The 72,089-nt window shown below is 43.1% G+C and overlaps 1 protein-coding gene across 1 annotated transcript; it reads right to left on the reverse strand.

Annotated features, from left to right (window-relative positions):
- Nucleotides 1-22,818: 22,818 nt before the first annotated feature.
- Nucleotides 22,819-49,919, reverse strand: SV2B (synaptic vesicle glycoprotein 2B). Its single transcript, XM_010124040.2, has 12 exons — nt 49,403-49,919; nt 37,751-37,931; nt 36,976-37,127; nt 35,004-35,137; nt 34,144-34,233; nt 31,952-32,062; nt 30,723-30,811; nt 29,930-30,094; nt 27,273-27,406; nt 26,383-26,583; nt 23,935-24,094; nt 22,819-23,002 (listed from the first exon to the last, which is right to left on the reverse strand). Exons 1-12 carry the CDS (start codon nt 49,917-49,919, stop codon nt 22,819-22,821), a joined length of 2,118 nt encoding a protein of 705 aa, XP_010122342.1.
- Nucleotides 49,920-72,089: the final 22,170 nt, after the last annotated feature.

Below are 72,089 nucleotides of genomic sequence, written 5' to 3' on the forward strand. Positions count from 1 at the left end.
GGGACATCTCCAACCAGATCAGGTTGCTCAGAGCCCCGTCCAACCTGGCCTGGAATGTTTCTAGGGACGGGGCATCCACCACCTCTCTGGGCAACCTGGGCCAGTGTTTGTTTTCTATAAAACCAGTATAGCCCAGTAATAGGGTGGCCTGCAGTGGCTCAAAGTCTGGGTGTGATTCTGACTATTAACAATGGAGGAGGAAGGCAAAAACCTGGATTTCATGCTTTTACACATTGCTACTGGCTGGAGTCTAGGAAACACTGCTCCCTTTTCTTGGAAGAAGAAAAGTTTGTTTTGGTGCTTGCATTCCCTTAGATTTGATTTCTGAAAACATTTAGACAGATTTCTGCATGCAAGAAGTTAGTGAGAATAAAGAGCCATTGCAAAAGCTAATGCAAATATGCATTTGCCAGAGGATTTGCTCTGGAAGTATTTCAAGGTTGCCCTGAAGGCTCTGTTGTTCTTCAGATCAAATGTTCAGCACAAGAGCTAACTTTCCTTGTGCTGTATCACCAGGATTGCATGTGCTAAAGGAAACTGGGCTAGATTGTCCTCACTTTGAACGAAGGAGTTGACAGTATAGTGTTCTTCCTTGAGCTTTGTGACAAACTCTCACTTGAAATCTCTCAGACTTGTTAACTTACCCGTGACATCCCACAGGCTAGATCTGCTTGTGCAGGTCACCGCAGAGACTCACGGGTAGGGCAGGGAAGCTCTGTAGATGGTCTGATTTTTGTCTTGCATTTTTCATGTTTTATACGAGTTCATAGATGAATAGTGAAAGTTTGTAATTAATCAGCAGCTTATACCCAGAGCATTAGGGGTTTTAAAGCTGAGGAGATAATGTGACAAATGAAAAAATGTGAATGAGTGGAAAACTGACTTTTCCCCTTGGTGTTAATTCACTCCTATGGCAAGGGTGCACTTTCAGAGTGCAATCAAATTCATTAAGAGGTTTTGATGGATATGGAGAGACAGGAAAGCACCATCTATCACTTGGAAAAGCTTTACAAGGCACAAGAAGGGCCCCTTTATGGTGGCATAACTGCAGGAGGTGTCATCTGCCAGGGAGCCTGCGTGATGGCTCTCCCTCCTCAAACTGGGGATATGCAGATTGCAAGTGAGGCATTAAACTTCTCTCCAGAGAGAGCCTAGGTTCAGGAGTTTACTTTTAATCTATTTTAGAAATAGAACTTGGAGAAGGAAAGTAGGAGGGCTGGACTCCTTTCTGCAGAAGGACTCTGCCATGCAATTCAAGAACAAACAGCACATGTGAGATTCACCTGTCTCTGATCCACCTATCACAGAGCAGAATTTTATGACCAAAAAAAAACCAAACTGTTTTGTTCCAATTACTGCTGTGTATAGTATCATATAACAAGAGGCACTAAAATGAGGCACTTGAACAAAGCCAAACCTGGACTTTATCTCCATGTTTACAAGCAAATGGAGTCACAGCAAATGGCTCTAGAGGTATCTTTAACCTTGTCACCAAAGCAGAAGAGATATTCATTCTCTACCAGAAGTAACAAGAAGCATTCAAAAGGATTTCTGAGGCCAGCCATTTTCCTTAAAGTGAATCCTTAGCTGTTTGCCAAAAACTGGAAGAATGTCTGACAGTCAGAGTCGATATTCTTGAGAAGAATGCATGGAGTAAGAAGACAGACGTGAAGGTTTTGAGCATGCAAAAATAAGATAATTCTACCCTGATTCTGAATTCATCCTGCTTTTGGAGAGAAACAATGGGGAATTTGAAGTATCCACACAACCTCAACAGCACTGACTAAATAAAAAGGATAGGACTGACCTGCTGGATTTGACCATTATTTTATTGAAAAATTCCCACCTAAGGACTAATGGATTTGGCCCTTGGAAATCCAACTTGTATTTGCAGAGCTGTTTTCTGACCTTTTCTGTAAGCCAATGTAGTCACGAGCAGTAAGATCAAAGGCCTGATGAATGTCTGATGTGAGAAGAAAAGAAAAGGCTTTAGGCTCTTTCCCTTAGAGACTGATGAACACTCATTTCCAGTTAATTTAATAGGATATATGCTGAAAAAGGGACTCCTGTATACAGTACATTGAACACAATCTCTTATATTTTCTCTGCCTAAGTGGCTGGTCTATTCTAGTGATTCTCTGTGTTTGCAGATCCCGAATATTATGTTTGTCAGATAGATGTACCTCTTCAGGGGCTCAGTTTGCAAGACCTATGCACTACGCTTCTGACATCAGATGCTCACAACATGCTGCCTATTCAGGATGAATACAGAAACTCAAACTTGGCTGGTTTGAGACAAATGGAAGAGATGACCTAAATCTCCAGTGGGCTAAACCAGAAAAGTTTCATTGATTTTGGTGTAGCAGCAGTGATTACAGTCCATGATGGTCTGAGTGCTGTTTCAGATCAGTTGACTGTAGAACAATTAAAGCAATGGCACAAAGATGGAGCATGTTTTAAGGCATCAGACTTAAAGCTGACAAGTAAAATACAATAATGCACTTCCTGACATATGAGCATTTCACTTCTAAGCCACGGCTAAGAACTGGTTTTTGGTGTAGGAACTGAGCCACACACCTCAAAGGAGCAGCACTGAGCCCAGAGGGAAGCAGCCCCCCTGCCTACGGTTCAGCTCCTTGGAACCACCTCTCCCCATATGCCTCTCAGCAATGACTCCTGAGCGTTTCACAGGAGAGAGGAACATACAAAAATACTCATGTGCATGCTCGCTGATAGTTCCTAGCCCAAATCCCTCTATACAAAAGCAAAACTCAGTTAAACAAATTTGAAAAAGACAACATCTTCAAAAGGCTCTTTCTCTTGTTCCTACTTGTAAAATACTAACCCATCCCTATATATAATCACATTGGGAGGGGCAAAATGTGAGATGCTACCAGGCAGGTCTGTGAAGGCTGGAACAGCTCCAAGGAAACAATAGACTACATCTGTTGTAGCAGATCTTAGGTTTGCCATGATTACCCTCTGCAAATCAGGACTGCAGAGCTGCTCTGCAGATGTCCCTGCCTGTTGTGTTCACTGTTATCACTTTGTTTTCTTCTCCTCCACTCTGTTTTCCTTGATTTAGTCTTCAGTCCTAAGCACTTTCATTCCACCTTCATTCTGTCTTTGGACAGTGGCAGAATGTGGCTCTATGCAGGCTGCTGTTTTTAAGTAGCTATCCTACAGGCTATCTGCCATGCCTTACAGACACTGTCCACTTTAACCAACCGATATACTTTGGCGCTCCAGAAAGAAAAACGGAGATGCCAGCAAGAAAATGAACTAATTCAGGAGCTTCCTGCCCCTAAATCCCATTGCTAGTCTTAGTGGTAATAAATTAATGTTTAAAACACTTTAGCTTTTCATCATCCATTAGACTAAACATCCGCTACTCATTTATTTCTCCTTTGCAGTATAATTTTCTTCTCAAGCCTGAATGAATTGATTTCTTTGAATTGGGTTGTGTATCATGAGAGGACTAAATATTCCCAAGAGATGAGAGCACGAACTCAGAGATATGTGTGTTAAATAAATTTCCATCCAGAGAAGTGGGAAATGACAATTCAATGAAGAGCTACCATTACAATCCTGGAATGACAGGAAACCCACAAAATTGCACATATGCGCAACATGGGAACAGGTTGCTCGGAGAAGTCATGGGTGCCTCATTGTTGGAAGTCTTAAAATTCAGGTTGAATGGGACTTTAAGCAACCTGATCTAGTGAAAGAGGTCCCTGCCCATGGCAGAGGGGTTGGACTAGATTATCTTTGAAGAGCTCTTCCAGCCCAAACTACTCTATGATTCTATGGGGTCCCTTAGGTAGGTAGAGAAATACCACTGCTCCCATTTTATAGGTAAAATGGCAACCCAGGATGGAAGTTAAACAGAGAGATCAAACAGACAAACTACATAAATCCTTAAGGAAACCCAGGAATTCTGTATGTCACTCTTGTGCTCTCCTTTCTCAACAATGTTATCATCTGAATGTGCAAGAAAACAAAATATACAATAAAATAAGCTTCACTCATAGGTCAGTGAAGCTGAGGTGGCTGCAGGTCCCTCAGTTTTGCCTCTCCAAGATGAATCATAAGCCAAATAGACAAGGGAAGTTTAATTTATTTCCAATAAAATGCCATTATTGTGTCTGATAATGATGGGTTTTGCATATGCAGACACACACGTGCGTGCACACGCATACAAAGTTGCTCCATAATAACAGGTTTTCTGGCTTGGTCTCAAAGCTGACATAAATCAGAAGACCAGGAGATTTTCCTGTGCTATAGACTATGAATAAGATTGCACTTATCTTGATGATCCTTCTATTAGGCCATCATTCACAACTGTAAGATAGACTGCCCCTCAGAAAGAAAGGACATATGTATATAAGGAGATCTGTCAGACAGAGTCAATGTGTCACTCTGAACATGCCCATGACCCAACCAACACCTATTTGTCTCCCTTCCTTCTTTAATTTAATCTAGTTATTCTCTTTTCTGATTCCTTTCCCTTTTCACCTGCTCACTGAATGGAAATTGCACTGATAGGAAGGCAGAGATACCAGCTGCTCTGTAACTCTCTCCATTTATCTCTCTTAGGTCCTGAATCAGTCAGGTGCTTATGTGCATGCTTAACAATAAACACCTACTTGAATCCATCCTTATTCAGTGAAACACTTAAAACTCATTGTAAGCCCCACTAACACCAAGTGGAGTCAAACACAGTTAATGTTATGCTTAAAATTCAGCCCAGATGAGTAAGTGCTTCATCAAATCTTTATATGGCACTGGATAGCAATGCAGACCTAAGTGACCTCCAAAAAACTGCTTATTACAGTTGTTCATAGCAGTTAAGGGCAAATACCTTAAGATGTAGTTAAGGAAATGTACTGGACTTCAGATCCTTGCCACTCACAATCAAAAGTTTAAGGAAGCTGAGAGGAGAAGGTTCAATTGGCTCCCCAAAAAAAATCACATTACTCCTCCCCCTCCTTCTTCACTGACCTTGGCATCTGCAGCTGTTCCTCTCACAAGAAAAATTTTTCACAACAGGCTGGTAGACGCCTCTCAGGATCTTTTTACATCTCATTCACATCTCATCTCCTCTACGCTTCTTGCAGCCAGGCTGGGCTGAGTTGAGCCCAGTCGGCTGCCTGGCGGGAGGCCAGAGGGTGAGGCCTGCAAGGCCCACAAGGCTCACGCCTCCCCTTCTCTGCCCCTGCTCAGCTCCTTCACATCTTCCCTTTTTTTTTTTTCCTGTTTTCCTCTTCTTAAATATGTTGTCACAGAGGCATTATCACAGAACATTCTGCTACCAATTGGCTCGGCCTTGGCCAGCAGCGGGTCCGCCCTAGGCCCGGCCGAGTCCACTGAACAAAGGGGAGCAACTTCTAGCAGTTTCCTACAGAAGCTACCACCTTAGTCCACCCCTCACTAAACAAAACCAGAACAAAAACATCTAAGGCTATATTTTCTTTTATCTTAAATGCAGCCAATAGTACACATAGAGAGAGAATACCAGAGAGAGAGAATACCAGAGAGTCCTTTCAAAGTGCAAGGAGTCTCTCAGGCCAGGTGTTATGCGGTGGCAGCAAGACCCTAATGTTCACTGTGTCATCTGCAGGCAGCATCCCTCAGTGCCCCACTTCTTTCTACTCTTAAAAGTTTTACACCCTGAAAGAGCTCCCATGGAGCACAATTCATCTCCCTAGCAATACACTCACCATGGGCTCAACAGAGTGGACTCTGCGTTGCGCCGCTTCCCCTGTTCAAAATACCTGCCAAGATATTTATGTTTAGCTCTTCATACATGTGAAATCTCTCCTCAGCCGGGGCCCTGTACAACAACTTTGCTATGAAGCACTGGTGAAGCTCCAAACTGGTAAAGCAAACAGTGAGGCAGGAGGCACAACCTCCACAAGAGGTAAACCATGACAAGACAGCTTGCAAAGAATGGCAGACATCACCAAAACTTGCCACAGAGCTCAATTGTGTGAGTTCCCTCCGTCGCCTCTTTACGTGTACACAATTGCTCACGCACACAAAGCCTATGAACAACTACATGGAAATAAACACACATGCTAAAACCCAATAAAACTATGCTCCTTTTGCCAGCTCGAAAAGGAGGGCTGGAGTGTTTCTTGCCTTCCTTATCTTTTACCCATGCATCAAACACTGGGATACCAAATAAGACCCAGTATAGAAAAGACAAAGCAGTATAAAGGGGACATAAATACCTGAAACAAACTCAGCTGCTTTGCCCAGGAGGAGCTGCAATTTCACTTCAATGCCTGCTGAAGCTGTGGATTCCTCCCTTGGTCTCAGCAGTGATTTTCTTTCCTTAATTAATCAATTACATGTGTAACTGTGGTCCATTAGCAAGGCAGATGACTGTCTTCAGACTCTGATTACTGGTTTTGGAAGAGCCCAAAAATATTTCAGTAGGATGACTAGATTTCCTCTATGAGGTTTTAATGAGACCATTTAGCATTTTTTTTTTAAAGCCAAGAACTGAAATGGGCATAATAACCACACTCCACCTACATCATGCACTTGGGAAAAACAACAGGCCCCAGTTTTAGACCCTGTCTGCACTTAATTGTGCTTGGAAGAGTACATAATGGAGGACTAATGGTACCTATGCGTTTAGTTCACTTAGCAGCACAGAGGGGATGGTTTCCTACACGCAGTATAGCACTTTGGTTGGCTATTTTATAAGATAATGATCAGGACACATACATTAGTAATAAACTGCCAGGACTAGTGTGTCCTAGGTTATAAACCCCAGCTGGTCATTATCATAGTTATTAATAATAACAATAGTAATCTGCATTTCTAAATCACATCTGACCACAAGAGCTACCAGAATCTGTTTATATAATATACATATTGCAGTAAGTCCAATTTAATCTTTTTCAGTGCAGGGACATATTTTCAAAGAAACAAAAGCTCGGTTCTTAGAGCAACTCAGTACACTGTGCTGCACACAAAAATCCAGCCAGGATTTCAGTACTTACTTTTCTGATATCTTCCCATCATATACACAGTGTGTCTGTTCATTTCATTAATCCATTATTGACAAGGAGAGCTCAGGACTTGATTTTCAATCTCATCTGAGATTCTGAAAGCCTCTAGTCTCTGGCAAATGCTTGCCCCTCGGTCACTGCTACTATTATATGCTGATTTGTATTTACATATTTTGTTTGGAGGCTGCATTGTATTTGCTTTCTCCTGTCTGAATTTATTTCTGACACTGAGGATGAAAACAGTGATCAAAATGGGACATCAGCAACATCTCACAGCTGTCACCATCCCTGTTACATTCCCTCAGCCTTTCTTAACATTTTACTGATTATTTTTCAAATTGAGAGGCTTAAAGCCAGGAAATTCCTAAAAAGTTAGTTCTGAATTCAAGTGCTAAAAATATACATTTCATATAATGCTGAAAAGAAGGTAAAGTGATCCCCACTGTACATTTGCCAAAGCGTCTCTGCAATCCAAATAAATTAAACTTCTTATTCACTCAGTGTTGCCAAGTGGATGGGTACAAGTGTCTTGTTCTCCTCCAGTAGTGAGCACTGGATGACAAGTATATTGGACACATTCTGGGACTTATTCTGGTAATTGTTTTACCAATAAGGTAGGCACCAGGGCCTTCGAATCCTTGCTGAAGCAGTGTCCTGCATCCTGCCGGAACATCTACAGAGGTCCTAATGCTGCCCCAAGCAATGGAGTCCACTGGGCTTTCACTCCTCTTTCCTCTAAGGATATTCAGACACCACTGAGGAATGAGATGTCAGGAATATATGGATAAGATGGCCCAAAAGCTGGGATAAAAGCAGCTCAGTAAGAAGCAATTTGCATTGTAAAGAAATCTTATAAGTATGCAACCTATTAATAACTGCCTCCATTTGTGACAAATGTCACCAGGCTGATTTGAGCTGCTTTGGAGGCGGAACGGATAGCAATTATCTATCACCCCGGAAGATGCTCTCAACAAATGATTAATATTTGAAGGGAGATGGGGTGGTGTTTTCTTTTGTTTTGTTTTCTTTTCCTGACTAGTAATTTCAACATGAAAGTCCTAGTTTTCAAAGGCTTCATACTTAGGGTCACCTCTGCAGGCCATCTGCATCTCCGCAACTCATCAGCCCTATTGCACTTTGTGTTGCACAAACTTGAAAGGAAAATGTGAAAAGGATCAGAAAGCAATGGAAAAGATTAAGTCTTTGGGCATTTATATAGCTTCAGAGCTCTGACAGCTGAAGAAAAGCTTGGTGCAGCTCTGGAGTGGGAGAATGACCCATGTTACAGCTAACTCCTCAGAAATGACCTGCTTAGGCAGTTCAACTCTTTCCAGATGTGGGCATAGATAGCACGAGGGTAGTAAAAGAGGAATACCGGTACCAACACAGTCAACACAGATCTTGCAACACGCTCCACTGAATTGACTCAAGCTTTCTGGAGTTCTGTCAATATGTTATCTCAGAGACCTGACCCCTGAAGGTTTCTGTTGCAAACTGCAGAAAGTCAGATGAGCTCAAGAAAAATAGATTCAGTTGTGTCACATGAAAATTTGAGGAATTTGAACTCTGTGGTGCTAGAATGTCACCTTTTTAATCCTGACACCTGCCATCTACATTTTACAGCCATTGTCTTGTCCTTCTCTGTTCAGCCCGCTGCAGCCAGGTCTTCAATGAACCAAGCATCTCTTGCATATCTTTTGGGAATCACTTCTAAACCCATGCCTTTCCCTCTCTGCCTTTCTGACAGCTTTCTGTGTTCCTCAGGACACACAAACTCTAAACTGAAAATTCCTAGGGCCTGACTAGTTGTAGAGTGCTGACTTTGGGACACATTTTTTCTCTTCCAATTGCACATTAACAGGCAATAAACTGCATCTTGAGGTATAGCTCTTGGATTGATGGGTGAAGATTCAGGAATCATTTGAATGTGGTCATCTAGTTTACTTATATTTGTGCTTAGTTTTGGGAATAAAATAGGAGTGATGTGAGTGTAATTGAGCATCTTGAGTGCAGTGTCTAGCTTGTGTAATTTCAGAAATGTGTTTGTGAAAATCTTCCAGAGCTGCTTCTGGGAGTCTTCTACAGATAAAAGTTTTTGCAATTACCTGGCCCTCACTGTCATTTGACACTTTTAAGCTATTTTCTACAGAAGAAATGCTTTTACTGAATCTAAGGCATTCAATGGAGGAAACAAACTCCCACAGAGGCAGAAAAATAACTCTAATTCACCTGGTGGATTCACTCTCAACAAAAAACCTATGAACAGAGCTCATTACTGTCCTTGAGCTGGGGACAAGGGGAGCAGAATCGGTCACTTCCCTGGATATGACTGTAGATGGGAGGTGTCAGTCCTCGAGACACCACAAATCATGGAAGTTAGACAGCAAAGTCCACTTCAAACATTTCAGCTTCTTCCAGCTGCCCCTAGCAATTGCATCTCAAACTGAAATGTTTGCAGGGAGAGCCCAATTTCATGCCACTCGCCAGTGGCCGAGTCTCCAAATCCCCAGTCAAATTCTGCAGCAAGCTGAGATTTTGCTGAAGTCAATGGACTTGGCTCTTTGCAGGACTGGGCTTTCTGCTAGCAGAAGTGGTCACACGAGATGTTGTGACAAGCCAGTAGCAGATCACATACCTATCCCAACATAAGCAGGCACTGACTACAATCTTGGGCTATGTGAAAGGTTTTATATCCTATTATAAAGGTACGAGTTCCTCACTGCCATCCAGTCCTCACCATCTCTCAGGCAATTTAAGAGACAGTAATGGCAAAGTTATCAACACCTTCACATTTTCTGTTTTGTTACCTCCAGTACAAATATCAATTACACAGTCTGACAAGGAGAAAATGAAATTGCAAAGTGTTAGGCTGTAGGTATTTAGTTCAGTGATTGGGACTGTCTTTAAAACACTAAAATGATACCATCCCAGACAGATAACAGAGATATGGGATATTACGTGCATTCCTACACTTGGAGTTTAAATTAAAATTCGCTGTGATTTAAGATGTTATCTCCTTTGAAGGTCTATACTTTCCTTGGAGAAAATAATTATTCTCAGCTAATAATGCAAGTCGCTAGGCTAGTGATTAGTATATTTGCAACAGAGTAAATGTGCTTCCTATTGTCAAAGACTCAGGTACATTACTTACTGCATTATAATCTCACTCTGGAATGAATCTTTGACTAGGAAGGACACCTATTCTTTAAAGCTCATCATCACCTTGCCCTGCTTTTGCTTATGCCTCAGTTTGGAAGGCTCATTTTTCTTCATGATTTGTAGAAGTCATTACCAAATGCTTGAAAGTCCATCAGCCAGGCTACCTTGATAATTTCTTTTATGAACAGTAATAACAACAATGACAATAAATAAAGCTAAATTATGTCCAAAGGAAAACAAAGTAGTCACCTGTGAGTAGTGATTGAAAAGATAAATAGTAAGAAAGATGCAAGGACCTAATATAGGTACTGCATTGGTTTTGTTGAGTGAGGGGGGAGGGCCTACATTGGCAGCTTCTGCGAGAAGCCGCTAGAAGTTTCCCCTTTGTCTGGCGGACCTGGCTGGGTCTAGGAGAGACCTGCCGCTGGCCAGGGCTGAGCCAATTGGTTATAGTGATAACGCCTCTGTGATAATGTATTTAAGAAGGGGAAAATAAAAAAAAAATATATTAAAAAAAAAAAGAAGCAGCAGAAGCACAGGCAGAGAGGGAGAGGCACAGGCGTTGTGGGCCTTGTGGGCCTCACCCTCTGGCCTCTCGCCAGGCAGCTGTCTGGGCCTGATTCAGCCCGGCCCAGCTGCAAGAAGGGAAGAGAGGAGATGTGGAAAGAGCATGAGAGGCATCTGCCTGAGCTGATTGTGAAGAATTTCTTGTGAGAGGAATGGCTGCAGACGACAAGGTCACTGAAGAAGGAGGGGGAGGAGTAATGTTGCTCCTGACAAGATTCCCCTGCAGCCTGTGGTGCAGCCCATGGTGAGGCCGGCTGCGGCCCTGCAGCCCTGCAGCCCATGGAGGCCCACGGAGGAGCAAAGATCTACCTGCAGCCTGTGGAGGACCCCATGCTGGAGTAGGGGAGGAATATGAGGAGTTGTCCCCTGAGGAGGAAGGCGCAGCAGAAAACAACATGTGATGAAGTGATCGCAACCCCTGTTCCCTCCTGTGCTTCTGAGACTGAAATAGATTTGCCCAAGCGGAATCTGTTTTGCCTGTAACAGTAAATTGAATGAGCTGTTCCTGTCATTATCTCAAACTTTGAGCTTTTCTGTTGTATTATCTCTCCCCTATTCCCTCAGAGGGTGGGGAGAGTGAGTGAGAGACTGAGTAGCTTGGTCCTGAGCGTGGCTAAACTACAACAGGTACTGACAGCATCATCCCCCGTGTCTCATTTTGAAACCCAAGTAATCAGGCCTACATCGAGGAGTTTACACATAGGTGTAATGGCAGGGAACAGGTTCCTGTTACAGAGACAAAGGGAGGCACAAGAATTAATTGCTCAGAGTTGCAACTGCAGAGCAGCTCAGGACAGAAAAGTGTAATTCTTTATCCCTAAATCAGCTCAAGGGCAGACACCAAACTAGATTAGTATCTCTATGTGGCAAACAGAAAGATCTAGATTTTCTTCCACAGTGGCTTTAATGCTTTGTGCAGCTATATGAGAATGACTGCTGTGCCCTTTAAAAAACAGGGCCATTGCAGTGGAAATTTCTGTTGCATAAACATTTCATCTTGTGCTGGTTCCTTGTCATGCACGAGGAAATCCTGGCTCAGATACGCTTGGTGATTAGCTCAGCCCTTATTCCTTCCCTGCCACTCACTTACTGGAGGAATTCATTCTCAATGATTATGTTGCTGATAAGGGAATTCCCAGGACTGCAGTGACTGAACATATTGGATTTACATAACCTTGCTTAAAAATCAACATTGCATTTGCATCATGTTGCCAGATTCCAACTGCATCAAACAAGGGTGGATACTTGAGGAAGTCATACCTGAAGATGAAGAGATAAAAAGAGAGAAAGAAAAGGAGACAGAAGGTGATTTTCCCAGATTTTGCTGTGCTGTGAATAACCTCAGAGATCTAGTTCAGAAAGTATTTCTTCTGCATTTTCATTCAGAGAACCTGTTACCCACACTTCCGCTAGTTTGGAGCTTGCATGCCTGACAGAGTCTCGGGCTGAGGCCTTTGCCTTTGTTTTGTACCTTGACCAGTGTTGTACTGGGAGAAGCCAGAAGCCACTGGAAAGGCCCAATCCAATACCTCACACCAAATGGATACCATCAGTCGGAAGAGGATTATTGTCTTCTGATGAGCTTGGTAACTGCTCCTGTTTTAGTGTATCCTTCTTCCAGCATAAGACCATTCAGGTGAAGGCTTTTCAAAAGTAGCTACTCTGTTTAAGATCACATGCCCACTGCATTGGAAGCAACTATCTCATGCATACAAGCATTTTGTCTATGTTGCTTGTGGTTCTTGGAACTTATTTGAGATTGTTCTGTTTCTTTGCAAGGGCTCAACTTTTTTGTCCTGACAAATGCTATCAGGAAGACAACCCTGGAGAATAAGATGTTCTCTTTGTCTGATAAAGTCCAGACAATATCACATTAAACTTTCTATGCAAATCTGCCTCCAAAACTTAAGTCAGTCCTAAAAAAGGAAAGGTAGTAGATTGAAGGTTGTTGACACATCCTGAGTAGCTCACTCTCTGAGTTTCCCCTCAGCTTGGGCTTTAGTGGAGCCAGTCAATAGATTTCTTCAAAACACCACCCCAACATGAACAAGATTTCCAGCAAAGGGCCACAAATTCTCCCCTACAAGTGCAGAATGTTATCCTGGTACTGGCTAGGGTAGAGTTAATTTTCACCTGAGCTGGGAGAGGAGCTGGAGCTGGTGGCACCTGTGGCTGGGGGACACAGCTGGGATAGGTTACAAATTAGCCAGCACTGGGATAGTTTCCCAAAACTGTTCCATCCCATGTGATGTCAGGCTCAGTATATGAAGTGGGGATGGGGTTAAGGGACAGGTTTTGCTGCTAAGGAGGGAGCTGGGCATCAGGATCCTCTGAGAGCTGTTGTACTGTAAGTTACTTGCTTAAGTGTATTCTGTTATTGTTTTTGTTTTCCAGCTCTGTTTTCTTTCCCTCTGTTGTTCTGTTACACTATTTTTATGCTAACCCATGAGTTCTGCCTTTCTTTCTTTTCCAGTTCTCCTCCCCATCCCACTGTGGGGTGGAGGCATGAGGGGAGGAGTGACTGTGTGGTATTTTAGCTGCTGTGTGAGGCTAAACCACAACAGGTGTGAGCTGGAAGAGTCTTTCAACTTGTCTGTGACACCATTTACTCCTGTGACAGTGGCTATAAACTTTGGGCTGCTTTCTCTTAGAGAGTATAAGAGGTTTATCTTCTCACTGCTGTTGATTGAGCATCCAAGACAAGTATCGTTAGGCAGTTTACTCTACCGGTGCACTGCCAAGGAAGCTGACTGGGATGTCAAAATCTCCAGACAAGAATTTCTCCCAGAGCTAAAAGCAGAGTGACCAGGAAAAGCTGCAACTGCTAAAACTGTTTTAAAGATCAGATAGAGGTCTAAAAACCCAGAAAAGGGTTTGGTTTTGAATTTGGGTTTTTTATTTGGTTGGTTTTTAACATTTCCCTGTGTCATTTTCCCAGTTGGATTTTCTGTTCTTTGTGAAATCTCTTCAAAGCCCATCTAAGGCAGTATTTCATCCTCAGTGGACATTGGAAGGTTACAATTATCATGGTCATGATTTAGGGATGCACTTAACTTCAGCCTTGAACTCCTCTGTGGTGGGTGTGGCATTCACCCAGACTTACTTCTTTTTTCTCCTTAACCAGCATTTTTTCCGTGCAAGTTTTATACTGAAACCTGACTTAAGGTGACAGGGAACTGGTTACAGTTAAATTGGCACCACTTAAAAGAAAAAGTTGTTTTAACTGACCTAGAGGAGGGGCATGCTGCAATACCAGAGATAAATGTCAGCAGAGTAACAGAGCTTCAGGACATCAAATACTACTAACTGATACCCCAAAACCTCTGAAAATCTGCCAAAGAAGGTCTCTTGGGCCTCTAATGCAGAGATAACCACACACAGAGCAAGGGGTCTGCCCCACAGACCAACACAAAGGTGACACTATTCATGTCTTCTTCCAGGTGGGATGTGAAAGGGGACAAAGTGACTTAGCAATATCCTACACCTGGGCCAAGCCAGGGCTGCGAATTCTTTATAGTGTCTTTGAAAACTTCCCAGCAGATGTGTTCCTTCCCTTAGACCCCTGAAACCTGCCATGTACTGAGCCCTTAGGCCTATAAATATTTCAGAACAACTTCTTTACAGCCCTTGTTTGACCTTATCCAAAGGTCTTATACTTATCCTGGATAAGAAAGGATAAAAGTGCTGAATTTATCATTCAAAGATGTGTTTTGAGAGGCTGAGTACAATATTCTCTTCCTAGTCTGAAGCAGAAGACTTCAAGGCTAAGAAAGGGCTCCCTCTGGAGAAATACTGGCTCCTTCTGAAACCCTACAGCCAGCACGAAGCCTGCTCCAGCTGTCTGTCCTGCCTGAGGCACTGTCCCACAGAGATGTGCTGCAACCCTGGGAAGATGTGGCATCCCTCAGGTAAGTCTCTTTACTTTGCTAGGGTTGCAAAAGGGGAGCGAAGCCAGTTGAGATCTTGGTCTGCTTGCAGTTAGGTCTGTTTATGTTTACTGGATAACTCTTGTTTTCTAGTGTAATTAAAAGCTTTTCAGTGAAACATAACCTCTTGGTTCTCAGAGAGAAACCATCAATGTAAAATTCATGCTGGACAGCAGCTGCGTCCAGCTGTGGTGGGAGCAAGCTCACAAGACTTGGGTAAAGCCCTGCTTAACTAGATCACAAGTCTCAAGATGGGCTCCATGGTTTCTACAAGCTGTGAGAATGGCAACTGCAACGTTTCTTGGTGTTACTTGGTTAAGTTTCAGCAGACTCAGTCCTCTGATCTGAATCATCTACCACCCTTATAGGGAAGGCATTGAGTATTTGTAGCCACACATTGTTTTGAGGTGATAAGCAAAGCACTTAGAAATGTGTGTGATGTCCGTTGTCTTACATTCATGATACAGGGATGCAGGAGGGGTTCACAAAACCACTCTGGGAAGAGACTTCTCATTTTTAAAGCTCCAAATTCAACTGTAGAAGCTTCTGCCTGTGTTTGAGGGTGGAGAAGGAGGAACCTGTGAGGCAATGCTGGTGACATCTGGCTATGATTAGGTGGGCAGAGACCCTGTCTACAAAACCCATTCACTGCAGCATCTCAGCAGGCTGCCCCAGACAGGGCTCTTTGTTCTCTAAACTTTCTAATCGTTGCTCTCTTATCCCCTTTTCCTGACTTTCCTGGGGGTAAGACCCCCGTGATCTGCACCTAATGGCACTGCTGCAGCACCCTGCCAGTACATGATGCTGGTCCCGGCCAGGACCCCCGGTCCTGGGTGCAGCCTCCTGCGTATAGCGGTGCAGTTACTGATGAGCAGGGCCCAGCAGTCTCTGTTGTGTGCAACTGCTGCCATCTTCTGGTCATATTGACACTAATGTCGAGCTCGAAGAAGCTGATGAAGACTGGGTAAGGTCAGGTGTAATAACTTAGTTTTACATATAAAGACATATGCGTGCATATATATTTATGTAGGTATAGATAGACACCTATTATTATAGGTGAAACAACTGCTGAACAATAAATCTGTATCTCCCTTGTAATTTTTTTGCATAGTACTTTGTGGGTTAGTACAGTAATAACTGTATATGCTTAAAGTGTTAAACATTACATATGTCCTGACAATTTTCATTATCATGGGCCAAGGCAGCTGCAAGTTCTTCAGTTAAATCTCCTCACACACTGAAAACAGTAAAAAAAAAAAAAAAAAAAAAATCTGTGGCAATCTCTTTCGCTAGTTCTTTTTGCGTTACATACATCTACTTAGAAGAAACTGGTCCGTGAAACACAGACTCACTTGATATCAGCCATAAAGTCGTATTTGTGTTTGTGCATTGGCAGGGTGCTCAGTCTCAAGTATTTTCTGCCACAAGCTGGATACACAGATTTCTATCTCCCTGCATCAATTGCTTGTCTGAGTTGTTGCTCTTCCCCTGCCTTTTCTATAAGCATCAACTCAAATTGCCAAGTTTGAGCTCTACTTTGAGTCCCAAGACCAAGGCCTGAGATACAGGAGCACTGATAAAATGATGGGCCAGCTTACCATAATCTAACTCAAATCATATTCCCAATATCGAGTCACTTCGCAATTCAGAAGCATCTCTCAGACCTATTACTGGATTTAGTGGCTGCTGGGAATGCCATCATTTCCAGCCTTCTTCCTCTGCTGAGTAACCTTCTGTGACAGCTTGGGTGAACCTGCACATCAAAGGAATCTGGGTCATTTATCAGTAGCTTTGAGAATCTGTGCCAGAAACTCCATACAGTGTGAAACATGAGACGGTCAAGGTAGAATCATCAGTATGGAACAATACGAACAGAGATTTGCAAAGGTTTTATCTAGTCTATTCTATACTATCATCTCAGGCAGCCTTGTCACGTAATCCTGCTCTTACATTCCCTGTGTCTTACTTTAAAATTAGTCAGGAGTTTTTCTATACAGCTTTTGTCAACAACCTTGTCTGCATGCTCACATATGGGATTTTCCTGCTTACTGAGATTTCAGACTTACACAGAATGTCAGCTAGCCTGGAGTAAGGACCACTTGAAAGCTCCTCCAAGGCGTTCAGTGCAAATCTTTGACCTTTATTTAAAAGCCCACATCTTAGAAAATGCTTTTTGATGATGTTTGCTAATACATGATTTCCTACATACAGGCAGAACTCACGGAAGGTGTTTACATACTATTAACTCTGTACTCTGCAATCAGACATGAGCATTGCAAAATTCACAGTTGGCAGCTTGCACCTGAGACCAGTCCTTACCAGCTTCCCCCAGCGTGCTGCTGGCTTTGGTTCACCCAGTGGGACCCCTGCTCAGATGGGTCCTATGGGACATGGCTGAACCTGAGATGAGGATCCTGAGATCAGGTCTCCTGATAATGGAGCTGCCTTCAAGATTTCTTTATTGCATTTCCAATATCTTCTGCCTCTTTATCTCTCACTTGAATATTAACTTAAGCATATTGCTTATGCAGTGTATGTGAAGAGAGGACTAAACATTGATTGATCTGGCAACCTTTCAGCACCTGAATGTCTCATCAACAAGCCAGAGTTGACTCAGAATCAAAGCCCTGCTGACCTTCAGTGGGTCTGGGGGAAGAAACAGTGCTGCATTTTATGGAACACATGAAGTTGAAATTCATGCATAAACCCCATAGTCTGCCAAAGACCTCCACTGCTTATGCTGTGACCTCTTTTCCCACTCAGTTGATGTTGTACAGGTTCCTATCATGCTGCTCTGAAAGCATGGGGTGGATAGTTACCCTTATATAAAAATCTTCACATTTTAAAAAGCACACAAATCCTTAGAATGTATATGCTATGGTCAAATTGTGTGCCAAGCTACAAGAAGCAGCATAGCACTTTTTTTTGGACATATTCTTGTTACAAAGCAGAGTTTAACTTTCTGGTTTTGCTTCCTCCACCAGAACACTTTCCAGGCTCTAGATTTTCTCTTGTAGCGTGCTGGGAAGTACACAGTGTGAAAAAGTAGTGATAGAAAGGAGACTTAATCAAGGTGGGATTGTTTGAGAGAGCAAGGATGTACACACAGCAAACATCAGAGGAAGTCCCTGCATTGTCAGAGTACAAAGTCACCCATGACAGACGCTGCAAAAAAGACTCAAAGTGCCCATTAAACACAAACACTGTAAGAGTCACTCTTTTTCTTCCAGCTTTTTAATGTGACGGAGAGAACAAAAACAAAGTCCACAGGAACAGCTGCAATTTCCAGTGACAATCAGACACAGATCAAATAAAAAAAAATAAAAGAAGAAAGGTTTCAAATTAAGAAAAGGACCCAAGGAACTGAAATTGGCTATTTCACACACAGAGTCAACAGAACATCTAAATGAAACATTTCATTAAGTGCACAACACTAAGTGTTATTTACAGTGGAACTGGCAGTGTGTGCACATTTATACAGCACTAGCATCACATACAGCAAAGAAATGTCTTTCATTTTGTTTTCTTTGCAGTTCCCAGGCTTGATTCTTCCTAAAAGCAGCATTTGCTAATACGAGAATGGGAAAACAAGGGAGAAACTTAATGGAAATATAATGTATGGGGCTTAAATCTACAAAAAACTAAAAATATACTCTCCGGTTTTGTATGTCCTTTGGAAAGTCAAAGGACTTAAGCAGGGAACATAAATGAACCTAAAGCCTCCTTAACAGTATCAGAGTATACTCAGCTGTTGGAGGTCTCAAAGCAGGACCTGGAAGAGGCCTGCACATCTGTAGAAAGCTCAGCTCCATGCAGCCTGGCTCTGTGCCCCTATGTAAAACCAGCCTTGGAGCTGGACTGCCCCCAGGCTCGGCGAATATCCCTTAGTGCACCTCTCCAGCATCACTGAAGGACGTCAGGCTGCCTGACCACTTCCCAGTGTGCAGAATATCTGGCTCTGGAGATGGGTTTTCCAAGAGTGACCCTTTGCTTAGTTCAAAAGATCCATACATTGCTGTTTGTAAGTCACGTAGCATTTCAAGGGGATGAGGATCATACGGGCAAAGAGGGGATCGTGCCATCCAGCCCCAAGCTGCGGCCACCACCAGTAGGGTGTAGCAGAGCCAAAGGCAGTGCCAGGAGCTGTCTTGCACAATTGAAGTAAAGGAATAGGTAAACAACAACTAGTTAAATCATCAGGGAGTATAAGGAGGCAGAACTCTTATCATAGTACCACTGGTCTTTTGTAATAGTATCAACAGTGCTCTAAATGTCTGTTTCTGCATGCTCAGAAGCTCAGTAATGAACTTGCTCTGTGACCCGCGTTACGCTGCTGTACAGATAAAGACACTAAGTCCCAGCAGGCCAGGTCGAGTTCCCTAGAACCACCTTTCCCATGCCACGAAGTCCCCGGCTAAGTGGCTGGACTGGTGTGCCACATATGCATGGAGAGGTCCAGCTGTCCTCTAGAAGAGGTCTTTGGGATTTAAGGCAAGTCCCCTGTCTTGGTCCTCCGTGCCTCTGTTGCAGTAAAGTTCATGAATCCAAGGAAATAGTGCTCTACAGGGATCATCACTGGACCCATGGTCAGCAGTTTTCCTCTTTTCTGTCGATAGTCCAAGACAAGGAGACTGTTCACTGTGGCAAATGTAGGCAGGGGGAACCACCGGAGGAGGCATGCTGGCCCTTGCACTGCAGGTGTAATGCTGATTTTACAGTAGAAATAAATCTGAGCCATCAGAGGAGGTGCCTGATGAGAAATGTCCCCCTGCACGGTGGTCCAGAGCTCTGTGGCTTGGGCTCAGCCTAGCAGGTAGCCTACGGTTTGAAACTGAGACCCAAATCAAAACACAGCCAATGCTGAGGGGACTGCATCCATCAACTATGTTGCTCTGGAGAGCAGTAGTGTGAAGCCTATGTTGATTTACACCATGACAAGGACAATAAACATACACATCAGGAGTATTGACTAGGCCTTGTTCACACTGAAGCTGGATGGGAGATGTCAGCCCATGTGTCACAAAGGCAAATGTCTGAGCTGGAGCCGTTGCCCTGGATTTCTCTGTTACAGAAGGAGAGGTTCAAAGCTATCCAGGGCAAGCCATCTTCTCCTCGGCATGGTGCCTGAGCATGCTCTATATTGCCTATACCTTTCAACTGAGAATAATGGGAACCTTGGGTGATGAGCTCAGATCCAGACGTCTAACTCGTAGGTGTCTAAGGCTAGGCGACACGGTTTCTCCTTAGCTTTTCCTTTCTTCTTTCTCTGTTCATTGGTGCCCTTTCCCAGGCTCTTGTGTACCAGCTGCAGTGTGTTTGCCCTTTCTTATTATGTCATGAGCTCCCTGGTGAGGAGTCAGGGATAGGAGTCTTGTCGCAACACATGTGCGTCGTCCGCTAACCCTCTGGTGACTGACCCATGGATTTTAGGGATGCAAAGAGTTTCTACAGTCACGTGGGTAGCCCAAGTGACCTTGACAACAAGATCCTATTGCTCTTTACCTTGCCCCGCTAATCTCTCAAAGGTGAGGTTTAGCAGCCTGTGAAAGAGCCCTTCTGTAAAGAAGAAAGGTTTCTAAGACTGGATAATATTTCCTAATATTGCCTTGCAATTTCAATCTCCTCAAGACCTCATTTTCTTCCTTCTCTGAAAATTAACAGAGAAGTTTTGCAAAATAAATCACATCATTTTTATCACTGTACAATGTCAATGGAGAACACAATTGGATTATATGCAACTAAGAGTGCTTCATAAAATAGACAGATAAATTCTGGCTCCACAGAGCAGCACAACAGAATAGTCCAGAAAATTAAACTTTTTTTTCCCCCCAATTGTAATGTGGTAATTGGTGTGCACAGCCCAACAAAATGGATGAAACATAAAGACCATGGTGATCTGTGAAAAAGCTGCTTCTCACCGTGCAAACGGACCAGACATTCTTAGAGAAAAAATAAAAATAAAAAACACATTCTGGGCTGTGATTTTCAACAGAAGCTGTGAACCACTGCCAAAGGACATAATTACATTCACTCCTACCTTAGAGAAGGAACCTTGCTGTTTTGAAGACAAATAAAAAAAAGGCCCTAAGCTACCCATAAAATGAAGAAATGAAGCATAATAAGCTCGGTTATTACAGCAGCTTGTGATTTTATCAATTTGATAAACCTCAGAATAAATCTCAAAAATCCAAAATAGCCCATTGTAGCCTAGCTGCTCCATTAAGTGTTTATCCCTGATCGACACAATGATAAAAATGATGCTTATTAGAGGGTTTTGCCTCATCGACAAGGATTTGCTTCTTGTAGTCTAACCACGCTCTGTGTCCTTCATCTGTCCTCTGCAGCAGCACCAACACTGACTCCCACAGTTGTGTGGGTCTGGCCCTGGTGTCAGCTCTTAAATGTGTTTGACTGTCTCTGTGCAGCTGAAAGCAGAGGTGTTAGACTTCAGTCCGGCTGGATTTCAGCCTAGCCCTGCATATTTTTCTTAAAAAAAAAAAAGAAAGAAAGAAAAAGGATCCAAAGAAAGGCAAATAGGAAGATCATTAGCAGAAGTACAAAAGATTTTTTTATGTCACAAAATGTCGTGGTGCAATGAATTCCCTACATTATCTTACAGTTTCTGATCAATTCTAGTCTATTGATGAGCTTGTTGAAAGGGTCTAATTAGAGCTATCTAGTCAATTTTGAGCATCGGTGTGTTATTTAACAGTATGCATTTCATTCTTGCTTCCCGAGAAAATATATCCAAAACCACACAACTCACTTTGCTTCTAGGTGCAACAGGACTAAAGTTGTATGATAAAAAGGGCATATAAATTTCAAAAACGGTCTTTACAGGATATCAAACTTCACTGTGCCACTTAATGGAGAATTTAATGTTCTGAACAGTGAAATCTTGCTGCGTGCATTCCCTGTGGAACAAATATGACTTTAAGTAACTGTGCTTACAGTGTTTCAATGAGACCCAAGTATATAAGAAAATCAAGCATCATATTCTTTAAATAATATGGCTAAATTGCTGGTAAATTCACAGTTGCCGTACTCTACGTATCAGACAAAAAGTCCCCTATTTACATTGTATAATATGTACACATTTGGTTTGTGGAATGCTCCAACATCATATCAATTTCTCCTCTGTGAAAGTTGTAGGAAAAAATTCTTAATTATCATAGAAATATATATATTCCCAGCCATCAATACATTTAAATATTTTGTGTCTGGATATAAAGAATGAAGTGTCACTACATTGGTCATAACTCCAGATAATCTTGATTTAGCGGGGTAAGGTTTTAGTGTCTCTTTTAAAATCTTAAGGGTGCAGAAATTAAAAATTATCTTTTTCAACAGCTGATCACTTCAATATGTGTATGTACGTTTGCAATTATGTGTAAATACACACACATATATATATATATATATATAAAGTTCTGTATATATTTCTTTCGCCGACCAAGAAGGTGCCTATGCCCAAGTAAAGACACTAAAGGGCTTTGAAACCTTGATTCTTCTGAGAGTGCTGAGCACTCACCCTCATATCTTCTAGAAATCAGGAATCTCTCACTCTTTCAGGCCATGCAGGTGGTAACCCCAAAATCAAGACAGCTAGGGTCGCTAGTCACATTTGTAGCTCATGTCCCTGTTGCTGAAGCTCACCTACAGGAGGTTTGTTACCTGCCTCCCCTTCGGATGCCCCTCATGTCTGAGCACAGGTGATATGAATTGCCAAGGAGTGCTGGGCAAGGCAGGCAGCATCTCACAGCTCGGTGAAGGCATAAGGGGGTCAGGGTCTGTTCTCCCGTCGGACACACTCACACCCACTCAGGAGCACACATGCATGAAGCTGCTGTTCACATCTTGTGTCACTACACTGGGATGGAGAGGGAAAGGGTAGACTCCCAGTGTAGGCAAGGTTAAACCCAAGCTCTGCAAGGGGTTTGTAGGAGGTGCATGCACCAGTCATGGCTGTAAAAGGGTCAGAAACTAGGGGTTTCATTTTATCCCTTTGGGCTCTTCTTTCCCTCTGCCCTCTCTTTTTGAGGTATTGACAGAACAGTATAGAAGTGGACATTTTGATTTTTCCAAACATGGCTCTTTTTTGTTCTTCTATGTCTGTCCCCCTTGGCCCCCCTGACCTCCATTGCTCACATCAGGACCTGTTCTCGAGTCTCTGGGAGGCGCAAAGCAAGGAGGCCACCTCCAACCAAAGCAGAGGAAGCCAGAAGGATGGGAACCACCTTGGTTATCCCTACGAAGGAGGCAAAGATTGAGTTCCCCAGGATGGCACCAAACTTGCAAAGCCCATTGAGGATGCCAAAGGCTGTTGCCCTGGGGGGAAGAAAAGCAGAAAGCAATGAGTTAGGAGGGAGGTTCTTGGCACAACTACAGAAGATCTGGATGGGTAATTTTGTGAATGCTCTTAGGTTGCCCAGGCTGCGCTTCTAGCAAGTAAAGCCAGGCAGAATAAATAAATAGGTAAATAGATGTCACTGTTTTGCATGTCTGTGTGAAGAAGGAGAATGTCTGTCTGTACTCATTTGTCCTTTTCATCTCAGCTTCTCCCTAGCCCTAGAGTGGCCCACTATGACAGCCTTTGCCCTTGCCAAAGACAGCAGGACACAACCTGCTCTAGAACTTGTCAAAGCCCTTCCAAGCGCTGGCTGGAGTGGGTTGTCACCAGAGAAACAACCAGGGCTCTCCTCCAAATCCTGCTTCACCCAGCAGCTAAGGCAGGTTGCCTTCAAAGCAGAGTCCTTATCCTTCCCTTCTGACTTCCCCCAACAGCCCAAAAAAAGGCAAAAAAAAAAAAAAAAGGCTTATAATAATGCTGCAAGGAAAGACTTAATCTGCAGCACATTCTCCCAAAGTTTCCTGTGCTGCCCCATCTCCCAAACAGTTCTGTGCACATGGTTTTCTCCAGGTTGTGGAGGGGAAGGCTGTCAAGGTGATGAGCTATGACAAGAGGCTGGGACATACAGTAGGAAAGGCCAGACCTCTGTGCACATCCATGGAAGTGACAGGCTCTGTATTTTATCTGCCTGTATTCCATCCTAGCCACTGTGCATGCAGAATTATGCCTGCAAATGTCTGTGCTGATCCAGTATAGCTGCAGGACTACCCAGCCCTTAAGGACTGGTGAAAATTAAAAGAATAAATTTCCCCCATCTACGTGTATCTAGAGTGAGCGTTGACTTTTTCCATCAGGAACTGAGAGGCTGAAGTCAGAGGATGGAGACTAAAAAGAGAAATATTCTGAGCACCTTTTATCAGTGGGGTAGAGCTCCACGGTGATCACATCCAGGGCATTCCAGGCAGCAATGCTGGCCCCACAGAAGAGGCACTGCCAGCCGATCATTGCCGACTCGCTGTTGCCAAAAAAGAGAAAGAAGCAGCACACTGCTGAGATCAACATTGAGCCACCTACGGGGGGAAACCAAGAGAAAAATGTTGGCGGCAGCAGTTTCCCCTGTCCACAGTTGAGCAAACGTATTTGTTGATAAAGATGGCTTTCAAATCACAGCATTTCACTCCAGAACAAATTCAATCTGCAAGAATCCAAAAATACCTTGATGCTGCCTATCTGTCATTTTCTAATGCTGGAAACCAGCCTGAAAATGTTCTCAATGACCATCTGATCTTGCTGATAGTCCTGCTCTACGGAAACTCTGAAGACAGGCTTTTCCAGGCAGGTTTCCAACATCTAAGACATCCAGATGGACCCAGGAAGAGCAGAAGCAAGTAAACATTAAAGTCAATAAGGAGGAAGAATCATTAAGAAGGTTTTTCAACTTGAGTTTTGAGTGAAGAGCTGGTGCATTTCATATCGTATTGAAATCACTTGACACATTTCTAGTCTCAATTAGGATAATTTACAGTCAATTGTATGAAGCACTTGAGGTCTCTTTTAATTATAAGAACATCATTAGATTTCATGGCACATTTGCACAGGAGCTATGATTTTATGAACAGCACCGAGGGAGAAAGTGAGAGCATTCATGCCCAGTTAGGCACAGTTCAGATTCAGAAGTATTATTGGCTACATCACTGCCTGCTACCCTGTTGGGAATTTTCACCTGAAAGATGCAATTTTTGCAAAATCAAGGTATCTTTCACTGGAAAATTCTGTTGTTTCTGAAATATCCCCATTTACTACCAGGAAGCCAAACACGATTTTTTTTTTGTTTGGGGTTTTTTGAATTAATTGGACGCCATCCAAAATAATTTGGAAGCTGAACTGGAACTAAAATGCGTCATTTTGGACATTATGTTGTATTTTGCCACTGTGGTGCCCTGCCTATGAAAAGCTGACATGCAGGACTCCATGTCCATTTCTCCTCCACGGTACCTGGCCAAACTACATCCTCCACTGTGCAGTGTGGGTATTCCCTCTGCTGAAGAAGCACAGTACAGCATTAGGGTCACTGTGTGTGCACCAGGAGATCTGACATTGGGCACAGGAGAGAGTTTAGTGGAACATGATAAAACTGAACTGAAGTCCCAGTGAGGCACATAACGCAACAGTGAAATTCAGTTTTCATGTTAAGCTGACCAGAAATAATGTGTTCAACAGAGTGATACGGGTGCAACGCCAGAAGGCTGTTTCAACTGAAAATTCCATAGTGAAACGTTTCAGCGTGTCATTATTAATTTTTGTCCTATACTTTTCATTCTGCAGAACAAATAAGCATTTAGGATTCCGGCTGTCATCTCAATTCCAGATGGAAATCTGAAATGCTGACATGTTTGCAGGGTTGACAATCTGATTCTCATTCAGCTTTATTTAACTTTTTTCCTGCAGACCCTCTGGTGTTTTGGGGTCTTTTCCAAATTCACTACATGAACACCGATTTCCCCCCACAGCGTACATTCTTGACACACCAGTGGGGGTCATCTTGCTTACCTTACCCTGTCTTACAGTGTGGCTAAGCTAACTAAACTTCCATCTGTTCTCAGAAGAGAGATGAGCTCAAGAGAGTAAGTCATCTCTTAACCGCGAGCCACAGCCTTGATTTTATTGAACTCTCTTGGCTGCCCCTCAAGGCATGATTCTTATAGTACCTGGAGAGCAAGGTCTGAACCCTGGAGGAAGCAACACCAGAAATTCCTGAAGTATCATAACGCTGATAAGGTGTTAACTTATTCCCGTAACCCTAAAGGGTGGCATCTTGCTTCGCTGTGACACGGCCAGTTAATCTACCATATGCTTTCTGAAGCTGTTTGTAAAATCATTTGAAAATCAGAAAATCCAGAGAGGGAACTCCTGGGCTGTCAAGCAGCCACATCAAAAATCTTTGTTAATATTCATTGCTACAAGCAAAGTATTCATTTATTTTATCAGCATCAACTCAACAGCACCAAGAGGTCCTGCTTCAGCTCTGACCCTGTTGTGCTGAGAGATGGATAAACATAGAGGCTTTGACATAAAAGCCAAAATAAAAAAGGAGGGTATCATGGATACACAGAAAAGCAGGGTGAGGAGGCAGGGAGCAGGTACTTTGCCCACTGCCATAGAGTAGATCACTTGCCTCACCCTGGACTCTTTTTACCCTTCTGCTCCATTTGATATGGGAATGACTTGTCCCCACCTGAGCCATCTCAGCTCACATTGGTGTGTGCCGATACAGCAAGACCTTCATGCTGACCTTGGCCCTTTGCAGAGTCGTGCTCCCACCCACAACCTGCACCATGCACCCATTGTGCCCACTCACCGATCATCTTTATCCTCCCTATTTTGTCCATGAGTAACGCAGAGATGATATTGCCCGGCAGCACAGAAAGACTGCCCAGGAAGCTGACTAGGTAGATCAGAAAATCATTGTCCTCCTCGAAGTCCAGGTGACAGCCTTCCTTCTCCTTCAGAAATGTGCTGTTTATGAGCCTGCAGTTGATGAATTTGTGTTCATATAGATCTGTAAGGAAAAGAGGCAAAGTCTTGATCCTGTTTGACTGATCTCCCTTCATACAGCAGCAACAGGAGTCAGGATCAGAACCAAATCAAAGATCTGAGAGGAGCTCCTCTTCAAATGGAAATGGCCAGGGAGTATTTATCTTAGTGGCAAACTCTAGGTGCCTACTTGGTACCTAGGGGGTGTAAACTCATGCACTCCTTGTATTTGTGGAGTCACCTGGACCAATATCCTCATGCCACAAGGATGGGACAATGCAGGCTCTTGCTTTCATGGCATTATGGTTTGTGCTCTATTAGAGCAGAAATGAAAAGCTTTTTCAGCATAAACTAACAAGTATTTTACTGCTGACAATCATCAACCACAGGTTGGTTAAAATAATATTTTAAGCCAAATTTGTTGAATCAAGCTGTTAAACTGCTTAGGCATTTTGCCATTACTTTACTCTGCCAAGGTCTGAGTGCAGACTTTTGCATTTCCTGTGCAGCAGCCAATGGCACCAGAAGCCATGGAGTTAAAAAGAATGATGGAGCAACCTGAGGACTCCTTCCAAATGTATCACTCTTCTTTCTATCATCACTTTCATCACCCAGAACACACACAAACACACCAATTCCTATCATCCTTTCTCCTAGAATCTGATAAAATAATTCCTAATTACAGAGATGAGACCATAGCAGGAATCCCATTACCAGTATTATAAAAGACAGTAGAGATGATGGTGCAGTTTTCGAAGAAGGTCTCACTGGATGTCACATCTTCAAAGTAGCATTCCTCAAACAATGAATCCTCAAATTTCACTTGCTTGAATTTCATGCCAATAAATCTGTGGGGCAGGAAACAGAACTTCACTCTGTGTTTAGCGGTATTTTCTACACTATATAGCGTATAATGGCTGTTTCAAGAGACAGAGCACTAATGGCCGTTCCTAGAGTCATTTACAGAAAATTGTAAACTCAGTGCCTACATATTTTGCATTTAGTAGAAGAGATGGGTTTGAAGAGTGGGTTTTTTTTTTTTTAAGAGAGATAGACCTTTTAGGATTCCTGGCAGTTTTTCTATTCCTCAAAATAATCACATCTAAGAAAATGTGCTACTAAGGCTAATGGGACACAAGTCCTCTCACTTTCACTACTAGGCCTTCTGAAGAAGCCACTCAGTGCATGGCATTTTCTTTGTGAACTCACCTTGCTTCTTCCTTATTCTGCCCCTTCCTACAGCATAAATAACAAGAGACATTGTCAGGAGCCCATTGAGCCATTTTGTGAAAGGCTTCTGACACTTGTTTAAACTCAAAGTGATATTTTAAACAAAAATGCAGAAGGGTTTCTAGAGAGAGTAGGGAGATTATCTGAGTTCTGCTTGTAGCCATCTCTGTTTAAGGACTGTTGCTTATCATGTAATGAAAACAGATCACACTAAAAATAATTGATTGTGTCAGGTGATTGATTTCTCCTCTGATGGGAAGCTGACATGTCTGACCTGCCTGCCTGAAGGATGGCACAATATTGATTTAGCTGTGAAATTTTGCAGGGACACTGAGAAGATGTATTAGTTAATGCACAGGCATGTTTTAAGATGTAAGGAGCTATTAAGAGCAAGCATTATTGCTCCAGTTAAGGAGGCCACAACTGTTACCAAATAAAAAGCCTTCTAACATACACCCAGAAACTTAATTGAATCGAGCACTTACAACACGGTCGCGCATGATGGCTGTTTACATCATTAAATGAGCACTGCAGGGCTTCTTAACTGAAGCTACTCACAGATATTATTAATGTGCAAAGTACCACAAGAAGACTGTTCAAGTCTTTTGCTCCATGTAGAAGGTCTCATAGGTTACAACAAAACTTAAGCTCTTCTGCATTTGCTCAGTAAGAGCCTGTGATGTATTTACTCCCAAAGGCTGTTGGAAGCCCTTTTCCTGCAGTTTGCTTTCTTAACATCCATCACATAGCAATGGTCTGGTGTTCAATGGAGTTTTAACTCCCAGCCAAAGGCTGGAGGGAAAATGCAACTAAAAATCATATTGAGATATGCTCTGGGCATTACTGGAATGTAGCTTGATCAGGTTTTGAGTTCTTGAATTGGAGAGGACCAAGGCAGGAGAATAGTAATGTGCAGCACAGTTTTATGTCTTCATCCTGCAAGGTGCTGAGCATCCTCAGTTCTCAAAGAAGTTACTGAAAACTGAGCATCTCCTCTGGGCATAAGACAAGGGTCTCCAGTTCCTAAATTTGACCACCATTCACTTCTCACTAGACTTTCTTTGGCTGCTCAATAGGCAGAGGGATAGGAATTATGGGGCTAGGTTTGCACCATATCTCCTTGCTGCAGGAAAGGTCTCTGGAGGACATAGGGACAAATACTGGGGTCTCCCACCAATGTGTGTCAGATATATGCCAAGGAAATAGAGACAAATAATATCTGAGGGGAGAGGAACAACCTGTCTGGGCAATGAGGTATGGTTTCACCTGTGAAGATTAAAGCAATGAGTCTTTTTTTTTGTAACACTGAACATCCAGTGGGACATCATCACATAGTGCAAGGCAGCTGGAGCAACAACCTGGCTAGTCTATCTGGGGCAATGGGATTTCCACAGAATTTACATAGGGTATTTTTCCACCCATTTTGTTGAGATTTAGAAAAGTAATAATGGCCTGATACAAATCACTAGAATTTCTATTGTTGTGGAACATAGAGTGGTTGGGGTCCAGGCTGGATGCAGAAGAAAAACCACCAGGCCCAGCCCAAATGGGAGAAGAAAGAGAGGAAAGCAATGTTGTTCTGTTCACTGGCTTCAAACCACTAAAAAAGAAGATGACACACTAATTCTGTGGGGAGATGCTGGCCAGTGTGGGGGAAGCACATTGGTACAACTGGCCATGACACAGCTCGCACTAACGGGCTGCAGGATGGAGACCAGGGTAAGTCATATAGAGGACTTGAAGGGAAAATAACTTTTTATTTTGGATATGCAGCAGCAGAGCAGTTTCAAGTTATGGTCTCTGCTGCCCAGGACCAGTAGATGTCAGTCTGCGCTAAGGAAAGAGAAGTCACCTCTGCATCCAGAGCTGCCCAGCACTGCCAGGTGGGTACCCACTGCCCTGCTCCCAACAAGGGGCTTTGGCAATGCGGGTGGCTGAGGCAGAGTGTGAGAAAAACAGGATAAAAAGGATATTTGGTCTGTGGAAAACTGCCTTTGAGATTTGAGCAATATCAACTGTGTCCAAAGGAACAACATTCTTTTGTTTTGAGATTTTCAGGTTGGTGCAAAATGAAAAAGAAAATGAGCTTTCTAGAAATGAATTTCAGTTCACATGCATCAAACCAAGTTCTGTTCACTTACTTGTCATTTCTGTATTCCCCATTCCTATGGATCTGGTTTTCCAGGGTGAAATTAAAGGTGAAGTGTGACACTTCTTCCTCATCAAAGATTTTCACTCGGGACTCATATGCTTCTTCTTGGAGATACCGGATCATGTCAGGGAACCAGACAATAAGGCCATAGTAACTATAGCAGGATGGAAGAAATAAATTAGGGATACAAGCTCCTGGCACTGCAAACATGGCAATGTTTTTCCAATGATCTACTTCATAACTTGTCATCTTGTTCACCTAGGACAACTCAATTAAGTTTTAGTGACATTGACTCCTTGTCTAGGAAATACAGCAAGGTGCTGTCCTTGCTGCCCAAAAGATTAGCAGAGCAATAAGAACTTTGGAAACTCCCCCAGAAGGCAAACTTCTGTAAGTGTGAGCTTTAAGTGAGAGTTAGACAAAATTTACCTGTAGTTTAGATTTAAGCTGATCTGAATAGTTTTGGACTAGACTAAGGAACAGCTGAGAATCAGATACAGTTGTGTCTGGACAAGATCAAATGAAAGATCTGAATGTGAGAAAGTCCATATACTAGTGCACTACTGACCACTTCTCAAGTCCTCATTTGTTCAAAACACCTTGTACTCTCATATAAGCAATCAGATTGATCAATAATTCATGGGAAAGCAAGGCTTAGTACACAACGACTCTCTAAAATAAGACCAGGATTAATTATTTTAAGAGTTTATTTAAATGTGTAAATAATTATTCAAACTCTGAGGGCCGTCTACCTTCCAGAAAAAGTTAAAGAAGTATTTTACCTTAAGGCCATTGTAAACCAAACCACAGCCAGCATCAGTGTGTTCATCCTGTACTGGGCTGTTAAACAATATAGCACGTTGTCCCAGACCTACAAATCCACAAGGAGGAATTAGCTGCAAGGACCCTCTAGCAGACACTTGACAGATTAATTTCTGAGTGCATTATAAATTTAATGTCACTAAAAAGGGCTCACTGGGGGAAGGTCAGATGTGTATATTCAGTGTTTGTTCAAAATTACATTTATCAAGACAAATGGCTTACAAAAAAAAAGATCACTTATTCAGCTATGTGCAGGGTACTTGATCTGGACCCTCTGTAAAGAGCTGGAGTGCATGACTAGGACTGAGCTGGGATGATGCACTGTCTCTCTCTGGTTCTGTCAGTAAATGTGGATATGATCCTGTTCTCAGATCCTCTGACAATTTTGTCTTTTCAAATATATGTATGGTCTCAGAAGTGCTATCAAACGGAGCTCCAAAGCTCACTGAAGAGCAAACACCCAAACACAGCTGGCACTTTAGGAAGGGTGAGATTAACTTAGGTAGGGATGAAGCCAAGAAGAGCAGGAGAGAGACCAAGATCTGCTTTTCTGGACCTTTTGTAGGAAATATTGCCAGGAACTCAAAGGGACGTAACTCCTCATGCTCTTAACTTGCCACATAAATATAATAATAGTGTAGCATCTGCACTTCTATTAATTAGGAAAGACTCTCCTTTACTTTAAGCTCATCCTCCTAGACTAGTAGCATCTAGCAAGCTTTTCCACAAAGTTCTGCATGGGCATAGGTAAGCAGCATAGCATGTATGAAAGGTTAAATTAGCCAAAAAGACAATATAACATTGATAGAAACTCAGTCCCAGCAGGAGTGAGGAGAAAACACTCTTCTGAATCCACTGTGGTAAATTCACCTAGGCTTGAGGGAGAGGGAATCAATATTTATCTTCTCAGCAGGACAGTCAAGCACTTGGAGCTGTAGCTCATCCTGGAAGCTCTGCACAGCTGAACTACTGTGATGCTCACAGGTGTATTTTGGGGCCTGGCTGGCAGTGTGGCAGCTTGTGGATGCACACTTCTGCGTAGAAGGTGCAATCAGATTACAGCCCTTTGCAAATACCAGCAGATTTTTTTGAGTGAGAGTCAGGGTTTCAAAATACAATAACCTGAAGCAACGAGGAACTGGAGCCCAAAGCTCAAAAGCCTCTGAGGGATGTTTTTTCTTTTCTTTACCTGTTTGAAAGTAGTTGTGATTCGGACTAGCCACCGCTGGTACCAGGTCCCCGTTGAGCTCTGGATTTCAATAAATTCATCTACTTGCTTTGGAGTTTTGATATAGGAAACCTAGGGGGGAAAAAAAATATGAGAAAAAAAATATTGGACTGAAGTTTCCAGAATTGGTGTTGGGTGGATTTTAAATTCCACTGTCTCCTGGGCAATTTTTCTACATGATATCCCTTGCTATCTTTTCCTTGCATGTTATCACTAACCATCGAGCTAACTGGTTTAATGACAACAAGGTATTTTATTACACAAAGAAGCCTGCCCTCCTTCCTTCCTTCCTTCCTTCCTTTCCTCCATCCTTCCATTCTTTCTTTCTCTCATTCCACAAAATATTTTGAGTGCATCATATCCACTTCAATGTTTCATTTATTCGCTCATGTGCCTGTGTACCACTTTATTTCTCTATCCCTTAAATTCCCACTAGAAATTAGACTGGGCAATTAGAGTATCTCCATGATCAGCCACTTATAGCTGCATCCAACTGTTCCCTCAAGATCTCTTTCTTCAAAGACAACTGGCAGGAATATTTCTCTTTTAGCACCTTTTAAGTACCACTGGCAGAACTTCTGTGACAAATGAATGTGTAGATGGGAATCTTTGCATCTGAAAATGCATCCTGTCATCAAGTGAGCCCACGCCGTGGGATCAATTCGCTCCACCAATACAGTCTGAATTTTCAACACTGAACACCTGAACTGAACTGCTCAAGAAACCTTAAAAATAGGTCCCAGGAAGTATTTGCTCAGTAATTTTAAATAAAGGACATATTCAAGGAAACCAGATCTGTTCGTAAACTCAAGAAGGAGGTAAAAATTGACTGAATAAATTTTTAAGTATGAATGAGTGTCTTGGCTCAGCTGTGGAGTCTCTGTGTTCCTCTTGCTGGCACTGTTTAAATGTCAGATCTGGGAACTGTCCCGGCACCAGCTGACTCACCGCAAACTGGCAACTTCTGGCCTATCAGAAAAACACAAAATCTGACAGTTTGTGCAACACCAGCCGCGCTGATCATCCGCCCATGCCAACGGATGTCAGTAAATCTTGATTCAGCTGGCATGCCATACCTCGAGGTGCGATCCTGAGATCAGCCCATGCCATAGCAGTCATGGCACTGTTGGATGGAGTAACGAACGCTAATGGGATGCTGTACAGCTGCTCCTTCATTCTCTTACCCGGCTCAGACTCTCATAGTGGCCTACTTAGACAGATTTTTTTCTTTTCTTTTTTTTGAGGCTTTCTCCTCTTTTCTCTCTACTACACGTCAAGACTGGCCAGCTCAGCTTGGTGTTGCAGCAATTAGTCAAATGGTTGATATAAATAACACACACTCATTAAGTTCCTACCTGAACCTGCACATGTAGAGATATTAATCTTTAATTTTCTCAAAGGATCATTCCTGAGGGCCCTGTTTTGTGTCAACCCTTCAGAACATGAAGCCTTGCTCTTCTTGTTCAAAAAAAATCTCATTTTCTCCATCCTTTGAGAGCACATGTCCTCTCATCTTTAAAAACATAAATCAAGAGCTATTCCCTGGCTGGCTTACTGGGAGTTTACAACTGAATTACAGTAATTTGCAACTAACGTCAGCATGCACCTTTTACCTGATTTTACTATTAGCGAAGTCCATTGGTGTGACCTTTTTCACAACAAGCAGCAGACTAATGAGCAATAGCCACTCATCCCACTTTCCCTTGGAGAGATTAAAGACTGGGTATGAGGCAGGTGGAGTATGGGAAGCTCATTAGAAAGTACATGAAGTTTAATCAGAGTTTGATTAGAAGCCAGAATGGAGAAAGGAGTGACTCAGATCTCCCACATGACTATCTCTGTTACTTGGTTCTAGTCTCTTAAAGCAGACTAATTAAGCGTGTGTGTAATCGGAAAATCATGCTGTAGAGTAACACCAGGAATCAAGAATACTCAGTGCAATTCACAGGATTGAGGAATTCTTGAAAAAAAACAGACTGGCATCTAACTTTAAATGCACAAAACATATCTCAGAGTCCTTTTTCTGTTTGCTGGGGGGAGGTCACATTGAAAAAATAATAAGGAGGAACAAACTGGTGCTGTGCTGCACCAAAGAAGGTATCTTCAGCTGTTCGGCTTTTCTTTATACACCCTAATGGCTTTGTTAAACTCACCGTAAACACCCTCTCTGGCTCACCCTTGGCCCGCATGTTGGTGTCATGAACTTGCTTGAGGATCATCCAGGCTTCATCATGTTTACCTATCTGAAAACACCAAAGAAAAGGAAAACAAATGTTGGAGTTCCTAGCTCTGTAATTTACCAAAGCATAAAGAAAGCAATTCTAGAGGTGCAAGAATGTGGAGAAGCACACATACTGTACTGACCACATTAAACACAAAGAGCTGAACGCGTGGTTTGTATTCACAGAGTGCAGCATCTCTGTGCTGAAGAAAGCAATTATCCTAAACCTGTCTGAGGCAGGAGACGAGTCAGGAACAGAGATTTGAAACCAGGTGAAAGAAGAGGAGGTGGATAAGGAAACCTGGGCTTTAATCCCACCTCTGCTAAACACTTGCAGGGTTAACGTGAGCTAGATATTGCCACATTTCACATTTGTGAAATGGGAATAAAGAATACTTGCTTAAGAGCTCTGAGGTTTATGTATTTTACTCAGTAAAATGTACTCTGTCCTTTGGTCTTCCACTAGGATTCAGTAAATACGTGCCCAAACTCTATGAGATGTTTTCAAAATGTCTTTATTTGACTTACAAAAATCCAAGCACTCACCACCTTCTTTCTGTGTCTTATTTGCCAGTGAAACACTAACCATCACTGATTGACCCCAGAGTCTGTAGTTTTGGAGATTTAAGCAATCTGTGGAGCTAGTGTAGGCATGTAGGAGTGGATTTGCCTCTGAGCTTGCGCTATGTGTATTTGATGGGACAAAGAATGACAGACAGTGACACATTAGGGACCAGTTATCCTCTGCTAATATCTAATATCAGAGTGCAATGTTCAGATGAATCGTCTTACCTCCAGCAAAAAACGTGGGCTTTCGGGCATGAATTTCAGTGCCACCAGGGAGGCGATACAGGGCAGAGAGCAGACGAGTACAAAGACTCTCCAGCTATGGAAGTGGTACTTGGTTCCCATACTGAACCCCCAACCTGGAAACAGCAAGAGCCAAAAGAAAAAATACTGACCAGACTTTCTGGTATTTTTCTCTCCTAAAGCAGCTCTGAACTTTACATCTCTGTGTGACACGGGGACAGGTTGAAAGTTTGCTACACTTAGTAATGACAGCTCTTAAAGGCTGAATGGCATGCACAGTAGATAACAGCAAGTGAGTTCATGTTCGTTACAGAAAATGGAACATACTTGCTCAGGCTCTGCCTTTTAAAAACCTTTTTTTATCTTTGAGTTTAGAAATCATCTAGTGATAAGAATAGCTCCATGCAGCTGTAGGCAAGTAAGGTTGGGAAAGGGTGGAGGAATCAGGGCCATAATTTATTGCTACTCGGTGATGTTACAAAAAGTTTACAAAGGTTAAATCTTCTCTGATCTGAGAGGCATGTTAGAGACGGTTCCTTTTCATCTCATATATCACACGTCTATTTTACATTTTATGGAAGTGAGCTAGGAAAACAAGTTATTTTTTTTCAAGACCTACAAAATCTGATCTGGGATTCAAACTTAGAAGAATCAAGATCCCTAAGCCTGCATTTGAGATTCCCCCTTTCCAGCTCTTTTCCTGATGCCTGACTGGGTCAGGTATTCCCCTGCTAAGGTCTAGAAAGTACAGCATCATTCTTATATAGCTCTATTTACTTTCCCTAGCTTCAAATCTGAATGCATGTTTAATTGATTTTTTTTTCCTGTAAACATATTTATTCACATAAAAAGGAAATCACCAAGCAATGGCTTTTGCAGAGGTCTCATCTTAATCTGTCATGGTATTCTACTCATTTCACAAAGTTCCAAAGTAGTAGGTGGAACATGGAAAATCAAAAAAAGAAGCTATAAAAACACAACATCAAAAAGTCATCTGAAAAATAAATGTAATGTAAATACAGAAGGGCTTTTTAAAACAAATGTAGTTGCAGATAATAGAACTGGACACCATTATGCAGTAAGTTTGCCTATTTATTCCAGCACACTCTGTCATATCATCAAAAGCATGAACATTTCTTTATATTGAGCGTACTTTAAACATAGTAAAAATTAATTGATAGATAGATAAATATTAGTGTTTTTCTTCATTTTTTTTTGTGGCCTGTCCTACTTTCCTCAAACAGGATTTTGCAAACAGCTGGTGTCTCTGAATACTGACAGAATTAATCTTTTCCGGTAGATATTGCCTCTGAAATTTTCCTAGGATATATAAATGAATTACAAGGAATGCCATGTGACATAGATTTTTGCTCCTCAGAGCACAAACATTTTTCAGAGTCCACCCACCTCCTTTTTCTCTCCCATTTCCAGCCCTGGGCAGGGAACTGATTCTACTCCTGAACCCAATTAGGTGAAGTCGGATGTGACTCCAGCCCATCACATGCTGGGGAGACATGTCACCAGACACACAGCCCTGAGTGCTTTGACACCTGGCTATGGAAAAGACCATGTGTCCTCACTGCTGTCATTCATAGCACGCAGTAATTCTCTGATTAAAGTTACTTATTTTTGATAACTGGTTCCATTTTTGCAATATAATCTCAGTTCGGTTTTCCCTAAATGCACTGCCATTTAGATCAAGAACTCAGGCACTGGCAGTATAATTCAAGAGTGTATTTGAAGCTTTTGCTGCAAAACAGGCCCCACCAGTCCTATTTACTGTATCAGTCGTGCAGTCACTTTATGAGCCCTTTTCTGTGCATGTCAGATATCTATTATTTTCAGTGTTGTTTATGCTGGGATGTGTAAGGACTGACTACTGTTACCTGTACGGGATTTTGGGGTAGTGTAGTGATGAAGGAACGTGGTACTGTCAAAAGTACAAACCAATTACCGTAATGTGGGATGATGCTCCAAGCCATTGCTGAAGCATAAATGCCACCAATCATCCAGAACATGCAAAGCCAGCTCAGGTGTTCCCCCCTCTTCTCACGAGATAGGAATTCAGAGAAATAGGCAAACACGATGGGGAGGGATCCCCCAATACTGAGGAGAAAAAACAGCACATGGGAAGAATAAGAGCCTTCTTCAATGTCTTTGTAGTTATGATTGTACACATAAAAAGGAAGGTCACACTCACAGATGCACTGCACAAAAGTGAGACTTATAGGAAAAATGCAAATCTCTCTTTGCTGAACTGGTCTTAGACATCAAAGATAAACAAGATCCTTCTCATACTCTAAAAGCTGAATGTCCTGCACAGTTTATATAAAGCCAGTGTAGTACCTTGCTCTTCACCTAGACATCTCTGTTCTTTTGTGATTGCTCATTTTAGGGAGGCAAAATACAGGCAGGTGATGGGGATAGTTGAGGGTCTCATTGGAGGCCCTGGCTGTAAGGAATGTAAACTGAGAAGAACATTTCTCAGTCTCACTCGCCTTTCTGCACAATTTGGGCAGTACCAGAAGAATGTCAATGACCATACTGCTAACACTTCAAGGGTCAAGAGTGAGGTAACACAAACACATATGCTGAATAGCAGCACTGTCTCTGCTTGGTACCAGAGATGGATCTCCTGAGCAGCCTTCCTTCTCCCACTCCACACACCCAAACTGCCGAGCTGTGATGGGATTTCTCCGGGACATGGGACAAATTCACCAGTTACCCACCCGAGGCCCGAGATAAGGCGGCAGAAGAGGAAGAATCCATATCCCTGGACGAAGGAGGAGAGGAACGCAAAGGCAGAATTGATTGAAAGTGATATGATGAGGCATTTCTTTCTTCCCAGTTTATCAGCGAGGCCACCCAGTGTGACAGCCCCCACCATCATTCCTAAGTAGACTATCAAGCCTGGAAGAGAGAGAGACAGTGATTTTGTAACCAGCTAGAAGCAGTATGCAATGTAGAAGCAGCGCCCGTACAGTAGCTGATGTCGACCCAGCATACTATATAATAAAGTAGAGATACCGCCGTCCCCCTCTAAATTAGCTACCTCAGGTGCCAGGAACTCTCCATTGGTGGAATCTAATTTCTCCATCTTCTGCCCAGGAGCTTGCTTTGCTTCATGCAATAGAGACATACCCTTATTTGATCAGACCCACATTTTCTTTCCCAACCTTGCTGCTTGCACATCCCCTGCACGTAAGCAATGGCCAGGCATAAGCAGCTTAGGATGCACGTGTCCCAGCTATGTGCCACCAACGATACAACAGAAGTCTGATGTCTTAACTCCACTAACCCCCCTGAACACAATGGGACTGAAGATGTGCAGGGAGGAGGCTCTCTCTGGGTGCTGTTCATGCTCAGAAAGCTGTGAGAGCAGAGATACTGCTAAAGCACGGCTAAATCTCTTTGCAGGTTACCTATCCTACCCAAGCTTCCTTTGCAGTATATAATCTCTTTCACTGTCTGCTTTTCCTAGCTTTATCTGAAAGGATCAGTCTGTTACCGAGACTCACCTTGTGTAGCACAGCTGCTTCCTTTATTACTGAGCCAAGATCTGGCATCTAACTAAAGGCCAACTTTCAAAAAGTGTGCAGTCTTGATCTGAAAATTTCAGAAGGAAGAACTTACTGCTTATCTTCACAGTTTGCTCTATAGAGTTATCATTCTGACATTTTTAAGAAAAATGGGTTCTTTTTTTAACTTGACTTCATTAGATCTTCTACCATGGGGTCCTCAAAAGACAGTTTCAGTGGCTACACTTCGTGCCAGGCTGAATAGGAGAGAATGGTTTTCTTCTCCAAATAGGCTCCCTGTACCCAGCTCACAATGTGCTTGCTACACTGGCCTAAAAAATATGGCAGTTGTCCTTGGCTCTTCTACTGACATTGCCTTCAGATGAATCACCTGTTATATTGCCTTTTCCTTTATGTGGGTACCAGTGTAAATAGCATGAATTAATAATGCGTACATGTCCAGGAATATTTTTGTTCATTTATTTTATCTAGTTTCCAGATTTAGAGACTTCAGTGAGCAAGAGTATTCCCAGGAGAAACTGCAATCTATGGTCCTTTTGCCAGCAAAATTCCTGTTGAAGCCTGTAGGAGTTATGATGTGAATGGACAGCAGGATCAGATACGAAGCATTTAAAATCTAATAGCAATCAGTGCTGCAGGGTTGGAAACATTGATCAGCTAGAGTGAAATGATTTGCTCTGCTGTTAAGGAATAACATCTGGGAATTGATCGGTCCAGCAGCTGGCAGCACGTGGACCAGGTCTTTGAAGGCTGTATTGGCCTCCAGGCTTCAGATTTTTGTTTTAGGCTTGTCTGTGAACAAATCTCTGTTCATTCCTTTGAGCCAGGAAAGATGTAAGGATGGAAGGCATCAGGCAGGAGCATATGTCTCCAAGGCTCCTCTGAAAAAGCCCAGGTGAGGGAAGACCACAAGGAGACAGACTTACCAGGAGGTGAATCTATGCTACTGAAATTATTCTGAGTTTCAGCACAGAGGAAAAAGCCCTTCATGATTTGTCCTCTTGCTGTATGTGGCTGTGGTTGCCTCTGCCTTAGCGCTGCAGGACCAGAACACTTGGTGACCAGGTGACCTTACTGCATGCTGTGGTGGCTCTGCCAGCTGCTGACTTGGAAGGATTTGGGGCAGTGCATGCAAGCACACTGTTATTGCATTGGCAGCTCCTTGGCTACTAAGCCACGTATGTCTCAAAGCTGTCTACTGCAAGCTAGTGGCCCACAGAGTAGAAGCACTGTCACTTTCAGATGAAAGTGGTGGCGACCACTGTGTTTCCGGGGGAGCACAGAGGTGCAAGAGGCTGTTCCCTGAACACCTCCTGTAACATCTCTGACACCATAGGCAGGACTATCGTCTATGCCTACAGGCTGCACAGTCCTGCTGTGGAGATCCTGATGGGGCTTGATCATGGCTGGATATGATCCAAAGGAGCTGAACTGTGTCAGGATGGAGGAATATCTGCTTGCCAAAAAGCAGAACTTGCAGTGCAGGTTGTTCTTGAAGGAAAAAAAATGATGCTTGGGGACTGTAAGCATGTCAGGTTCATGACCCACCTGAGCAGGGATTGAAGGAAACACCATAACTCAAGAAAAGTAACAGTGTTCCCTGCATCCCTGGCCACCAGTGAAGGCAATGGATGCTGAGCAAGTAAGTACACTGCCTTAATAGGAAACATTCCTATTCACTGACTGAAGAAATGCAACTAAAAGAAACATTTTTCAGGCATGGTTGGAGAACATCTGCTTGGAGGGTCAATCCTCACTTTGAACCCAAGTGTTGACTTCTCTTGAGAGCCAATACCTTCCCCAGTACCTGTTCTGTCAAACACATCACTTAGGAAACAAGGTGACGATGAATTTTTTTTCAGTTTGTTAATGTTTAAACAAGATGATCAGAACGACGGCTGAAAGCTGTTCTGTGCCATCCAGCAAAGCTAGCTATGGGCTAATGCAGAGACTTATTTGGTAGCTGATTCTGTCTTTTGATTGCGAATGCCTGGATTTGATTTTAAATACATTACTAAATTAAAAGCTATGCAGCAGAGAGCCACTGCAGCATTTGAAGGATGTTTGTCTCACATTGACCGGAAGCAGAGAAGTTTGGACATCTGAAATCTTCCCTGTTCCACAGCAGGGTGGTGGACTTACCTCTCTGTGAACGGTTCTGCTTTCTTTTCTATCCACACAATGTCTAACAGGTAATCAGAATTTTGTGTGCCAAAGGCAAAAAAAAAAATCTATTCTTGCCTGCTAACAGCCTTTGTACCAGAACCGTGGCATAGGATTTTGTCAGTGCATTTGTGCCTCCACCATAAGCATGTGGCTCTGTGCAGTCAATACCCAGACTCCCTGCCCTACCCTCCTGACCTGAGCTGTCCTGGTGAGGTTGTCTAAAGGTGTGTAAAGGTTTCACATACTGATCTGCAGCATTCAGAGAAGATACATACACATCTGAGAATCTGAGATCTCTTTCTTTGTTAACTTAGACCTCTAGCTTGTTCGCTGAACTGCAAATTACAAGGGAGAGCTGAGGCAAAAAAACTGTTTCCATCCAAAATCTTTCTGAAGGAGGAATATTAATGCAGTGCTGTAAGGCTTAATGCTTTTATCCTGGCTCTTGAGCTAGATTTAATGGAGCAGCTCTGATCGCAGCCAGCAGACGGAAGTGATGATGCACTCGGTATCTACTCACTGGTGCATCGCAACCACTCATCTGACAGTGAGCCCTGCCAGCCCCGTGCGAGCGGCTCACAGCACAGCTCAGCCCACACCGCCAGACCCCAGTGAGGAAGAAAAAAATTATCTACCAGAGTTTTGGTTTTTTTTTCCTAGAGAAAATCCCTGGATGGCAGATGTTCATCCAAATCCTCTTAGTAACAGAGGATGTCCCAGGTCAGGAGGAGGTGGAGGAGGTTGTTACTGTTTTCTAGCTGGTGATTCATTGCAGTCGAATACCCAGCTCTCTGGCCATGGGAAGAGTGGGCTTAGCATGGGATGTAGCAGTGTTTGAAACTAGGCATCAAGAAGTGGAGTGGAGCTGTTTTTGTGGGCAAACCCCTGCAGATTCTGACTGAACAGCCCAAATTTGTGATGGAAGGGAAGATTATATCTCTGCAACACAGCATCCGTCAAACAATGAGCAACATAAAACAGAGCAGAGCTGTTAATATCACAAACTCACTTAGAGGATGTGGCTTTAGTTGGTTATCGTACGTGATAAACCAACGGACACATTGTTCCTTAGAAATTTAAAACAATGAAAATCTGTAGTAGAGGAAATCTCAGGGATGACTGGAGACTGTCTGCTTGGCCAGTTTCTGAGGGGAAGGATCCCAGTTATAGAAATGTTTAGTTCAGGGCTGAAACAAAATCAGCAGGACACTTTATTATGATGGAGAGATCTCTATTGGCAAGACTGCATGTTCTGGCCAGTATCATTAAACCTTTTTGGGGCAGCTGCTATAAAACACTGTCAGCTGATGGATCTTAGGACCCAAGGTGCAGAACAATGCTAGGCTTTGCAGATTGCTATGTCCTGGATTAACAATAAAGTGGCAGGGGCCACAGAAGGAGTGGAATAGTTACTCATAAAGTCTTCATGCAGAAAAGACAGTCTCCTGGAGAACACAGGGATGGTTGTTACCTCTGAAAGAGATCCAGCTCGTATCAAGGAAACTAAACTTTTAAGGAGAATTAAACCAAGAAATGTGATAACTAAATGGTATTTCTTCTGCTGCATTACTTCTGTCCACCTAGTATTCTAGGTAACAACATTACAATGGTCTGTACCAGAAACGTGACTTCAAACCACGCAGACTTAGGCTGTGCTAGGAGGACTCCGCTTCCAAATTAACAAATGCAGTAGTTAGGTGAAATTTTAAGGGCAATCCTGAATAAGACATTATTTGCAGGCTATTCTACGAGTAATGGAGTATAATGAATGTCTGTGGGAGAGTCTGCAATAGCCTCCCATAAAATCTGTGGAAAACCAAAGAGCAGAAATTCTAAGAATAAATTTCAGGTTATGACTCATCCAATGCTGAAGTTATAAGGAAAATATGTGACCACTGACTGGGCTTATTCCCACTAGAAAAGAGGTAACACATAGAGCATTTTCACACTAAGAAATGTATGAGTCTTTATTGAAGTTATGTGCTCTATGCTAGATGGGAATTGTGGACTTAAAAGCTGAATTTCTATGAATAAAGATAGGCAGATACAGTACATGGCTATGTGTGTGCTTGTCCTGGTTCTGGCTAGGATAGTCTAAATTTTCACCTGAGCTGGGAGAGGAGCTGGAGCTGGTGGCACCTGTGGCTGGGGGACACAGCTGGGATAGGTTACCAATTAGCCAGCACTGGGATAATTTCCTCAAATGAGCCCAAGGGCTGTTCCATCCCATGTGATGTCAGGCTCAGTATATGAAGTGGGGATGGGGCTGAGGGGCAGGTTTTGCTGCTCAGGAGGGAGCTGGGCATCAGGATCCTCTGAGAGCTGTTGTACTGTAAGTTATGTGCTTAAGTGTATTCTGTATTGGTTTTGTTTTCCATCTCTATTGTCTCTTCCTTTGCTGTTCTGTTACACTGTTTTTATCCCAACCCACAAGTTTTGTCTGTCTTTCTTTCCTGATTCTCCTCTCCATGCTGCTGAGGAGGTAGTGAGAGGGGGAGTGAGCAAGCAACAGTGTGGTATTTTAGCTGCTGAGTGGGGCTAAATCATGACAGTGCTAAACTGTCCTTTTACTGTTTCAAAATATTTAGAAGTAAGTGTTCCAGAAAGAAAACAAAAAAAAAAAACAAGGTTTACCTAGACTCCATCACAAGCATGAATTTTTTTCATTGACAGTTAATGGGATTAAAGCTCTTAAAATGAGGCACATCTGAAAATCCCTTTCAAGTCAGGATAAGGACTCAGGAAATAAAGGGAAAATTTGAGCCGCAAAAAAAAACCCCAACTCAATAGGAAGAATTGGTCCCAGAGTCCTTGGGGCTGTCAGGAGGGTGAGGATGCTGCCTGGGTCCAGGTGCAGGGATGTCTCATCTCTGCTAACAGGTCTGTATGGAGCCAGTAACCACAGGAACGTGGAAGCTCCTACCTGCTTCAAAGGCCCAGCCACCACCAGTGCAGCCCTATGGTAATGAAAAAAGCTTTTGAAGGTGGAAGGCATTTGGACAACACAAGAAGATTAGGACCTTATGTATCTTGCAGTACAAACTGTAATAATAAAAAAATCCAAACACTCTCACCAGTGTAGCATCTGTTATACAAGGATGCACTTTATGGACACAAACAAAATTTTGGACAATTTGGGAGATGGATGAGGCAAAGTGTGAGTGATTTAAAGAGAGGAATAAACCCCAGTAGTCCTGACTGTCTCATGCTATAGGGATGGCTGGCATGTCCCAGAACAGGGGACAGTCTCAGCAGAGGATGAACTAAGGGCTGAACGGCCTTTTTTCCCTTTCTTTCTGAAATTTCTTATCTGCTTTTTCTTGTAGGCTTATTAGTGCTTTCCCAAGAATCTCCTTGACGTTGTAAGCAGAAATCAAATGAAAGGGTAGTCGTGTTGCATGTGCCTTGTTGATAAAGTACCAGCAGAGAGACTTCATCTACAGCTAATGGCTCTGCTACTGAGAAACAGATCGTGCATGTGAAAAGTAGCTTTCTGTTTTTGGAGATCTGGGGGTGGATATTGGGCAAATCTGGCTGCTGAGATCAAGGGGATTCTGCATATTAAAGCCAAAGGTGGAAGTGAGAATCCACGAGCTCTTTGATGCAGCACTGGCGAGGCAACGCGCACTGAGCACTTCAGCAAGTGCTGCCAGCACGGCGTGGGTGACTGTTTACACTCAGTCGGCTTCACAATCCCCCCACGGGACTTGTCCATCACTACAATATTCATGGGACCATCTGGTTCCCCCCACCCTCTGCTAAAGCAAAATTTTCAACAGAAGAAGCCAAACAAATCCTTTTGCTGTTAAACGAAAACCTGTTCGTGCTGGATCTCGTCAGATGAATTTCCCCGCAGTGTTTATAAATGGGGATGCAGCCATCCGCATGTTGGACCTGCACAGGGTGTCAGGTGTTCCCAAATAATAAAAAAAAAGAAGCTCCTTTTTCCTCTAGCATGTCCCTGCTGCTCAGAGCGAGGATGCTCCTTGTGCTGCAGGAGAGCAAATTTGCAGCCAGGAATTTGTGCCCAATACTGGGGATGTGGACACAGACAGGTCTCACCAGGGTTTAGTTGGCTGCTATGTTGGGGGTCCGCTGCCGTGGAGATGCAGAACAGACAGCCATGGGCCACGGCAGAGCAAGGAAGCCATGGATGAGCTTGTCTGCACTTATCCAGAAAAAAAAAAGAAGTGGAGAAAAGCCACTGAGCTCTGCTGAGGGGATTAGGATTGACTGTCATATCGGGTGAATTCAGGTCAATGAGAAGCTGAGGCCAGATTTTATCTCAGCTGATAATAAAACATCCTCTTCACACAACTAAAAGCAGGGATGTTGTTACACATCCTGTTTAACCTGAATCACACAGCCAAGCTTGAATTGCTCCATAACTGCATAATTACTAATAGGATCTTTTTTTCTGTTTTTCTATCTAACATTGATAGGCTAAGAGGCTGTAAGGTGATAGCCTCCTTAAAATATTATTATTAAATCATAAAAAGGAAAAGGGAGCTGTGCGCCTGGAAAAAAAAAAGATTTTATTCTCAGCATTGGTGTGACTGGTTTGCAGCTATGGGTAAAGCCCTTAAAAATTTTCTTGTCTCAGTTTACTGAACTGTGAAATGATGGTAACACAAGTGCAGCTCTGGGGATCTGAGAAGGCTGATGCTTTAACTGTGCCTTGAGTTTTTTATAGGCAGGATGTGAAAAAGTTAGTTAGAAATGTGAGAAAATATTACTATGGCATCATCTTTTATGCTTGCTGTGTGCTTACTGCTCTACGCTTGCAAATATGATATTTAGTCCTCTGAGAGGTGATTAAAAGCACTTGAAGATATATATTTATATGATATTTCTCCAAATATATCTCCAATAATACAGTGTGCCTTTCACCAAATACATAAATAGAAAAATTTATGACTCTTCCTATGATTATCCTTAGCAAATCAAAAAAGTTCTCTTTCTGACAGGACATATTATACTGAAAAGGAATATTCTGTTCCAATACATTTAAGACATTAATTATTATTATGACTACCACTGAAGAAATCTCAGCAAAGCAGACTTATCAAATTAATACATATAAATAATGTTGTTACAAGTTACGCAACATAGTCTAAACAACTAGTGTTAAAAATTGATGAAAACAAACTTCTAAAATATATATGGTTCTTTGTTTTCTTTTCTTTTTTTTTTGGTTTTTTTTTTTTAATACCTCTGAAATCATCTTCAAAACAGCATTTCACACAACAGAAAAACTCCAGATACGTGTTTTGTCCCACTAGGGATATTTAGGGCTAAAATAGCTGAAACTTGCATCTGATGGCGAGATGTTTATTTTCAGAACAAAATGTAAACGTTTTCTAAGATGTGTCATATTCATTTCACACATTTCATGAAACACTGTGGGCATCTGTTTATTTGTAATTTTTGCATAATTTGGCCATAATTTGCTTGATGTTTTTCCATGCTTGCTTTCCGAGGGAGGAAAAATATGCAATATAGAGAGTGTTTAATGCAAAATATCCTTTTAGCAGAAGCTGAACTTCACGAAATTGGTCTTTAGGGGGCACTTAGTTTAGCTCTTTTACTTGTCCCTTCCTATTTCTGTGAGAGTTTGACTACTTAACTGATTTATTTCCCATTTTTTCCCTCCTGGCCTTCTCTTCTTATGGCTGAGACCTTCTCATGAGTTTAAATGTTAGGAGCTACCTGGCAGCAACCTTACCTCCACCTGGGATAACCTGATTATGTTTTCTTAGCAAAAATGTGTTAAGATAAATGATCATTTGGGAATAAACATGAGCTCGTCTGTAGACATCTGTTGGTACATGGGGATAAGGTAAGGAGCAGTAACTCATGTGTGGATGATGACCTTGCATCCTAAAACCTCATGATAATTTGAGGGAAAGCTGTGCCTTCTCTAATCAATGCTCTGCTGGGTTGACTAGCTGAAGCTAACGAGGAAAGATTTCGAGGAAGATTGTTCTTGTCTCCATCAATAGCACTTCCCCAGCCTTTCCCTTCAGGAGCTGATATCTGTCTGTCCTTACCATGCCGTGTACCCACAGCTATTCAGAAAAGGGATTAAACCCCCTTGCAGGGGCAGTACTTGGGACATCAGGCTGTGCTGGAGGCAGGTCTGCACCCAGACCTCATGTCCCTGCACTGCCTTGCTGCCTGCCAAACCTGCAACACCCTCTGCTCCCTGCTGCTGCCCTTACAGGGCAGAAAGCTCTCCTCCTCCTCTCCAGACCCAGAGATCTGCCCTCTTCCCCTCTCACAGCCTCCAGCAGGGCCATACCCACTCCTGCCTCCTCACACCCTCATTTTTTTTATGCCCTTAGGTATTCATCACTTGTATCTGTGCATTGCTCTGCAATCTAAGGCTTTCCAAGGCACACTTAATTCATTTTCACAATGGATCATCTCTGAGACCTCAGATCCAAGAGGAAACCTGCAGCAGAGAAATATCCAGCAGACAGGAAAGTTTATTTAACAAATAAGATAGACTAAGTCAGAGACCCTCATGAACAACACCCATCAGGAACAACCGAGTGCTACCATAAATATCCACTTTCCTCTCTGCCTCAAACTAAGATGAATCGATTTTTCTTGGTTTTAGGAAAATTCTTTTTTTTTTTTTTTTCCTTCATATCTGAGCCACAAAATAGTGTGAATAGAAGCTTTGACAGCAGATCCTCCAAACAAACAAGCTAAGGACAGAAGAAATTGTTCTGCAAAACCAAGTTCTCGAAAGTTGTCTTTAAAAGTGGGCAGGAAAGGCAGCAAAAGGAATGTTCTTCCCTCTTCCCCTAATTAGTAGTTCCACATTAGCTTGGTTAATGCGCAGGAGGCTGGAGCTGGGATTGGATATGGAACCAAATGGTCCTCTTGCTTATTGAGAGCTTTTCAGAACATCCTGAACTTTCAGCCTTGCAAATACTGAGCTGGAAAAAGCAGAACGAGCTCTCTGGGGAGATTTCTTGTGCATTTTTACCTGTGGTTGGGCCAGAAATACTTCAAAGATAGATCTTCTTGTGACATTTGAAGTTTTCTGACTCAACTGCTTGCCAGAGCTTCAGCTTTATGGAGATAGATATTTATGGGGTCAGAGTTTCCAAAGATTTCGGCTTTCGAGCAGTCACTGAAATAAATGACCTGGTTTTCAAAAGAGGTCTCATCACTGAAAAGGCACCCAGCCTGGTGTCCCATAGGGAGCTGGTGAATTCAGAAGTCCCTGTGAAATCAGGATCCAACTGTGAATCATTTCCTTTTAGATATCTGACCTGAGATATTTCAAGCTAGAATTTTTAAGTGGTTTGTGAAGCAAAAAAAAAAAAAAAAAAAGTTAGCATAGTCTTTAAGGCACAAAACTAAGCACAAACCCACTAACTATTGAAATAAACACCCTGATCCTCAAGTTCAGAGAATAAAAAAAGAAACAGAAATGTTTAGGACCTCAGTACACTAAGATGAGAGGTCTGTATAAGGATAATTATTTATTGCCTTTGTCACGTTAAAATATTGCAAGTAGAATGCAGTCAAGGGCTGGGGTCTAATCCAAAATCTGCATTTATCTTGCATCAGGCAGAGCTTCTGGGCCAGAACATTTGAACTACACACTACAGGCCCTCATGATTGTCTGACAACCCGGTACATGTCCATCCAGACACACCATCCTCCTAAAGCAGTTCTTCCAACAGCTACTTTATTTTCCTTCCAGATGTGCAGTACTACTGCATGGCTGGCTCTCACTACAGGCCATGCTGGATGCTTTTCGTGATTCTTGGAGATCTGAGAGGCTTTGCCAACTGGCTTATAATGTGCAAGGGAAAAAATTGTTCATCCAAACTTTTCCACACAGTCTCACTCACAATAACCAAACCTTTGTATTTTGAACATAAGGAGGTGTCAATGGTGATGCAAAAGGGATGTTGCCAGTAGCCTCAGTCTTTAATCCCCATGCAGCACAATAACTGCATTCCATAGACCTAACAAGAAACCTCCACTGGCTGCTGCTGACCCACTACATATTAGCAAACTACTCTGACTGAGAAGTTAGTGTGCAGAAGGAATCGGCTGCACAGCTGATCTGCCAGTTGGGACTTGGGGCTACAGAAAAGGGGAACATGGACAAAGCGGAAAACTTTGGAGACCAGGGCAGCATCAGGAGCCGCAATGTAACAGCAAAGTGAACCAGAGCAAACAGACCTCTGTCTTTTGTATCTATAATATTTGGATGGTACTGCTTTGTGGGCTTCTCCTGACCATTTAGTTTCTAAAAGCATTGAAATCTGAGTCACTAGGTCCTCAAGTAGCAAAAGCCACCTTTAACTTTTCACTTATTTGTCCCTGAACACCCCTACGAGTTTTGCCCTGCAGACCTGCTGACAGCTAGCTGCCTTGTTGAGATCCAGCCTGTGGTCACCAGTACTGGGGACACCACATATTCATAAGGTGGGCTTAGATGTGATGCAATTCTGCTTTTTTTTGAGTAGCTGCCTTCTCAGCACCATGCAAACCCCTTTTGAGTCAGCTCCACCCAGCCACGACTATGCACGACATACAAAACAAGAGGAGAGTAATCAGAAGATCCTGAAATCAGCTGATCACTAGAAAAAGATGTTCTAGCTACTGTATACTGCATTAGAAGAGCTGTTTGCAAGTGGCACTTACCGAGCATCCCTTTGTTCGAACTGGATAAGCACATATCCTTCTCAGCACTGGGAAGAACAAATCCAACCACAAACACCTCCACACCATCTGCCATCAGTGCCAACCCTAAAACAAAGAAGAGAGTCCACTGGAAGCGTCCATGGCCACACTCCTCAATGATGTTCTCGTACTGGTGAGCAAGTTGCTCCTCATCCTCCATCCTCTCTGCCATAAGGTCAGCACGGTCTCTGTACTCATCAGCCACAGCAGGAGCTCGCTGCTTCTGCTTTTCTTTAATGTCATCTGGGTGTGGGATCCCTTGGTACTCCCCCTCATACACCTCGTCATCTTCATCATGGCCTTCTGTAACATCACTCTGGGCATCTTCTTCATGAGCGTGCTCATCACCGCTACGATAGTAGCCGTCATTGGGTGCGTACCCTTCGTAGCTACCATCCTGGTACCTGTAGTCATCTGAGACTTGGTTTGCCTCCCTGCCCCCTTGATAGAGGTTTGTGTTTCTATATCTATCATCCATTCTGAATGGAGATTTCTAAATGCTGCAGATCACTGTGTGTAGATATCCTAATATATATATATTGATTTGTGCACTTTCTGGTATTGGTTACTTGAACATTTTTACTCCCTGTTCTTTGGAACTGATAGGATACACAGGTTTCCAGGCTCAGAAGGAGAATTACTGTATAAAGTTTCTCTCTGGCAGAGTCTCACACAGCTTTTGATAACGCTTCACTTTTCAGCTGTCATTTGTGACTCGCTGGCTTCTTCTGTGCTTTGGGTGGGAAGAGCTGATGTCTGGTGAGCAGCAAGGGAACAGCAAATTGCACAGCCAGGGAGCTAGGAGGATTTGACAGCTTTTTCCTGATTCATTGTAGTGGTGAAGGTCATGTCCTGAGAAAGAGGAAAAAATAGCAATGAGACAGCAGTAGGTGTGCAAGCACACATGCATTGAGTTTAATGCCCAACATTTTGAACACACACTTTTCCATTGACAAAAAAAAAAATGCCAGAAGAGTGTTTGAGGAATGTTTTTGCGTCATCAAAACCTAAAGCCTCAGAACAAAAATGAACATTAAAAATTAGCAAGTTAAGTGGGAGCCTAAAACAGAATGTAAAGTAATGTGTGATCCCAATTCCTGTCAATCCCAGAAGTCCTGCCTTCCACATGTGGTGCTGGTTTCTACAAAGAGCAGAACTGTTTCAGGCTGGGCTGCTGGAACAGAGCTCCCAGGTTTTTAAATATGTTTCTATCCATCTACCTGGAGGACACTCATCTCTGGTACCTACAACTGGCTAACATCATAATGACACAAAATATGAGCTTGATTTTCTTTTTCATCCAGATCTCAAACCTAATTTTATTTAACCGCTTCTTTTTTTTTTTCCTAATGTCTCTCTGTCTGTATGACAGATGTACAACTAAAATGCAGTATCTGCCAAGATAAAGTCACCAAAAGTCACATCAAGCTCTGTTCTTCCTGTATCTAATGATCAATGGAGGATGACTTTCACAGAGTAAAAAAACACAGCTAATATGGAATCACTGCTCTCTGCAGGGAAAACCAAGGGAAGCCAAGTCACATCTAAACACATTCTTGTTCTGGACACCTGATTTCCATTATTTTTCAAGCAGTTTTCAGCCAGCTGGCTCTTCAGTGTCCTCCTGCATTTGTTGCCGCGCACAGCTGTAGACAAGGAGTTTGAAAGGAGACTCACATGGGAAACAGAGTAGAGGCACGCTAGAGCAGCCAGCACAACGTAGGCAAGCACAAAATGTGGACTTCACTTTAAGCTTTGAGCTACTTGCCTAAGTAAAGTGAAAAAGAGCTATGAAATTGCATGGGAAGACACATGTCTGTATATACGTGGGTGTTGGTACCGACATAGTCAGCTGACCTATAGAAGTGTCCACAAATGCATACACTGTATATAACAGTGCTACCTCTCCACTTCGAGATCTTGTTTGGCAGACAGTACAGATTTAAAAACATGCAGCTGAAATTACTTCGGAGGAGAAATTCAGTAGAAGCAAAATGCTCAGAAGGCATCGCTCCTTCTGCAAATGCTGTGGTTTTTTGGCAGCCCAAATGTTCAGCCTAAGGAAAGAGCAGAGGTTTGACTTCTCTGCGTGGAGACATGGCCATGCCTTGCCTATGCTGTTCATGTGAGCTGCTCCAAGAAACCTCAAAAAAGCTTCCTCTGAATTTCTGTTTAGCTACCTATGCATTTATGGTATGTAATTACAACATGGTCTCTGCAGGCCCTGCCAGAACATCTTCCTTTTTTCTGACCCCTCTGCCATTTATCACTGCATTCAACGTGTTTCCTCTTCCCTTTTCTATGCTGAATCATATAATATATTTTGCATGAAGTTAAAAAGGCAGCAGGGCGTTCTTCCAGGGCTGAAAAAAGAGCAATCAAGAAATTAAAAAAAAAAAAAAAAGAATTTAAAAATCCCAAGGGCAGTCTGATCAGGTGAGAAAGATCAGGAGACCAGAGTGCAGGTAACAGTAAAGAGAAGCATTTGCATCCGCAATGGAGAGGTTAATGTGCAGGGGAGTGAAACCATTTGACAGCCATGAGAAGCACTTAAGTGGGTTCTACAGCTCTTGTTTCAATGCTGAATTGTCACCACTAATGGTTAAAAATCCAAGAGCACTTTTGAGTTTCAGAACTTCCCAGTCTTGAAGTAACTTTATTGATTACAGAAAGATTTGTGTCATGACTGCACATCATGTTCTCCAAAGTAGTAAAAATGTGGTTCCACAGAGACATATTTTCTTTTGAAAAGTAGGGGAAAGGGCCTTTAAAAAAAAAAAAAAGAAAAAGAACAATATGTGCTAAAGAACATTAGACCTTGCTTTGTAAGCCTTTAACTATCATTTGTTGGCAGGTTGCGTTTCAAAGCAACCTCAAATGTCAGAGCAGGAAGCGCAGTGACTGCACTGTGTTTGTCCCTTTCTGGTTGCTACAAAAGTGGATTGAAAACTCATCTTAGGAAATGAAGTAATAATAACACTAATGATCAATAACAGAACTGGTTAGATCCTGGGTCTCCACAGACATTACCCCAACCTTACACCTACTTTTTCAAAAGGTAGAAGTATGTTCTTGAAGACCAAGCACTGGAAATCTTTTCATTCTCTTTTAAAAAGCTGCCAAGGCTGGAAGCTGGGCTTTTCGCCTCCTACAATAACAGGACTGAAGAAGATCACAAACTTAGAAAAGGCCTACTGAAGCATCCATGCTCTTTCACTGATGCACATACATTTACCATATGGAATCGTTTACATCTTGGGCAGCATGGAAATAATGACATGAGCTGACGAGTCTCATAGACCAGTGAGAGCCACCTGTGTCGGAAGAACCTGTCATTCAGAAAAAGGTCGTGGCAAATAATAATCAAAGGTCTCCCATTCAGTTTGTAGGACAGGTATTTGCTGGGATCATCCTAGGCGAAGAAGCAGTACCCGGAGGGAGGCTGTAACTTAGGACCCTTGAGTTCTTTACTTTGGTATTTCACCCTACTCGTTTCCTTTGGTTGCCACAAATGCCCAGACCTGACTCTTTAACATCCTTTCACTCAGGCTGAGCTGCACTTACTCATATTAACGGTCCCGTTTAGCATTTGGAGGCAAAATCATGACTTCTCATACAGATTGCAGGCTTGGATTGCTATAATTACCCTTCACAGTGATGCATGTGAGCTTGAGACAAACACACACATCACATCGAGCCTATTACAATTTTGGGTCCTTTTAAACTGACAGCTACTTTTCTGAGACGTGCAAGAGAGGTTTAAACACACACCAAGTGTAAGGCTCCATCAGACAGAATCTGCAGGGGAGGGAGGGGCAGCGGCAGGAGAGTCTCATTCTGGGTCTCCCCGAAGTTGCCGGAGCTTTGGACACAAAATCCTGAAGTCCCTGGGAATATAGTTCCTTTCCTCACTTGTAATTCTCCCTAGGACAGTACTTATTTCTCAGTACATTACCTTGCTTTTTCTTCCCCTCTAAGTAATTTTTGCACTGTAGCTTTTCCTCCATATTCTGCTTGGTATTTACCATAATCTTATTTCCACACCAAACAGTCTATCTCATCGGCTCCTTCACTCAGTCCTATTTCTTGCACACTCTAATTTCTTTAACAGCAACTCTTTAATACATACTAGTCACCTTACAGTTTTTTGCACTCCTTAGCCCTTTAGTCAGCTCAGATGTGGTATGCTTAGCCAGGAATTCAGTCATTTGAGCTCTGCAACTTAAAATAGTAACCTAAAGTCTTGGATATACTCACAATAGAAACGGTATCTACTCGAGGGAAAGGGACCTTTAAGAAGAGCAGCTTAACACCTGCGTTTCCCCTGTGAGGGAGCCTATAAGGGGGGTGTCTGGGATGCTCAAGTGATGAACTGTGGGCTGAAGGGCAGCAGAGATTGGAGGGGGTGCAGGTAAGGATGAGGTTGTTTTTTTTTTTCCAGGAGTCCAGAGGTTGTCAGCGCTGAGCTCTAGCAGAGAACAGACCTTACAGCAAATTAGTGAGCAGGGCAGTTGTGGAGAGTTGGTTTCTTATGGAATACATTGAATTTTGGGGCATGAGGGTGTTTCTGGAAAAGAGAGCAAGGCTGTTGCTTTGCAGAAGGCAGAGCTGAAGGGAGCTGTGGGTGCAGGTGTGTATGCAGCAGGGAGAGAGCCAAAGCTAGGAGCTGACATCCAGATCCTTCTCTTTGCTATTGCATGCTGAGAAAGGGAAATCTCTCAAAGTCAACAGCTGACGGGAGAGGTTATATGAATGCTAAGGATAAGGAGCAGTATAGGGACACTGTGAAAATGCTTTCAAGGGATCTTTAACATTCACCAGAATAATCCCTGTAAAACAGATGGCAGAGCAGTTTAATATTCTGCCTGAAGGACAACTCCTCCAGCAAAACATCCTCACTCCCAGAGCTGCTGTCTGCTGGCAGCAACACAAAGATGCCCAGATCCTACAGTGACCATAAGGATACTCTGCAGTCACAAAGTTGACTTAAAAAAAAAAAATCTAGAGAGGAAATTTTCCTCACTGAAAGGAGAAAGGAAATGGTGCAGATAGGTTTTTGTGAAGTTCCAATCTCAGACTCTTAATGAGGATGCAATTAATGAATCCATTTGTACACAAGAAGGACCAGATTTTTGAGGTGCTTAACAACTCCCAGCTCCCAGGGGAGCAGTATCCTGGATTTCAGGCAGCCAAAGCCTATACAAATATGATTAGACAGAGTACTGTAGGAAGGTCTGATGACCATGTTGCTAGATGGAGGTGAAGCTGCTGCAGACTGAGCACCCCTGGTGCTGTCCCTTGGCTTCTTGGCATTTTTGTGTCCCACCCAACTGTGCATGGCAACAGGGCAGCCTTCTTCTGGTGTGAATGGCAGATCAGTCGCTCAAACTCCTCATAACTGTGGCTATATGAATAGATGGCAACTCGTGCCCCCAAAAGCTAAATAAACCAGAAATTGGGGAAAAGAGCTCCCTGCTTCACAGCTGAGGCCCAAGAAAAGTAAGGCCCAGAGTCCTTGTCAGGTTTTCACTGAACTGTTGCAGTCTAGTTGTTTTTTTTTTTTTTAACCAAGAAAACTCTCTTTTTTTTCCCTCAGCATAATTTTGCTCTCCAACCAGTATAAATATTTTTTTTTTAAAAACCTAAAGCATTAGTCTGTAACTCCATAATTCACAAAAATAATACTTTCAGATCAAGTCCATTAAAAATGTTTCATCTTATACTGTAAAGGGTTGCCCTTTTCATTGGCATAAAAAAAATCAGGTGCATAGAGAGTTGTTTTAAGCTGAAAAGCAAACATTTAATTTAAGAAATGCCAGTGTATCAGGTGCTTGATCCATTTTTTATTAGAAACATTTGTTGAAACTGATTATTATTTTCTCTTGAAAAATTCAGATTTTGAAAAACTGGCATTGAAAAACTGCAACACAAATTGCATCAGAAACTCTCCAATCTACTCTCAGGGATATAATATTCTCTCAGGTGCATCTTTCAGAAGGCAATATAGAGACATATAATATAGGAAAAGCGATCCTGCTGGCATCTGCATATGACTGAAAGTATCTGACCTCTGTGCTGTGAGGCAGAAAAGGGCTTTTCTTCCACAGGGCTCTGACTATTCTTTTTTTTTTGCTAACGTTAACATTGCTGCTGCAGCCACATGGTTCAACCTCCAGAATAGACCTGAGCAGTATCATCGTTTTCCTGGACAGATGGCAAGGCTAGGCTCTTGGCAAGGAATTTGCAGAGGGAAAAGTGGCAAGATCTGGAGAGAATACATATCTGAGTGAAGTCAGAAAAAGGAAATGAGGGGGCTTCTACCGCAGAGAGGTAGAAACCAAGTGAAATCAGCAGTCAAGGAGCACGGATGGGGATTAACGGTCCAATGGTGCTCAGAATAAGGGGGGAAATGGCCAGGGAAGAATGGAAGCCCTGACATATTATTGATCCGCAAACTAGGGGGGTGGGGAGAGACACCTACTGCTTAGTAACAGCAGCTCTCGCCTTCATACCTAGGGATTATAAACCCATCTCAGGCCATCTCTGTGAGAGCTCAGCCCTAATCCTTACTAATTCTTGCCTGACTTTTTGCAACTCTATTTCACTGCCAAAATAATAACCAGAAAGGGAGAAAAGTCTCAGAGGATAGGACTCTGAAGTACTTTTAGAAGAAGCTGACTGTGGGGAACATCACTCAGTTTAAAAAAAAATAAAAATAAAAAAGAAATTTAAAAAAAATTATTGATGACTACTACTTAAGGAAGTGATTGTATCAAAATAGGTCACATCTCTTGCAGGATTTCAGCAGTCACTTTCTGTACTTTGTCTTTCCATGAAATATCCTAATCATATGGTGCTGATGAGAAATGAGGCCCTGTGGAATTTCCAGTAGGATGTTCTCAGGTCTGAACACTGGCCAGTGAATCAGTGTGATTTAACTGGCTGAAGACCTGGTCTCTTATTTGGAAATACAGGTCATCCCTTGGGACGCAAATTTATATATGACTGTGGATAGGTAATGGAGCACTATGTACACCACTAGAAAAAAAAAACCTTTCCGATTCCTCCCATTGCCTCTGCAGTTTCACAAGCTTGGAAATAAAATTTGTCTGGCAACATCAAGCATTCTTGAGAGAGGATCATATCATGCTCTCAGGTTGGAAACTCCTTGCATCTGGAGAAATGTCAGCTCCAGATACAATTTTTTAAGTATCTTTTCTGCTCTTTTCCAGAAAAATCAAGGTGCGTATATGAGTTTTCTGAATCAGAGATATGGTAGCTGGAAGCAAAAAGCAGCTACTTGGCCACCAAAGACACCACAATTATGTGTGTGGGCATGTTCATATATGGTTTTTCAGATGCAAAGTTATCTGTTAATGGCTACAACAATCAGCTGTGGCTGCAAATACTTACGGGAGGCTAACTGGGTCTGAACAACAGGAGGTTTAAAATCAAAGTCTGTAGCAGGGCTTACCTTAAAAAGAGTTTGCTTTGAACTCTGGATAAAGAGGTGTCTTTTGTTCTGGTTTCAGAGGAGAGAGCTGCATTAAGTGAAAACTAAGGATGAAAACAAGTTTCTCCTGAGACTTTTTTTTTTTATTATTAAGAAATTATTTGATAGACATGTAACACAGGTTCAAAAACTCTCCATGGAGCTTATTAAGCAAGCTATCTGTGCCACAGATTCTGTATTAGTAGCTGTGAGCGAAAAGAAGAGCAAGATATTTGAAAGTCATTGACTTGGAATTGTTTGCTTCAAAGAACTGGCTCTCAGCAGTACAGATGGCACCTAATGATTGCTCCTCTGCAGCACAGGTAAGACACCTAGGGTAAAAGTCCTCTGTTTGGTGTAAAAATCATTGATTTGCTCTAAGATACTGCTGGAGTCCCTGGGACTGGACTCATTTATTCACTTTGCCCACGCTGTAGATTGGAAGATCGGTGCTGATGCAGCCCTGGTGTATTGAGAAATGCATGGAAAACAGAGCTGAAGCAATTTAGTGTGCTACGAGCAGAGCAGATGAATTATTTAACAGAGAAAGCATTTTAGTTCAAAATTCTCTGCTACAGAGTCTATTGAACTTAAGTTGTCCTACAGTTTCTGGATAATCTCTATTGATCTGTGGTGGCTTTTAAGCATTTCTGTGTAGGTTCATACTGTGTATATTTTGTTCCATGATGACAAAATACATACTGTGTAATGTGGTCCTGGGATCCTGCATTACTTTGTTACAGCAACACATTTTCTGGGAAGAGAAGCTATCGTGTTTGAAGATGAGGCGTTTACAATAGTTCATGGATTCAGGGGCAGAGCTAGGCGAATAGTTCTGTTGTGTTTGATTGAACTGTCTTGATTTACATTAAGTAAGACTCTGGCTGTGCTGCTCTAATGCCATTACACTTTTCGTACTAACCCATCCCGAGCACGCTGGGGGGGAATTCTAATTTTCAGTCCGTCGGGCAGTAAAATGCCATTGCCTTATGTGGTGGTGGCTTTCAGAGCAAAGTGACTGCGGGCTGAATTTAATTTGTAATCTACATAATGTTATGTTATGAACTAAGGGACAGAAAGTCCCCTAGACTGTTCAAGGGAGAATACATCTTAAAGACGGATATTCTGTTGGTGCAGATGCTTTAAAAGTCATGTCTAAGACAGTATGTGCTGCAGCAAGCTGGCACGGTGAATGTGTAGCAGATGAAACGCGGAACAAGCATCAGTCAAGCAGAATAAACAGCTTTTCTGACGTTAAGGACGCAGACTAGCAAGTTGGGTGTTCGTGAGATATAGAGAGGAATGTTTAACAGTAGGAGTTGGAAAGCAATGGCTTAGCAGCACAAAGCTATATAAGGAGGGACAGACTACATGTTAGGATTCCAGAGAAAGGCCATAAAAGGTCAATTTGACAAGATGAATATGGAAAATGAGTCGAGACAGATGGTGTAAGAGTATGGTAGCCAATAAATAATAAACAGACTTGCTTCAAGGAGCAAATGCAGGGAGAAATCACAGCCGAGAGCTTAATCAGAAGGGAGGTGGCCAAGGGGAAAAGAACAAAACCATGGAGGATGGGGGAGAATCACAGCAGGAGGACGACTGGGAGAGGAATGTCTGGTTTCAAGTGCCAGAGTTTTGTGGAGATTATAATTTACCCAAAGAAAACTTACAAATGCATATGCCTGAACTGAAATTTGGCCATCTTACTGAGATTAACAGTCTTTTAGCTGAGAAAATACTCATGGCTTCTAAACCTTTCCTGGATGTCTATTGCCTCTTCTGGTCCCCTCCCATTTTTTGTAGTACCTGAGCAGCTTACAGTGCTCACAGCTCCTCTGCAAGGAAGGGAAAGTTCTTTGGATTGTTTAGTTCATCATGACTCAAGGCAAAGAGAGGCTAAAGCTTCATCTGGGCATTGAAACAGAAACACAGGGCCCCTGTAGACCAGCAAGCTAGAGCCTCCTTCCAACCTTGACACCCAGCTATCTTTGATGTGATGATCAAGATAGAAGTGAGCATTGCTTCCCCACAAATCTTTTTAGCAACAACTGGATACCAAGGAATACTCCCAGATGTCCCAATGTAGATGGAAATCAAGAAGCTTTGCCAGGATCACTTGGGGAAGCCATATCAATGCCAAACATCCAGCCCATGTTTCTGTTACCTCCTTGTCTTTTTAAATATCATAAAAGCTCGAGTCTCTGAGGCTCTACTGCTTGTGAATAAACCAACCTCTCTATCAGCATTGCACCTGGCAGCATAAGCCAACAGGTAATTCAGTGTTGATTCAGAAACTACGGTGCCCTGGTGCCCTTTAATGAGTTTGAGCATTTCTATGTGTGTTTGCCCTTGGATAGATTATGAGGTTTAACCTTACTGGGTTTGGACAAGCTGCCAGAGGTGAGCGTAAGCAATAACCTTGGAAATAAACTGCCTGCCATTCAGCAAATTCTGCCTGTGTCAGACAGCAAACACGCCTGATTAACTATGAACTGCTTAGCTTATTGGCAAAGATGTGCCTCTAGCTACAAAGGGGACTTTTATTTCATCACATTTACAATCTGTGTTATTAAATAACGAGCCACTTAATTAACTAATTCATTAATACATGGCTGTGATGAGTAGATTTGCTCCAGTGACAGAGTCATGAAAGCAGACACAACCCTGAGTGATTTTTTTAAATACTTCTTTCTTTCAGAAGAGATTTTATTTAAGTATTTTTATTAAATATCTCACTCTTTCTCCTGCCTCTAGCTAACAGACCAGTGCTGAGGTCTGCTGTGTCTGTCCTCCCCAGCACTCCCTGCCCTTGTCCTTCCCTCCTTTCTGCCTTGCCAAAGCCTGAAGCTCCCCCTCTCCTTTGGCTCCACGCAGTCAAGGTGTCTGCAGTGTGTTTGCCCAGTTACCACGCTGCTGTGCTCAGGCTGCAATGTCTCATCATTTTCTGTCTCAAATGGGAAACAACTGCAGTGCTTCAGATACTGAAAAGCATCATCAGTTATTGTTCATGATCAACTTCCCCTTGCTAGGGGACCACAAACTTCCTCACAAACTGGTGGAGGAAAGACAAATCATTTACTACACCTCACGGTAAGCCTTGCAGGGTTGTTGTCTCCTGTTTTCCACCACGGTATTGGAGCATATTAAGAAAGGGCTCTAGCAGAGAGATTTCCATAAGCTGAGAGATCTCCCTGCAGGGAACCGTTCCTGCCATCGGGAGCAGCTCTTTCCCAGCCTGGGATGCTCAGGCATCCATCTCTAGAGACAGTTGCTTGCCAGCTCCAGTGAAGTGTACCAAGGCACTGGCCATGCCAGAATTCAGGCTCATTCCAAGAAATCCCCCGTGCCGCAGCCTGTCGCAGTCACAGCCAACCTTATGCTTCCATCATGCTCTTTAATAGGTTTCTTACTTATTTTCCCTTCGGGGCGGCTCAACAATCAAGTCTGAGGAGCACAGTTGTTACAATGCTAAGATTGATATCAAATAAGAGGGGTGGTTCTCAAACTAAATTCAGCCTCTTTCTTTTTTTTTTTTTTTGTGTGTGAGCCCTCTAATACAATTGTTTTGTAGCCATAAAAGCTTTCAAAATTGCAAATGCACTGTTCATTATGCACCTTGCCTGTGGAGAAATACAAGTGCAAGCAGCAGCAGATTTAAAGAGATGTTCACTCTGAGAATCCTTTCAAGGTTATTTAGCAGGGAAAATACCAGAGCAATTGCTTTTGCTCTGTCCACTTTCATATCATTTTGATTAGTTTGACCATTGTTTTGACATGAAGCAGTACTGAGAAGACCTGAACTTTGCAGCATCCAGGCTCATTCAACAGATTCCATTATCTGGTTATCAAATTCACTATGTGCATCACCATATATTACCGCAGCACAAACAAAACATACCCATAAAGTAATGTTTTGGGGGTTTTTTTCTGTAATAAGGCAATTTGCAAAGCCTGTCTGAGCTGGGAGATTGTACCTTGAATATCTCAGATTCCCAGATCTTTGAAGAACCTGCTTTTGAAACAAACATCTTGCAGAAAATCACAAAAATAGATTTTTTTTTTTCCATTGACTAGATGCGCAAACTAAAATTGCCACAGGGCCTGGAAAATGTTGGCACTGACTTAACAGTAACATAAGGCCTCACATATAGCAACATTAAATTTATACTCATGTTTTATACCCATATGGAGGCTTTCAACTCAAAAGAGCCCCCGGCAGTTTTTTATGCACTGAACAGCAGAAGAGGAGTATGGCTAATTTGAGCACATCTAGTGGGCTCCCTAATGTTATGAAAAGGTGGATTGCTTGGCCATGGTTTTTCCCAAGCATCTCATATTCCTTTCTTGTTCCTGCAGGAGTTTTTAGGACAGCTCTTTGCAAAAGCAGCTCATTTACACAAAGTCTTAAGCTCAGACAGTATCTTGACAGCCTGAAGTCATGTGGTTCTCAGCTGTGTCACGGGTCATCTGCTATCTCACAGACTTCTGAAATCAGGTTTGTGTCTCTGTTGAATGGGAGAGGAAGAGGAGAAAACCACTGAAACAAGGAGCAGATACTGCAGGAGCCAAAGAATGAGAGAAAGCAACAGCAGAACATGAGATACAGCAAAGGATGGGGGACAAGGCAGAGAGCGGGAGGGTGAAAGTCAGAAAGGAAGAGAAAGAAGGCAGAACAGTAGCGGAGTACACAGCCTTGGAAACTAATGTTGCCTTGAGCCAGTAAAAAGGAGGAAAAAAAAATAAAAAGCAATTAGGCCCAGCACTTCATAGCGTGAAAAGGCTGTGCATTTCCCTCCCAAACAGCCTAATAAATTCCTGTGTTCAGGTTGGACATTAATGATGAAAAAGCTTAATCTCCCAAAAATTAATAGCTACAATACATCATCAGGCTATAGCACCGTAGCTCATGTGTACACAGAGAGAAAATCCTCAGAATCACCTGTTGAGGCAGAAGAAGGATTTAGCTATTATTTATTGCTTAGTCTGACTCATGCTTGTGGGCAGGGGTGCGACAGTACAGATGGGAGTTACAGTCAAATTGCCGTCGGTGTAATTTATGCCAGGAGAGTTGAATTCAGGCTACTTCTGCTTACGTTTTACCTGTAATTCTGTAAAATATGAAAAGTGTAAGAAAACAGTTTGAAAAATACATGCCTGTGCAGCTATTTGTCAGGACTCAGATGGGTTTGGTCAGGGGCAAGACGGCTTAATGTCTTGGGCAGCATCAAGAACTCTGTAGTTTTCTGTAATGCCACAAATGGCTTGATTAACCTTAGAGAAGGCATTTCGTTACTCTTAGGCTTCGTTCCTTGTCTGCATTTGCCAGGATTTGGGCTTCTGGTACGCTTACTGCCAACCTTCCCCACAGCAGTGTCCCTCTACCTGGCTTCTGATGAGCAGACAAGTGGAATTGGAAAACGCAGGCTTTCCTCTAGCTCTGGCTTTCCCCAGTACTCACAGGGGAACTCCTGAACTTGGCAGAGTGTGCAGCCCGAAATGTGTTGATCACACTTACTCCTACTGTTGATACTATCCATCCCCACCTAGCTTTAGAGATCACGTCCTGCACCACTGTGCAGAGCTCTATTTTTGTTTCTCCCTTCAACCCCAAGTCAGTTGGCAACGCTTCTGCAAGATGTGTTCAGTCTCTTCATCCTAATACAGTAAATGAGATGGACTTACTTGCAGTCTCATAATAGCAGTCAAAGGGACATTCAGGAAATTTGAAAGGCAAAAGTTTGAAATCCTGCACAAGGAAATCCCTGCCTACACACTAACCTGTGGGTCTCCTGGGAATAAAAGGCAAGGCCTTGGCAGCACTAAAAGTGGGGACTGGATGTATTTAAGGGAAAGGAGGACTTGAGTTTAATTTGAGTTTCCAGAACCCATTTTTCTACTAGGAGAAATATTTTCTTCTTCTTCAAGATGTCAGGCAAACATCAAGACAACTTCAGGCTATTCTGTAACTGTCCACTGAGGAGCTTCTTGGTGGTGGAGCTTTGCTGGTGCCCACTGTCAGAGAGGCTAGAGGGTTCCCTGGGTTGTCAATCCTGGGTAGCAGTAACAGGAAGGCTGTGAAATGGCTTCCCCTTGACCGGCTATGTTGGGAATAGTCACACAGGAATGACACCAGAAGATAGTGCTATTGCAGCAAATGGCTGCTTCGCCTGAGGGTGAAGACAGAAGTATAGTCTGTCACACCCTGAGTGAACCTAAGGTAAAATAAATGCAATACTTTTGCTAGAAGCAGGAATCTTGGATGATATATGGGAGAAGGCAGGCAAGAAATGGAGTGTGAGAGCAGGTGTCCTCCAGATGATGAGCCTGGGGGTATTAGCTGGCAAATTTCAAGGGGATAATGAATACTTTAAAGTAGATCAAGCTAGTGCCTCTTCAGAGGAAAGAGGATAGAATATCCAGGTGAAGAAGGTGGCAAGAAGGAGATGATGATCAAAAGTTATTTATCAAAGTGTAACATCAGACTGACTTGACAAGGAGCCAGGGAATGGCCCACAGATGGCAGGTGGATATCAATCCTTTCATCTAACCCAGGCTGGCTATGGAAAAAGACTCCTTTCTGATGGCACTTCAGTGGCAAATGCAAAATCTGCTGATGGTTGCAAAATCTTTTTGGTTAGCCAAGAATAAGCAGCCAGAGCACTGAAGACCACAGTGCCAATCCTGCAGTAACAGATGCTGTCACTGCAAGCTGAGCAGAAGGGGAAAGAGCTGACCAGTTCCCCTCTGTGTGCATGAGATCCCTGGAGGGAAGTGATGGTAGGAAGAGGAATATGGGCTTATGATTAATTTTGGACATTATATAGAAAGTTCTTTGTCTACAAGTGAATTTTGTAAGGCTCTGTGTAACTACTATCTCTGCCTCTATTTCCCATTTTGGGAATGGGATTGAGTGCTTTCCACTTCCCAAATATGCTGTGAGAGGCTTGGAAACAGAGGCAGACAATGTTGTATCTCAGCTGGACATGGGCAGCCAAAAGGCTGTTGCTTAGGGAAACTGGTATGCCTGCACTGTAGAGGAGGTTGGTTTTCAGGGCTGTAACGTTCCTGCTTTGCCTGAACACTGAATTCACTCATTAGCTTTCCCCTGTGAGCACAGATATGAGAAATCCAGGTAATAAATTTGGACAGAGGACAGCTCTGAGTCTCTGCAGTTCCTGCGCACATGAGAACCACAAATGGATCTAGTGATGGGCCAAAGCTGTGAGCAAAAGGCATTGATGTGCCTGTTGTCTTTTAAGCTCAGTGCTGGAAGAGGGCCAAGCGCCGCCTGCCTCTATTCAACAGTAAATGGGTTTGCTGCTGTGACTGGGATGAGATGAGTTTTAAAACTGGTCTGTGGAAGGATCTTTTATTTCCAAATAAAACACCTTTCTCGCTTCCTTGTAGAGAAGCTGAGGGTTGGCGATGCCTTGGATAGTGGAGGCTTCCAGAGGTACTAATAAACCATGACTGGGGCTGGGTCCTGCCCAGACCTCCATCCTTTGCAGGGCCGGTGCCTCGACTTTCCCCTGGGGCTGGCCCGTGGCCCTGAGTGGAGCCACTCATGGGCCACATGCCACAGCTGCCCCAACACGACACATGGATATTCACAGCTTTCTGTCGCCATGCACTGCTGTGCAAGTCTGTTCACCACCACGCAGGATCCAGATACAATATTTTTTTCCACAGGGATAGTGAGCAAATACCAGGCCAACCCACACTACATCTCTAAACTAACCTGAGCCAGATACAACATCCTGCAGTTGAGACTTTTGGCCCATTGTAGGGGTTTTTTTTTGTTTTCAGTAAGGCCATACTTATTGTAGAAGTTTGTAGCTAAAAGCAGTGTCCATCCTCCACAGGGTGCAGGTGACAGCTTTACCTGTCACTTGCCCAGCTGCCCTTGTCAAGATTCTCCGTCCAAGGCTGGTGGAGATCCAGGCTCTGCAGGAGGTCTCTGTTCAACACCAGCTGCACAGTGCCTGAATTTAGGGTACCAGAATTTGATGCAAGAAGATTGCAGACGTTTTCTGTTTGCAAGCGATGTACCTTGAAATTTTACGGTGAGATGAGCAGGATTTTCTCTGGGAAATAACTCTACCTGTTATCTTAGAAATGAGTCTCCTCATTTCTTGGAAGATGAGAAAACATTTCTCTCTGAGGGTCCGCAGTTTGCTGCCATGTGTCTGACTGTCGTACAGTCTGAGGGAACTCCGCTGTGCTCAGACATAAGTGGCCAGCATGAGTGTGCTGCTCTGCACAGTGGACTGCAAAACAAGCAGGGCTTCGTGAACCCAAATTCATCCCTGATATTTGCCCTAGATCGACAGCCACTTCTGCCCAGCTCATTCAGGGTACCCACCTCTCCCTGACAGCCAGTCCGAGGTCGCACAGCCCACAATACAGGCAGGGAAATTTTGCCTAACTTTTCTTTCTGCTTCTCCCATCTCATCTGCTTTGCAGGAAGCACTGCCCGTGGTCTCCGCAGCAAGGGGTTCCCCTGCAGCATGACATCATGCAGAGAGATCCCTTGGCTCACACACAGCGCTGATTTCTTCTGGTAGAGTAACCCTGGCTGCCAAGTGGAGGCAAAACTGCTGATCTTTCTGTACAGCACCCTCAGCACCTGCCCCCAGCCACAGATTAGATCCTTCTCAGAGTCATTTTCACACTGACCTGACAAATCGCCTGCTGCGCTGCTACAGATGGTTGAGGCAATGCTGACTTTCTCTGCTGGAAGGCAGCGAAGCTTTCCCGCCCTTCCTGGCTCCCCTCTAGCTCAGTTGTCCTCTGTGATTTTTTTTTTTTTTTATAACATGTTCAATATAATTTATACAAACTTACTAGCCACGTTGGCTCATGCTGCTGGTCTATTTGTCCCTGAGCTCTGGGATGCAGATGGGCAGTATCTAATACTTCAGAGAATGCTAAAAATCATCCATGCTTTCCTTGCTGTATGAGACAGTGTGAAGAGAGAGATGGAGAAGCTAAACCACCTCCTAAGCTGATTGACTCTGAGAAGGGTAAGATCAGAGGATATTTAATTAGGTTCCTAATTACAGCAGTTATTAGTTGTCATAAAATCACCTGAGTTTGAATCCCAGAGCAAAGTGAACAGCAGATTTCAGAGATATGCATGGCATAGATAAACATGATTATTCCTTTGGCTTCATCCCAACTGGAGAAATAGCAAGCTGCACTATCAACAACTGGAGATTTAACTCTGATGTGTCATTTCTTCTTTCCAAAACAAAGAAATCATATAGGCATGATCGGGTTCAAATACCCAAGACCCACAATATTTCAATCCTAAAGTAAATTTACAACAAGAAAAAAAGGGGAGCACCATTTGAAAGCCCATATATTACTTAAAGAAATGCAACCTCATCTCTATTTTCTGCATCTCCTCTAAAAATACTGCTTTGCTGATAGGAACAGACATTGTTTCTTCCACGTGATTCTGACTAAGAGAGCTTTGCAAATGGGGAATCTGCTAGAAAGCAGTAGGATAACCTTGACTATTAAAAAATCAGTCTGAAGTGTTCTCTGCTCCTTGCTTGTATGTTTGTCTCATTCAGGCAGATAAAGCAGGGAGAAAGGGTCAAAATAGTCTAGTTTTCTAGGAAAAAAAAAAGAGATGCAATACACTTTTCCTCCTTATCAGCCATTATTTTTCTTCAAAATTTGACAAGTTTTCCCCAAGGATTCAGAATTCTGCAGTGGGTTCAGTAATTTTCTGTGAAAATAGACAAAAGGGACCATTTGCTTCTCAAACATTTGCAATTTGTCCGGAACAGCTCTTTTTTCTTTTGAGAATAAAATATTTGGATGAAGCATATTCTCCAAAAAGAGAGAGAGACCTTCTCTTATGCATTAACCCATTGGCTTCACTGGATAGTGAGAATGGGCTGTCCAGCTGGACCCAGCTGCGCTGAGAGCAGTGGAAGAAAAAACGAAGGAAAAAAGTGCTCTTTAATCCAACCTGAATGAAAGAACAAGGACAGTGCAAAATGGCCAGGAAGCCATTTCAGCTGGGAGTAAAAAGAAAGTTTCTAAGTAATCAGTGAGTCAAAAATCCCTGTTTCTCAAATAGAGCTGGCTAGGTTTGTATGGGGAGTGTACAAGGGACTGGGCTGGAGTGTTGCGTTCCGACTGATCTATTCCCAGTCACACCAAATGAGAGATCAGCTTGGCCAGGTGCTGGGGCATTTGCAGCAGATGTGAAAGCCTGAAATTCAAACCGAGGCTGAAGTTTAAGCCAAAGCTTCCTGACAGCAGTATTTCTGCAGCTGAAGGACAGGATCTCAAGGGGAAGGACAGAAACCTCATCACTGGGGCGGCTGAAAATCAAAGACAAACTGCTGGGAAGCATCCTGTAAGTGCGAGCCCTGTGCTGACCGTACAGCTGAGCCAGAAGATGTAAAAGACCTTGCTTTAACCCTTCTATGAATTAAAGATGGAAAAGACACCAGAGGATGGCAGGAGAGGGTTAGTACCATTATTGGCCACCGACGTGCCTAGGGTGTGAGGAGCAGCTTGTTTCCTACGTCAGCCCAATGGCAGGTAGACTGAGCACCAGCCGGTGGCTACCACCTGTGCCTGACTGCTGGCAAGCTCTGAAAGAGCATCCAAATGCCACCCAGCGTTAAGGAGATAAGGCCAAGGCTGCCAAGGGAGGTAAATCCAGGGAGCTTCATCTGTTTGTGCATTTTTCTTGAGTCATTGTTGCTTTTGCAGTTGAGAGCCCTTCACTGCAGGCAGGGCGGAATGTGGCAAGCCTCGGGGAGTGTCGGCACTCCTGAAATACAGAGAGGAGCTGGGCGGGCTCCTAGAGCTGGGTAAATACACGCACGATAATTGGCTCTGTCTTCAAGCAAGAATTGTTTTGCAAAAGGATGCAGAAAGAGCTTGTTCAGTAAACTTTGATGTGTACACTTGACTCAGCAATTGCTGGAAAAAAAGAAAGAAAAAACACCCTCTGTAATCAGTAACTGAGCAAGGAACTGCATTTTACACCCTTTCTTCCCTTTGCACTCTGCCTTTTTTCCTTCCATCATCCACTCAGAAGACTATTGTCTCCAATGTCATTTAGAAAGAGCATTTGATGAAAGCAGGCACAGCACAGACGCAATATCCTGATGCAAACAATTTACAGTCTCCTTAACACCCCAAAGAAAACATCTGTCTACCTGGAACTGGCAGGAAACAGAGTCGCTGATGCGCAGATCGTCACATGGAGATGAGCCAATGGCTAAATCATTGCTGTGGTAATGACCGTTTGTTAACGGCCCTTTTCCAGCTGCAAGGACAGGCATGCTCACTGGGTGCTCCGAGTGCGTGCAAACCTGAGTGGTTGCTCCCTGAGGAACTAAAAAAGGCTTTGTGGATCCCGTCTGTCCTTTGCATGTGAGCTGGATCCTGAGAGATCTCCGCTTTTATGTGTTTTAACCATGCATGGCTGGTCAGGGCAAGCCTCTGCTTCTGCAACCGCAGTAAATGAATTATTTGTAGACACCTCTCAGGAGCCTCTCATGCTTAATCTGATCTCCATCGCTTGGCGCAAGCAAGATTTCCCTTCCTGGTGGGAAGATGAAACCTAAGCGAGCACTCCTGGCAAGGGCAAGACAGTCCAAACATGAGCAAACAGGGACAGACAGATGCAAAACGCAGCCACGTAGGAAGACTCTGCACGGAAATCTTACGCAGATTGTATCTCATGATGGACTCTCACAGTGGAAACAGCCATGGCTCAAACATTCATTATGAAACAGATCTTTAAAATTATTTTCACTAACAGTAGTGGTAAAATTCACCCCAAACCCTCCCAGCTCCAAGCTGCATTCATGGACAAATTAGTAATGCTGTTTTGCCAGCATCCTATATTCAACCACTAATTAACTCAGCAGCGGCTGCCAGAGTTAATCAGGGAAGCAGCTCTATTATCCCCAGTACCCCCATGGGGCAGGGATCCACCAGCTGCCACCATCCAGCCCGCTGTAGCGGCGGGGCAAGGAGCTGCTCGTTTTGCTGCCATTTAAAGGCCACTGAAGCACCCACCAGCTCCCAGTCAGGGAGGTGGATGGCCCCGAGCCCTACCCATCGCTCTCACAGCCATCCCTCCATGATAGTCTTTCCCATCCAGGAGAGATCCCTCCACGCTAGGTCCCTCCCAAGCACTTAAACTGAAAGCAAGGAAGAAGCTGAACAACAGCTAGAGTTACTACTTGGAAGAAGACAAAGGTTGTTTGTTATAATTCCGGTGCCATAGCCTCCGTAGGAGTTAAAGAGCTCCTTTTGGTGAGAGCAGTAGGGGTGCGCAGCAGGGCTCAGCTGCTGCCCCAAGCCCCCATCCCACAGCCTTCACAAAGCGTCTAAAGGGGAAAACCCTGTCATTCAGCTGGTCCTGGGCAAGAAAGATGTGCAGAGATCAAGACCCCTGGGAAATGCCTGTTCTGAGCTGAACAGTTTACCTGGGGAGCTTTTTTGCAACATTTTGGGGTTGGCGAACCCTCCGTTATTTCCCACTTGAGGGAAAACCTGTGTAGATGTGAGAGACTGCATTTTCTTCTTTACATGTCAGACACTTCTACTGAGCCACATGGTCTCAGATGTTGCAAGCCTGCCAAAATCATAGCATTATTTCATAGCAGGTATGAGGAAAAAAACCCAAAGGTTAATTAAATAATTACTATCAGGTCCTGCATTTTACAGTACACTGTTTGGAGATGGAAATTCTGGATGGTTTTTAATCAAATGGCTTATCTAAATCTAGGAGGAATAAAAATCTGTTTCAGAATTTGATTTTTAAATATCAAAGGAAATATTTTGTTTTGGAAGTCTTCCAGGTGGAATACTTCCCAGTGCAGACAACTTTTTTAACAATTAGGAAAAAATAATTGAAACTAAACAGCTCCACTAGATGCTCTGAAAGAACAAAAAAAAAAATGCCAAAAATTATATCAAATTACTTTCACCATGAACACACATTCCATTCTAATAACACCAGTCTAGATTTTTAATTTTATTTCAGATATGCTGTGGATCAGAACCTCAGGCCTGTAGATTAATCCAAATTTGCTCAGCTGAGAATCCACCCAGCAAGCCCATTGTGATTATGTTCTAATCAAGTACAATTAACAATTGTCACATAACACCATTAAAAAAAAATGTAGAAACTGATCAAGGGCTACTACAAGCTGAACTGATTAATGTAATTTTTGAAGTCAAGTTTCAATTAGCTTTAAAGAATAATAAAAATTTGAACATAAAATTCTGCTGCAGGCATACCATCTTAGGCTGAACAAGAAAGATAAATATGATCCCTTTTTCCTGACTACTGAAAAAAATTAGCTGCTAAATTCCTTGTTGGGTTTAGCAAATAGTGTCCAGTTCACATAGGCTGCAAGTAAGCAGAGCTTTGCTTGTGTTTTTACTCACAGCCATTTCTATAGGACTCTTTATGCTATCCTCAAACTCTAGAAATACTTAGTAAAATTATGGCAGATTTGACTGAATTTAGAGATGAAAACAACCAGAAACCAATTTTCTGTGGTGATTATATATTAAAACAACTGCTGTCCAATGCAAGGACTAAATTCCTCTTGCAGGAAGGATGGAAATGCTGCCTGAACCTCCATGCGACATTTAGGAAGCTCCTGACGGTGCACAGCTAACAAGCTGGAAAATGCCCTTCATGTCTTCTCAGAAGGTGGGAGTGCAGCAGTGGGCCTGGCTGGGGAGCAGAAAAATAGTCAGTTTTTCTGCTTCACCTGAAAGCAAAACTTCCTCTCTATCTCTGAGACCTGGCTGTGCCACTAGTGAGTGAAGGACCTTCTTCCTCCTCTCTTGGCTTCCTTTTTCCACTGCTTAGTTACCTTGAGGTCTCTGGAGCCCAATTCTCTATAGAGAGCTCCCATTGTTTATAATCAGCCTCCCAGAAATGTCAACTCTTTTCATCTCTCCCTCTGTCCACTCTTGGCCCCTACTCATAATCCCAACTATCCTCCTGCTTCTGCCTAATCCTATAACCCATAACAAATCCCTTCTCTCGCCCCTCTCTCTGCCTGCATCTCCATCCATCACCGTCTCTCCCAGGGTGCCGGGGGTGTGTGGGATGTGAGCCTGGAGCAAGGCTGCTGTGTGAACACCCAAACCTCAGGCGCCGGCTCCCATCACAACCAGCCTTTGAGCAGCTCTAACAGCCACTGAATGCCACAGGGTCTCTCTGATAACTCAGCCTGACCCCCATCTGCAGTACCCCCCTCCCTGAGCTCTCCCACACTTTGAGGCCATAAAGGAGTAACCCAAACCCATGCCCTAACACTGCCTTTGCGTTAAAACCCACAAAGCTATTTTTGGTCTGTTTATGGTCAGCCCTGTTTAAACAGAGACTAATTGCACCAGCACAAACTTGTCCTCACATAACTTCATTTTCATCCAGACAGAAGCTTTCAAGCAACAGCACCCAAACCCTTTCAATATTTAATCAGCTGCATGGCCTGAAACAGCGGAGCCTGGCAGCAGCTGCCTGGTGCAGAGCGGTGAGGGAGTGTCAACGCTCCTGTCCTCACCGAGCCTCGCTCCATCCCAGGCCCTCGCCCCCTTTGCACTGCTTGCTGCGGTAGAAGGCAGAACGGGGGCCCCATTTGAAGCACCTTATTTTTCATTCCTCTGTTCCAACTTCTCAGCTGCCTTCCAGGTGTAAATCTTACTTTCTTTCCCACTGATGGCTGGGAAATTGCTGTGCTCAGCACCCTGTAATTGTAAGTCAGCACGACTTAGCTCTCTCCCACTTCTTTCTGGTTTTAAAGCAGTCAGGGTGTAAATCTTGGCTACAGACAAGGCTTTGCAGAACTTCCAGTTTGTGTGTGGGCAAATTTAGGCTTTTCCTAATCTTTCCATGCTCCCTCAGTGCCTGTCCTGTGTGTGTCAGGGGGATTAGAAGGGCTGAAAAGACATCATCCTTCAGAGGACTGGCTCTGCAGCATTCAATGCAGATTCTAAAGAAGGGTTGCTTTAAAATAAAGCTGTAAGAAGCAGCCCCCAAAGTGTATCTGCTTTAGTCAGTGGTCATGCCTGGCTTTCAAAAACATGTCAAAATACCAAATGCCTTCTGCTCAGAAATAATCCATGAGCACTTCCTCTGAAAGCCTC

The sequence above is a fragment of the Chlamydotis macqueenii genome, chromosome 12, assembly GCF_036417535.1.
Source record: "Chlamydotis macqueenii isolate bChlMac1 chromosome 12, bChlMac1.mat, whole genome shotgun sequence".
NCBI lineage: Eukaryota > Metazoa > Chordata > Aves > Otidiformes > Otididae > Chlamydotis > Chlamydotis macqueenii.

What these genes read in the sequence shown, in the direction of transcription:
- SV2B (XM_010124040.2), bottom strand. Translation starts at nt 49,919, where the DNA reads ATGGATGATAGATATAGAAACACAAACCTCTATCAAGGGGGCAGGGAG. An exon ending in TTCGAACAAAGGGATGCTCG is followed by an intron (nt 37,932 to 49,402) that starts GTAAGTGCCACT and finishes TCTCTCTTCCAG; the next exon opens with GCTTGATAGTCTACTTAGGA. An exon ending in GCCCACGTTTTTTGCTGGAG is followed by an intron (nt 34,234 to 35,003) that starts GTAAGACGATTC and finishes TGGTGTTTTCAG; the next exon opens with ATAGGTAAACATGATGAAGC.